The following is a 72,089-nucleotide window of genomic DNA, read 5'->3' as shown; positions in this document are numbered from 1 at the left end:
CAACAAAAAGACTGCAAGAGAAAAACTATTTCCAGAAAACTGGAAAATAACCCTCAGGAAGTGGGCACTGATTGGATGTGGAGTTTTGAGTCATAGCTTTTCCAAGTCATCTCATTATTAGCCTAGACATAATTACCTGGGTTTTTATTGACTTCTCATTGGTCAAGAGGGGCTATTTCATAATGGAATATGCTGCAGGCTTAATTGGCTTCCAATTACAATGCTATCCATAACTTGAAAAACTGCTTACCTTTGCCACCTGCAAAGTTTAAATTGTATTGTCTTCTTGAGTTGTAAGGTTTCTTTATATATTCTAGATTCAATTTCCTTTTCAAATATATGATTTGCAAATATTTTCTCACATTCTGTGGGTAGCTTTTTTATTAATGATGCCCTTGAAGCACAAAAGTGTTTAATTCGGATGAAGTTCAATTTATCTATTTTTGTTGCTGTTGCTCTGGCTCTTGCTGTCATATTTAAGAATACTTTGCCAAATCTGAGATCATAAAGATTTAGCCCTATTTTTTTTTTTTAGGAATTTATAGTTTTAGTTTTGAATCCATTTTCAGATATTTCTGTATATTATGTGAAATATTTATTATTTTGCATATTTATATCTACTGTCTCAGTACCATTGTTGAAGGACTATTCTTTCCTCCACATAATGGTCTTGGCACCCTTGTAAAAAAAAAAATCAGTTGACAACATGGTTTTATTTATAAAATTTCAATCTATTCCATTGTATATGTCTATCCTTATACCAATATCATCCTTTCTTGATTAGTTATTTTGTAGTAAAATTTGAAATTGAAGACTCCACATCCTCCTACTTTATTCTTTCTTTACAAGATCATTTTGGATATTCTGTATCCCTTGTAAATCAATATAAATTTTATAATTGGCTTTCAATTCTAAAGAGAAGTCAGCTAGAATTCTAACAAGAATTGCATCGAATCTGTATATCAATTTATGGAATATTGCCATCTTAACAATATTAAGTCTTCTGATCCATGAAAATGGAATTTTTTTTCCATTTAATTAGATCTTTAATATATTTGGCAGTGCTTTATAGTTTTCAGGTTTGCATTTCCCTAGTTAAATTTATTTCTATTTTATTCTTTTTAATACTACTATACATAGAATTGTTTTCTAATTTTATTTAAGATTGTTTATTTATGTAAAATATAGGTGATTATTCATATTGATATTATAACCTGCAACCTTGCAAAACTTGTTTACTAATTCCATTTTTTTTTTTTTAGTGAACTCTATGTGGAAGATCATGTCATCTGCAAACAATGATAGTTTTATTTCTTCATTTCAGTATAGGATCCTTTTATTTATTTTCTCTTCTCCGCCCCCTACTCCTGCCCCTATGCTCTGGAGAGACATTACAGTCAAAATCTTTAATAGAAGTGGTTATAGTGAACATCATTCTCTTGTCCCTGAACTTGAGGAGAAAACATTCTATCTTTCCCCATTAAGTATATTATGAGAGCTGCAGAGTTTTTATAGATACCTTTTACCAGGTTGAAGATGTTTTCTCCTATTTCTAGTTTATTGAGTGTTTTTATCAAGAAGAGATATAAGTTTTTGTCAAATGTTTTTTTCTGCATTTATCGAGATTATGCCATTTGCGGTTTTTATTCTATTGAAATGGTTGGTATATTACAGTAATTGATTTTTAGATGTTAAACCAATTTTGTATTCCTGTAATAAATGCCATTTGGTCATTGTGTATAATTCATTTTATATGTTTCTGGATTCAGTTTGATAGTATTTCCTTGTGGATCTTTGCATTCATATTTATAAAATAGATTGCTCTGTATTATTCTTGTGACGTCTTCATCTGATTTTAGTGTTAGGGTAGTACTGACCTCAGTACTAGAATGAAATAGAAAGTGTTCTCTTTGCCTCTATTTGTAAGAGAGTTTGAAAGATTAATGTTACTTTTGTCTTAATTGATAGGTAGAATTCTGTGGTGAAGCTGTCTGGACATGAGCTTTCCTTTGTAGCTGTTTGTTTTTTTTTTTCTTTTTATGAATTCATTATATTTACTTGTTATTGGTTAATTTAGAGCATCTATTTCTTCTGAAGTCACAATTATTCATAATATTTCCTTATAATCCTTATAATCCTTATAATCCTTTTATTTCTGTAAAGTGCTGGGAAAATTGGAGAGCCATAAGAAAAAGAATGAAATTAGATTGCTATCTGTCACCATATATCAAAAGTAACTCAAAATGGATCAAAGGCCTAAATACAAGAGCTGAAACAATAAATTTCATAAAAGAAAACATAGGCACTAAACTCATGGCCTTTGGATTTAGAGAGAATTTTATAAATTTGACCTCAAAGACAAGGGAAGTAAAAGCAAAAGTAAATGAATGGAACTATATCAAACTAAAAAGCTTCTGCACAGCAAAAGAAACTGCCAATAAAACAAAGAGGCAAGCTTCTGAAAGTTAGAAGATATTTTCAAACAATTCCTCTGATAAAAGATTAATATCCAAAATATATAAAGAACTCATTCAGCTCAACAACAACAACAAAACAATCAATTCAATTAAAAATGGGCAGAAGACCTGAATTTTTTCCAAGAAGACATACAAATGACCAACAGACAAATGAAAAGATGCTCAACTTCACTAGCTATTAGGGAAATGCAATTCAAAACCTCAATTAAATATCACCTCATACCTGTTAGAATGTTTATTATCAACTAGACAAGTAATAACAAGTGTTGGAGAGGTTGTGAGGAAAAAGAACCCTCATACACTGCTGGTGGGAATATAAATTGGTACAGCTACTATAAAAAACAATATGGAGTCTTGTTTTCCTTCTATTCATCTACTCTATCTTTTAGTTTCTATTTGAGAAACTTATTGATAGGAATGTAGTTGTTATCATTCTTTATAACTGTTTTTGATACATGTTTTTTCTTCTTAAAGAAGTCCTTCCAACATTTTCTGTAATACTGGATTGGTGGTGATAAATTCCTTTAGCTTATTTTTGTTTGGGAAGCTCTTTATCTGTCCTTCAACTCTAAATGATAGCTTTGCTGGATAAAGTATCCTTGGTTGTAGATCCTGGGTCTTCAGCCTGTCAAATATTTTGTGCTAAGCCCTTCTGTCCTGCATAGTTTCTTTTGAGAAATCTGGTCTAATGGGTGTTCCCTTGTAAGACGAATGGAAAGGAAAACAAGACCCCTACATGTTGCCTACAAGAGACTCACTTCAGATTAAAAGATACACACAGACTAAAAGGAAGGGGATGGAAAAAGATATTTCTTTAATGGACCTAGAAGGTACTTAAGTTAGACAGAGAAAGATAAACACTGCATGATTTCACTTATATGTGGAATCTAAAAAACAAAAAGAACAAACGAATCAAAAATAGACTCACAAATATAGTGGACAATTTGGTGACGGACAGAGGGGAGAGGAGTTGGAGGCATGGGAGAATGAGATGAAGGGTTAACAAAGTACAAATTAGTAGCTGATGGATGGTCATGAGGATGGGGAGCACGGCATAGGGAATGCAGTTAGCATTAATATCATGGCTAGGTGGAGGGTCAGGGGAGGGCAAGAGCAATTGGGGGAATTGTTTTATGAACTGTATAGATATCTAACCAATATACTATATACTTGAAACTAATTTAAATAAATAAATTTTAAAAACAATAAAGACACAAGAGTAAAATAAATAACTAAATGAGATGAAGACTAAGAACTTCAAAGCCAGATTTCTTAAAACACCAGATTTTCTGATCCATTTTGACTGATGAATTGACTATAATGAAAATGTTAAATATTCTTTTTAAAATATGCCAATTTTAGTTCTAAATCAAACATATGAGCTTTCTGAGGTACAACTGATCTATAACATCAGCATTGACAATCTCACCTTCTTCAGAGAAACTAGTCTGTTCATTTGTTATTATTATCCAATGTTTGGCCATTTTTAGCTTCTGTTTTCTACAAAATAAATATATATATATATGATGTATAAATCTGAAAAAAAACAATATGGAAATTCCTCAAAGTTTAAATATAGAATTACCATATGACCCAGCAATTCCTCTTCTAGGTATCTACCCCCCCAAAAATTTGAAAACATTTATCTGTAAAAATATATGCACCTCAATGTTTACTGCAGCATTATTTAGGGTGACCAAGACATGAAAACGATGGTGTTATTTGATAGATGATCAAATAAAGAAGATGTGGTGCATATATTCAATGAAATATTACTCAGCCATAAGAAAAGATGAAATGCTGCTCTTTGCAACAAACTAAACGGATCTTGAAATAATTATGGTAAGCGAAATAAATCAGACAGAAAGTTGAGAAGAGAACCATATGATTTCACTCATGTGGAATATAAAACTGAAAGCAACAAACAAGGCAAACAAACAAAAACTCAAAGACAGAGATAATAGTTTAGTGATTAGGACTAAACTAAAGAGAAAGGGGAAAGGGGAAGGGGAAAGGGGAGATGTAGGTAAAGGTAGAGGGGGCCAAATATATGGTGATGAAAGGAGATTTGACTTTAGGTGATGAACATACAATGCAATATGCAGATAATGTATTATTGAATTATACACGTGAAACCTATATAATTTTACTAACCAATGTCACCTTAATAAATTTAATAACAATAAATAAAAAATAAATAAATGTAGGATACTGAATTCTTCAAGTATTATTAATTGTCTTTTTTTGTCTTCATTTCTGTACGTTTTTGCTTTATGCATTTGAGTACTCTATTATAAGGTCTATATGTGGTTATAATTGTTATATTTTCCCGATGAATTATCACTTCCTTAGTTAATACACCTCAGGTGACAAAATCAGTACAACCATATGGTGCAGAATTTAGTAAGTCAAATTCTGGGTGCACATGGTATGAGTTTACAACACTCTGTGCACACCTTCAACACCACTTTATTTATAGCTGTCTATGCTTCCAGTTTTTACTAAAATATGTGCTCTTTGAAAACAGGGCTCTATAATTCTGTTTTATTAATCTATTACCTGCCATAGTTCATAGCATTTTAGATCAAAATAGTGTCGTATTGGATTTTTTAAATGCTAATTGTAATATAAAGAAAAGATACATAGCACATAGGGAAATTATAATTCAGTTTTCAGGAGCTGACCTTGTGCCAGTAACACATTGACCTTTCTCCTTAGTCAAAGACATAATGGCTGAACAAATAATTATTGCAATGAACTAGTCAGGATACCTAGCTTTAAATTTTCTGACATTGTTCACATGAGAAAATTGCTGAACCTTGCAGAACTTCAATGTCTTCATTAGTTAATGCACTTCTTATCTCCTAAGATGGTTTGTGGGAAAGAAAATGGAAAAAAAAATGTTAAAGCACTGCAAAATGTTAATGTGTGAGATGGGAATGCCCATTAAAGAGGAGGCTAAGATTAACCTGTAGCTTTGCAACTTACAAGCTGCAAAACCTCAGACTAATTGCTTTTGAGTTTAGTTTCTTTGCATTAAAAATACGACATTAATAATTACCTTTAAAGGTTATCTTGTTAATTGTATGCAATGTGCTTTCTGCAGTACCTGACCCACAAAAGATAATACTTAAATATAAGTTATTGTTATTATTGAAACTGCTATAAATAAATGATATTTCATAGATGTCATGAAATTCTAAGGCAGTTAAGCACAATATTATCACAAGAGAAAATTTCAGCAGAGTATGTGTAGTGGAGTACATTACAATAAATATTTTTGAATGATTTTTTAAAAGAGAATAAAAGATATTGTGTTAAAAATCATGTATTTTCAAAGAGAGATCAGTTAGAGATTATAACCTCTATTAAAAATAAAGATCTCTTACTAAGCATGCACAGAAAAAATACTCATGACTTTTTAGATAATCCAAGTAAGATGTTGTGAATACAAAGTAACTAGCATTCAGCTATTTTACTAGCTTAGAATATTAAGAATGTTTATAACTTGTTTGAAAATGTCTGTGAAGACCATATTGCTGCTTGCTACCAAAGCAACTTGTCTTTAAACATTTGTGATGGCAGTGTCCACTGTTAGTTTAGTACAAAAAAAACTACTAAGCATCTGGTGTCCATGGGAATGTTTTATTTGTTTGTTTGTTTGTTTGTTTTGAATCCCACTCTGTTCTGCCTCTTGAAGCTCCAACACAAATGTTTCAGAGCAGTTTTTACCTCTTCCACCAAAACATCTGTAACTCTTCATATAGGAGAGATGATTCATCATCTGGCACTGCACTAGTGTGTGTGTACACACACACACACACACACACACACACACACACATATATACATTTAACATGACACATATACATGGAAAATGTTAAATTTCTCTCATACTGAAGTACATTATATGAAGTAATTACATGACTGTACTATGAAGACCAATGAATAACAAAATACTTTAAATTAGATGGTACTTTTTAAGAACAGTAGATGGCATTTCAATATTTAGTGTCTCCACAGAGTTAATGACATCACCAAGAGAAAGCAGAATATGGTGATTAAGAGTATGGATTCTGGCACTGGACTGCCTGGGTATGAATCCCAGCTTTCCTGTTTACTGTCAGTTAGATTTTAGACAAAGAATTGAAACCCTCTGTGCCTAGATTTCTTCTATCGAATTGATTAATAAACACATAACTTCCTAGAGTTGTTTTGAGTATTAAATAAATTAATATAAGTGAAGTACTTAGAATATCACCTGACACTTCATAAGTACTATATAATTATTCAATAAATCAATGAAGGAAGTACAGGTAGTTTTTTGAGCAAAGATTATTGTTTTAAACATATTCAAAACTATTATTTAAATAACTTTTTGAACAATTTATTAACTAGGCAACAAGTTATTGAATATCATTAATCATATTAACATTTACTCACATTAATTATAATTGTTATTACTTTGAGAAAGCAGAGGGCACAGAATCTGTCCTCAGGGAATTTGCAATCACAGGTTGAATTCATCATTGTAAGAGCTTTAACATTAAAATTGCAGAATTGCACATGATTGACATACCAATGCTAATTTGTAGAGATCATTTTACGTCATCCTTCAATCACAAGTGGAAGAATTTGTCTTTTTGAATGTCATTTGCATATTTTATTAAATAGAAAAATGCTTTTCATAAACACTTCAATACTTTACCTACTATTTGTCACCTACTAATATATTTATTTTTCTTATATGGCTACTATTTTTTTTCTTTCTGATATGGTAAAGAGGTTTTTTTCTTAAAATGTAGGCTGTATAAGGTATTTTCTGCTTAAGGAATATCTATTTTCCATGTCACAAAGTTTAGGTATAGTCCAATAAACACTCCTCGCTGCTTTCTTGTGTAATTGAAGAGATACTATGTGTCTTTGCCTCCTGATAAAAGCTTAACTGTCATCCAGCAATGTACTGTTCTCAGTCATGTATATAAATGGGTTTGTACAGTGCATAAATTCATGGAGTGTCATGCACATAAATTGTAGCTGTTTTTTCCACAGCAGCAAAACCCATTCATGGTTGAATCAAGGCAAAGGTCAAAATTGTCATGGAGGCCCAAAAGTGTGACTCTATACTTGGTAGAAAGCACAGACTATTGGGCCTCCTGTACACATATGTAACATAAACACATAAGCAGGATATAAACCACATACACTCACACACATGCATGCACGTGCATGTGCACGCGCACGCACACACACACACACACACACACACACATAAGTAATTCCAGAAGTGAAGGCAACAGGGAATCAAAATAGCAACAAAAACTATTAGTTATTGAACAGCTCTGAGAATCAGATATTATGATAACTCCTTCATCATTGGTGGATCATTCATTAATATAACTGTATTAACATCTCTTCTATTATATCAAAGGACACTAAGGTTCAGTAGTGTTTTAAAAAAACCTCCAAGAGCTCATTGGTAAAAACAGGACTAGCTTTTAAGACCTGGTGCTACCTAGAGCAATGCCTATAATCTGGTATATTGTGCTGTTCCTTGGCAAAAAAGGTAACAAATTACCAGTCTCTGTAAGTGCCCTCTACTTTTTTGAGTTTCGCATGTGATTTGTGAAACCTGACCTACATTCTAGGTTTCCTAAGAGTCAATCATAAGCTATGTTTTTTATGCTATCCCAGCATGTAGCACAATTTTGAGAATATAATAATTCTAATATATATATTCAATTACTGAGTGCAGGGATGTTAGAGATAAAACCTAAAGCACTCAGAAATAAAAGGCCTAGAGAAATAGGAGCGAAAGAGAAGACATTATGGTGCTAATAAATAAAATTAAAAAGTTGTGTTTATGATGAGGCAACATATTAAAAGTTATTTATACTATAGATAACATTTCCCAAGGAATAAATTAATAAGATAAATATTTTAAGAAGATATTTAAGAAGATAAATGTCCAATACCTAATCAAACTTGACAAGATATATTATTTTCCATTTACAGTTTTATGAGACTTCATGTTCCTATGGTAGAATGATGGGCAGTGATGAAAGCATTGTTTGCTCATTTGTTTTCATTTGGATTTCTCTTTGATATTGCAAGTTCAAATTTTTGTATTTTGTAACTTAATTTTCTTATTACTCCTTTTGACAGTGCCTTTTACTGGGTTATATCTCAATATCAACCTTCCCTAAAATGTCTGCTGTAAGTTGTGAAAAACTCACAGTTTACCAGGTAAGGGATGACTGTGGAAAAAAAAAAAAAAAACAGACATGTAGACTTGAAGTGAAAAGAAAATTATAATATTGGAAGTGCTATGAAAAGATATGAAATAGAGTGATATAGTAGTGAGTGACTAGGAAGCAATTTCATCCTGTGTGTTCACAAATACATCCTGAAGCATTAACATTTAATTTGAGGCTAAATACATAAATTCTCAGGGAAGAGCTTTCCAAGTAGAGAGGACACATAGTATTGTTTTTAATCAGCTGTGTCTGGGCTAGTTTTAACCTCTCTGTACTTTACTCTCCTTGTTTGTAAAATTAAGATAACAATAGAGTCAGCTCATAGGGTTGTTGTGAGAAGAAAATTGATTGTAAAGTGCATATAATACAGCAGCATCTTTAACAGGATTGACCATCATTGTTTTCTGGTAATTATTATTATAACTTTCCCAGTTCAGATTTACTTCAAGATGTAAAGACACCACGTAGAAAATTTAAGAAATGTGGATTCCCAAACATGTAATTTATTTAACTATAACCACAAGAGTAAAGAAGATAGGATATCTCTATTATTCAGGAAATTTTACCACTCAAAGATTCAAACTGTTTAATTAATACACAAATCTACTTACTTAAAGTCTCATCATTTATCTTCTGCATAAACTTTGCCAAACTTTTCCTAAGACCATTTTTTCTACTTCAACTATATTGATATATGTATTTTTCCATTATATAATCATTAAAATCAGAATGCAGACCCTAAAGTATGAAAAGTTAACCTAAATTCACTGATCTAGTAGATTGTATCTTGATTATAGAGAATATTCCCAACTTGCAAAAATCATACGATTACACTTAACAAAACCTTGAAGAAAATGCAATGTATATACTTATACAATAAGTATATACAATGCAATAAATTTCCATTATCTTTAGTATTATGTGATAATTCCTATCATAGTTCATCAGTGCATCGTATTCCAATTATCTTAACTCCTTCTGAAAAAATTTTAATTTCCTACTTTTTTATATCCTAATCAATACTTCCCAATCAAATATTGTTAAACAATATATCTTTGCTGGGGCTGCTTACCTGATTTTAAATGCCTTTAAGTTCAAAAATTCTAGAGTAAACTGCCATTTAGGATTTTCCTCACTCCAATACCTAAATGAAAGCATACTGTGAGACAATAATTTTTAACGTGAAGATAAGAAATTATTACTAATTTAATCTACACTGCTATAAATTTATTTTGTTAATTAAATATTTAGAAAATTATAGTTTAATTATGCAGCACTTAACAATGGGTGTACATTCTGAAAAACACATAATTAGGTAATTTTGTCATTGTGCAAACATGTTAAGTGCACTTACACAAACCAAGATGGTATATTGCTCCTAAACTACAAACTTGTGCCATTTACTGTGCTAAATACTGTAGGCAATTGTAACACAATGGTAAGTACTTGTGTCTAAATATAGAAAATGTGCATTAAAAAATATGGCATAAAAGATAAAAACAAATGGTACACTGGTACAGGGCACTTAATCATGAATGGAGCTTGTAGTACTGGAAGATGCTCTGGGTAAGTCAATGAGTGAGTGGTGAGTAAATGTGAAGGCCTAGGACATTACTGTATACTACAATAGGCTTTATAAACACTGTACAATTATACTATATTAAATTTTTAAAAATATTTTTTCTTTCTTTAATAATAACCTCAGCTTACTATAGGTTATTTACTTTATAAACTTTTTTACTTTTTTAAACTTTTGACCCTTTTGTAAAAACATTTAGTTTAAAACACAAACACATTGTATACCTGTACAAAAATAATTCATTTCCTTATATTATTATTCTATAAGATTTATTCTATTTTTATTTTTTTTTTTTACTTTTTTACTTTTTAAACTTTTTGAATAAAAACTAAAACACAAACATCCACATTAGCTAAGGCCTACTCAGGGTCAAGGTTATCAATATCACAGTTTTTCACCTTCACATCTTGTCCCACTGGAAAGTCTTCAGGGACAATCACATGCATGGAGCTGTTATTTCCTATGACAACAATGCCTTTTTCTGGAATACCTCCTGAAAGACCAACCTGAGTCTCTTCTTGAAGAGGTGTCACTCTTTTCATCAATATGTCTATGTTGATTTGCTTTTTTCTTTTTTTCTACTATTCTAAGATTATCTTGAAGCAGATAATGAACCATTAGCATTATTCTCTATTAATGTCGGGTTCCATGTTTTCAAAGTTTTTAAGGAGCTTGTCAAAGACTGCAAGTTTCTGCTAAATCTTTAGTTGTGAATCTTCTTGGGGGTTCTTTTTCTTCTCTCACAGTTTTCTTTTCTCTTTACTCTTCTTAGGTTATGCATTTTTGTTTAAGTTCCAACAATTCCTTGTTAGTCAATTTCTCAGAAACTATTTCTAGGAGCTCCTCAATGTCATCTTCATCCACACCCAGGTTAAAGTTATTTGCCATCTCAAATGCAGCCTTGTTAATTTTTGCAGCCTCCTATTTTGGCAAATTCTTTGAAGTCGTGGATGAATTTCTCAAGTGTCTTTTTCCCGATGTAATTTATATACTCCTTGATTACATTACTCCAATTCCAAACATGTTTCTGGATGCAGTCACAGATGTTTCAATCCTTCCAGACTTGCATTAGTGCCTTAGTGTCTTCCTAAGTTCAGCAAGGTCCTCCTTAGATAGTAGGCCTCAAAAGCTACTATAACTTCTTGATCCACTGGTTGGATCAAAGAAGTGGAGAAATACCACTTTTATATTGGAATGAAGATCAGCAACAAAAGGAGGATGTCTGGGAGCTTTATTAACAATAAGCAAAATCTTAAAAAGAATATTAGTCTCCAAACAGTACTTTATTTTGCTGATATAATTCAGGAAGGCATTTTGGAAGAGGAACTGGGTTATTTCTGACTTATTGATTCTGTAGTACACTGACAGTGTGTGCTTTTAATATGCTTGATGGCTTTGAAGTTCTCACTGTGCCAGATCATAAAGAATTTTACTTTGTAGCCTGCAACATTGTCCCCCCCACACACACACACAGGACAGTTATTCTGCCTGTAAAAGTCTTGAAACCTGGCATTGACTTGGCCCCTTATAAGATGAAAGTCCTTTTAAGCATACCTTTTCAGAATAGTGAGGTTTTATCTATATAAAAATCTGCTCTGGCAAGTAATTTTTCTCCAGAATCAGTTTATCTAGGGTTTCCAAAAATTCTTTAACTACCTTCACATCAGCACTCATAGACACACCACCCACTTTCACATTATGCAATGAATAATGATTCTTGAATCATTTAAACCACCTAGATTTAGCATGAAATTCAACATCATAGTTGGGTTCATGTTTTCCTTTCAACAACACAAACAGACTTTTTCTTTTGGCCATTATTGTCATGGTGCAGAGAGGGATACACTTCACTTCTATGTCTTGTCTTCAATCCATGTCATTAGAAATTTCTTCATGTCTGAGAGGGCTTTCTCAAATTTTGTTAGTCTTGCTGCCTTCAATAAATCAGATTCTTTAACAGCTTTTGTCATTTGCTCTTGTTCTTCAAAATTATAACTATGGTGGAATGGAACATGCCTACCTGGTGAACAATAATCATAATTAACTTTTTACCTTTGTAGTCTTTAATCAATTTAATTATCTTTCCAGTCAAATTATCCAGAGTGGCCTCTCACTGGCAACATTAGCAATTGATTTTGTATGCTTAGGGACTATATTGAACAACAACAAAAAAACATGCTATTAAGTCAGGCACAGAGAAAATAATATAATCAAAAGATGTAGTGAACATGAGATGTATAAGGCTGCTGATGGCATTACATGGCATACTGTTTTACAGGATTTTTTTATAATTATAAAGATTATACTCTAAAATAACAATAAAAAGTATAATATAGTAAATACATAAACCAGTAACAGTCATTTATCATCATTATCAAATATTATGTATTGTACATAATGATATATACTATACTTTTATGTGACTGGCAGCACAGTTGATTTGTTTACAATAACAGCACAAATATGTGAGTAATGTGTTGAGCCTTGATGTTACAATGGGTATGCTTTCACTAAATGATAAGAATTATTCAACTCCATTATAATCTTATGGTACTACCATTGAATATGTGGTCTATCATTAACTGAAACTTTATTATGCAGAGTGCAGCTGTAGGTACAATGAAATTCTTCTTACTAGAAAACTGATAAAGGCATTGAGCCAACTATTTACCAAACTCAAGTTTTATTTGCCTGAATGTACATTATTAAATGAACAGCTATGAAGATACAATTTATTTAATAATCATAAAATAATCTAGACTTGTGCATTCATGTGAAGATGGAATAGTTAAGAGGAGACCAGCACTCTCAAGAAAAAAACAAATAATGTAGAAAATTTATTCAAAATCAGTAAAGAGCTGCTGAGACAGAGAAAGCAGGAGAGAGGAGAGAAATTCAGAGAGAGGAGAAATTCAAAGAGGTGATCTGAGTCGTGCAACTGCATTTATCCTGAGGATTTTATACAACATATTTTATATGTCTTGAGAAGAAAAAAAAAATAGATAGTTTGAGAGCACAAAGAGGATGAAACCTGAATTAAATGTGAGACTCTTAGTTAGAAACTGTAGAGAGAGTAAATAAAGGCAGACCTGGTCTCATCAGGGTTGCTAACTGGCCTTGACATAACATAATTTCTAATTAGATTAAGATAATCACATAACCCTCTGTCAGATTCACTCTCTGAAGGAAGATAACATTTAAAAATTTCTGTGTTCAGTGCCTAGCATGCCATTCAAAATTACTAATTATACAAACAGGCAGGGGAATATGAATGACAACAAAAGAGAAGATATAGTAGAAATAAACCCGTTTGATCCCACAATTAATGTAAGCATACAAGTGACTTAAAATCTTATAATGAAGTCTATGTCCATGCTACCCTGAACAGATGATTCCATCTGATCTCAGAAGCTAACCAGGGTTGGGCGTGGTTTGTACTTGGATGGGAGACCACCTAGGAAGACCAGGGCCTGTAGGTGTAAAAAATAAAAAAATAAGGGATTGTAATCTGACAAGGTCCTTGCAATTTGTGAGGTCAACCAAGGGATGCCTCACCCAAAAAATAAAAAATAAAATAAAATCTTATAATGAACTTTTTAAATAAAAGAAGACCTGTAGACAATATATGAAAAGATATAGGTTTTTATCTATTAATTAAAACTCAGTTGTAAATAGAAATTCTAAAATCTGAAAAACATAATATGTATGAAGTTATGAAATCTCTAAATCAGTAAATTATTTTCACAGCAGATTTGACAGAACAAAAGGCAGAATTTGAGACCTAAAACAGATTACTAGAATGGCAAACTGAGAGGCATGAAAAGAAAATAACTCCAGAGTAAAACAGGAATTTCAGAAATGAATAAAATCAACAGAATAAGTAAATATGTAGATAATTTTAAATTAAAATTAACTGAATATGACATAATGTAAAATTTAAATGCATATCAATTAAGAAAAAATTAAGAAAATTAGAGGTGTTAGTACCTTTTAAAGTACTAGAATTATTTGAGAATAAAATAATTTTTATCACTTATTAATATCAAGACTCTCAAGAATACATGATAGTCTTAGTTTGGGATGCTATTAGCAGAGTACCAGAGGCTTATAAACAATAGAAATTTGTTTCACAGTTCTAGATGTTGGAAGTCTGAGATCAAGGTGCCTGGTTGGTCAGATTCTGCTGAGAATGCTTTTTTGGGTTTCCGTCAGCTATCTTCTTGTATCCTCACGTGGCAGAAAGAGATTGCATAAACTCACTGTGATCCTTTCTATAAGGGCACCAGGCCCATTCATGAAGCCTCCACCAACATGACCTAATTATCTTACAAAGGCCCAATCTCTAATACCTTCATATTGTGATAAGGATTTTATCATGTGAATTTGGTAGGGTGGGGGAACGGAGCACAAACATTCAGTCCATTGCAATAACATAATTCTAATGCTTATGGTATTTATGAATATATGAATAAAAGAAAATATAATGAGTTAATACAAGGACAAAATGCAATAAAATATCTGGTTCATGTAAAACAAAAAAAGATAAAAGTAGAAAATAAACATAAGTGAGGAGTGGTGTCTATATACTAAATATAATTATACTAAATATAATTAAATACTAAATATATACTAAATATAATTTAAAAAGTGGAAAATAAACATAAGTGAGGAGTAGAGTCTATATACTAAATATAATTACACACTAGATATAATATAGACTAAATATTTAGTGTATATATACTATAAATACACACTAAATGTATACGCTAAATATAAATGCCTTAAATAATTCAATTAAAAACAAATTCAAGTCAAATTGTGGCAAACTAGATATAGTTGCTAATGGTGGTGATCTGCTCATGTCAATCACCCTTTACTATTTTATATGAATATTGGCTTGATCTCCATTCTTCTACCTTGTGTGCCTTTGGAAACATTCTTTGGCTAAAGCATTTTACTCTACCTCCTGGGAGCAGTTCTCAATCAATGTCTTCTCAGACTTGGTGATTGAAAAGCCCAACTCTTCAACATTTGAAGCATGGAAAGTGTCTCTGAAGAGTGCATTTTGCTGTCTGCCAAAGACTCCAGTTAGGTTAAGCTCAAGATACCCGCTGTTGCTTCCTATCCTTTCTTATCTAATTTATTCATTCTCTGGCAGTGATTCAAGGGATCGTCTCTGAAATAAACTATATACATAAAAATCTTTGTGTCAGGTTATTTTTCTCAGGAAATTAAAACTATGATATAGCATAAAAATATGAAATTTGACTTTGTAATACAAAAATGAGATAGACTTTCAACAAAAAGATAACAAAGTTTGAAAATAAAATAACAAAAAATACAAAACACTAAAAAAAACCTATGTCACCATACTGATATAATAAAATTTATACTTTAGGATAATAAACTTTCTAGAGATAAGTAAGAATATTTTCTAAACAAAAAAAAGAAAGATTTTAATTCACCAAAAGCTATATTATTCTTAATATGTATAACTTATGAAAGATATAATAATTCTCGATCTAATATATTTTCAAAATAGACAAAGCAAAATTAAGAGCATTCAAAAGAGAAGGAAAACATTCATAATCATTGTGGAAGATTTTAACATTACTCAAAATAATTGGGAAGATAAGTAGACAGAAAAACCAGTCTTCACTGATATATATATTTTTAAAAATCTAACTAACATAATTAAGAAATTAAATAACACATTAAGAAATTGTGCAACATAGCTATTAATACATAATTAAGAAACTTGACCTAATTTATATATGTAGAATACAGCATTGAACAATGCAGAATTTACAGTCTTTTGAAGTACATATCAAATATTAACAATAATAAACATATGAGGGTTATAAAAAAGTCTCAATAAATTTCAAAAATTGAATTTATTTAAAGAATGTTCTCTGTCTAGAGTGAAATTAAGCTAGAAATTAATAATAAAAAACTATAAAGATGCCAAACTTCTTAAACATTAAACGACTTATTTCTGAATAATTTATAAATCACAGCAATAACCTATAATACACAATAAGAATAAGAAATATTTTAACTATATTATAATAAAAGTACAACACATCAACACTTGTTTGACAAAGCTAAAACAATACATTAGTGAGAAATTTATAATGTTAAATCCATATATTGAGGAAAAAAGAAAGACTAAAAATCAGTAACTAAACCTCTATATCAAAAAGTTAGAAAAATAACAAATTTAACACAAAGTAAAAAAAAGCTAATAGAAAAGATAAGAACAGAATTTTATGAAATAGGAAATAAACATGCCTTAGAAAAAAAATCATCAAAACCAAAAGTTGATTATACAAATTTAATAAAATTTTAAGATTTCTAGCAAAATTGATCAAGAAAAAATGAAGTAGAAAACTCTTATTTACCAATAAAAATGACTAAATAAAAGCATATATAGCTGTAAACCTGCAGACTGTGAAAAAGGTACTAAAAGAATATCATGATAAACTCTTTACCAATAATTTGACAATTTACATATAGTGACAAAAATATAATTTACCAAAACTGACAGAAGAAATAAACTTGAATATTCTCATTGTAAACCGTTCTTGTAAACCTTTAACAAGAGAAAAATTCTGAAATACCCTAAATTAAAGTACATCAGAGATGAGAAAGAGTTAAAAGTAACCCAATAATAGCAGTGGGCTAATTAACAATAGGCCTATCACATTCTTGAATGTTTGTTTGAGCTTTGAATCAACTTTCAGGTAACTATTAGCTAGCCAAAAGATGCCACCATATCCTGCTTTGCAGGAACTTTCAGCACTGTTTCCAACAACCAATCAAAAGCAGTAAATATGTTTTTCTTCCACACTGTGTAATACTAGAATTGCCTCTGCTTCACCTTTTCCCACCCCTTCCTTATCGGTAGCCAATGTAAATTCTTTCAGAAGAACTTAACATCTTTCTTCTCCAAAGCATAATGTATAAAAGAGCCCATGAACTCGAGGACAATGGACATATTGCATTCTCCATCCAGTCCTGCTGCTATTGGTTTAGACTTCATGCCTCAGGACCTGGTCATTTTCTGGCTAGCATTTGGCCCAATAAATTCTTTCTTTTAGAAAAGCTTTTGGCCATGAAAGTATTTCTTTAACGTATCTGGTGCCAGGAGTCAGGGATCTGATCTTTGAAAGAGCAGAAATGGGCCTGGCTTCCTCTTGATAGAATGTGGCTCCAACAACAGTCCCATTGTGACTCATTGGATCACAGTGTGTACATTCTCTCTGGCTCCTCTAAATTCTAGAATTGTGCACCCACACCTTGTGGTTGATGCACAAAGCTTTATTGAGCCAAGGAGGGTGATCCCTCAATAAAATATCCATAAGTGACTGTCCAGGATCCATGGCATTAATACCATAGGAGGGGCTGTCCTTCAAGTAGTGGTTAGTACCATGTGGAGAGGTTTTACTTAACTGTCCATAAGAAGCACATAGGACATGTGGGAAATGGTGCCAGAGAAGAAGATTCTTCATCTGACTGGCGAGATATTGAGGGCAGTCAACAATTTGGCAAAATAAGCGGCTGATTTTTCAAAATCTGATAAGAATTTTAAACCTCCTCAACTGTGAGCTACTCTCAGAGACAAAGATTCCTATCTTTTATTGAAGGTTGGTGCCTTCATTTTACATAGGAGGGATTTTCTCCTCAAGTTGGATGAAATTCCAGGATCCAACATGCAATAGAAATGCCATGGAGTTTGCTACCGCATGAGAGATTTTCCCCTGGTGAGAAGTACTCACTTTGTTGTGTGCTCTTTTGTTTTCTTTCCTTATCTCTGTCAGTTGTATTATTGTCATAAGAAAAAGATTTCATAGGAGCACACAGGCATTAATTTTATAAAATGTTGTCCAGGCCAGCCCTTGCAAACTGATGAGATTGTGGATTTCAGCACATTGGTGTCTATTTAAACAAACTTTACTGTGAATTGCAGGCATATGAGGTAAAAGCTATTGCTAAAGGAATCTTAACAGCCAAAACAAAAATGGTGGGCACAATTCAAGCATTTGTCATTAGGATGCTTGACACCTTAAAAAAAAAAAGGAAAGAGAAGAAAAAGGAAAGAAAAAGAAAAAGAAAAGAAAAGAAAAGAAAAAGAAAAAAAAAGAAAAGAAAAGAAAAAGAAAAGAAAAAAGAAAAGAAAAAAGAAAAGAAAGTCTCCTGTGATAGGGTATGTTGGTCTTGGAATAGGTTAGATTAACATCAGGTCACCTAGCAACCTCAAGAAAAATTTCTGTCCATCAAGGAAAAGTGTAAAACAGCACACAATCCCAAAACTCACAGCATATCCCCCTTAGGTTATTGGGCTGGCTGAAAAAGACCAAGGATTAGCTAAAGCTGTTAATGTGCATGTAATAAAAACCAGAATTTTCCCTCATTCTGAGAGTTGACTTTTTGATCCCTGCCATCTGGAAAATGCTCTTATTGGTGTGTGTTCAGCATTCAGTTGGGTAGTCTCATAGTTCCTGGTAGCAGTATCCAGAAGCACAAGATACCTGGAGTTTGTGACTGGATGGCTGTAATCTTTTGTCTGACCATGCCAGCTCAAGAGAATTTGTCGTGAGAAGTTCTAGTACAAAAGGAGCACTTGTCCTCTTTTAATTGTCTTAGACTAACTCGGGGAATGAACTTTTTGGGTTGGTGAAGGCTTCATTCTTTGTATTCTCCATAAAAAGCCTTTTGCTTCTTTGGTTAATTTATAAAAGACTTATTGGTTTGCATTGTTATTAAAATTTCACTATTGCCAAAGAGATGATGAATTCTTTGAATAGGAAAACTTCTAAATTGAAAACTTTTTTAAAAAGTTCACACTGTAAACAGGTATTTTATTGGTGCCTATAAAAGGACCAAATTTTTAAAGGTGGACATAAAGAAATATAATGACTAGCCTTACAAAGAAGACCCAAGTTGGGAAGGCTTATTAAATTTGCTGTCTCAGCTTCCTCTCATGGGAATAAAAACATGTTAATTAGTGAGAGAATGGGGATGGCTGAAGGAAGAATCAAGAGGTAATTTCCAACAAGGTGGAAATTGAAAATACATATTAAAATATAAGATAAAAATATTGATAGGGATGAACCAAAGAGGAAACAGGAATGGAAGAGTCATAGAACTCATGTCAGCAGGGTAGAAACCTTTAGATAGTTAATAGGATTATAAACGTTGTAATATTTAAGCAGATATTACATAAAGAAGTGGTCTTTTTCACCTAAATGTTTTATAGGAATGGATATTATGTCTGGCTGGGGAATACTGCTACCTGATATTGTAAAACCAGACCAGTTAATTAAGTCCTAGTGGAAGGTATAGATAGAAATTTAAAAGTGAATGGAATTAAGAAAAAGTTTTAGTAGAATTGGTATATTTGAACAGGCATTTGTGAACTTGTGTCTATTTTATCTGATTGCATCGTGGTGATGGAAAATTTATCTGATTGGAGAACATTTCACTACCTGTTATTGCAAAACATAAGGTATATAAATCTCTTCAAACAATGTCAAATAGACAAGCTAAATGGGAACCAATAAGGTTTTCTGAGCTCACATAACAGGAACTAATAGAAGCAGATTTTTTAAAAAAATGTAACTTGAATATTTCTCTGTGCTTGTATTTCTCTACGATCTAAGAGCCATTCCTTTAAATGAAAGTGATTCTTGAAAACTGGGTAAATAAAAAATCCTAGGTGTTATCTCTACAAAAATTAGTAACTCCATTTGTGCATGTGATTTCTTTTTGTGATCTCTGTGCTTGCTTGTTTGCATATTTTATATATAGTACTTTCTACCTCTTGATGGTATTAATTAAAAAAACCACTTAATTGGCATAAAAGAATTAAGCACTTATATAAATAACTTTGAAACGTTTTTAAAATATTTGTCATTAAATCTGTTTTCAGTTTGGTTTAATTAAATGGGCATGTCTTTAGAGTTATCAATATTAAATATAATAATTTTATTTTACTTGAGTTTACAAAAATAAGTTTGTTATTTAACTCTGCTGCAAAATCCATCAGTAGAAAAATTGCTGGCAATAATAATTGGCTTTGATATCTTGTGAAGTTTACATGGGTAATCTAAACATAATTTTTAAGATCTAATAAACTAAAGATATGTAAGTGGAATAAAAGGTACTTAAGTGAAACATTTTACCAATAAATATGTGGTATTTATTGCACTTAAAATTATTTATCCAAATCTTTTGGTAACTTGAAACTTGAAAGTTTTGTTGAGTTAAATAATTAGTTAAATTATTGAATATCTAGATCATTTTTTAATTAGATAAAATTATTAAATATTAGTTGCTAAACATAAGTTTACCTACTTTTGGCTTTTTTTTAAAGAGAATCTAACAGATACATTTGAATCTGCTTATAAAAATGTCCTTTTTTGAAGAAGCATATATTTCTTAAAAAATTATTAAATATACTTGCCAGAAAAATAAACTGTTTCTAGAAGTTATAAAATGTATTTATAAATTTTTCAATGTAAAGAATGCTAATTGCTTACTTTTAGTTTTCAGTAAAAATTAAGGTTTCTAAGGTTTAAGAATTCTATGTGGAATATGTGTTTTCAGTAAAAAAAAAGGTATAAGGTATAAAAATGCATTCTTGCAAGAATTACAATGAAAGTTGTAGAAGGTTTATGAAATGGAATCTTGAGAAAAAGAATTTTATGTGTAGTCAAACTGAATAAAATTGGAATTAACTTTATTAAGTAAACTTTAATATCGAAAGTATGCTAATGCAGATTTAGAGTGTGGTTCTTTTTCTCTCTGTTATAAGAACAAAGTTTTCCCATACCATGGGTATGATTATAATAAGATTTTAAGAAAAAATAAAGATTTTATCTTTTATTAAAATCATTTCCTGTGCTCTATATCATCAGGTCTTAAACTGCTTAAGTAAACAAGTATTCTTAATATTAAGAGTTACATTTTGCTTATAACTATTTAACTTTCTGTATTTGCCTATGAAGTCTTTGTCATCATGATTAAATATATAACTAAGTATTGTGTTAAAATGACCTATGATCTTATTGGACCAAATGTACTAAAACTTTTAAAATGTTGGCAAACTTTTCCCTGAAACTTCAAATCTGAAAATTAACTTCTGAGATTCTTCAGAAGAATCCCTGAAACGTTTCCAAGAAAATGTTTCTTTCTTTATAAAAGGGATAAATTTAACTAGTTAGGCCTATCTGCTATGTTAAAATCACATGAGAAGCATCATCAGATAATGACATGATAATTATGTTGCATCGTCATGCATATTTTATTATTAAAATGAATTTTCTAGATATTATGTAAAATCTTTAAGAGTTTACAATGTCCCAATGTGTTTTGATTTGCAATTATGGAGGAAAGCAAATTTCCTTGTCGACTGCATTGTGATCAGATTGTTGTGGGATTTTCTAATGGAGAGATAAGACACGGAGGCTATAAGCAGGAAACGGCATTTATTGAGGCCTGCACTGGCTCAGCGGATTATCCAAAGGCTGAGCCCGATTGTAAGGATTGTAAAACTGCTGGGCAGTTTTATACCATCTTGTACTTCTGCATTCCTACACAGCTACAGATATCTCATATAAGGAAGGAGAACATAAGGAGAACAGCGATTGGCTGCCAAACTATAAGGAAACTGGCTCAATCGTTTAAGCAGATTTTCGAACTGCCACATCAGCCAGAGTCCTGGGAAGGGTGTGTGCAGTCAGGAACTAACTCATTCAAGCAGGAATGGTTAAACAGGGTCAGGCTGCCACAAAATTTTTAAACATGCCATTTTAAGTCTTTTGTCATTTACAGGCAGTTATTGTTGTGCTCTGATGCTTTTGCAAATTTGTTTCATTTTCAGAAAGTTCCATGGAGAGCACTCTGACACTTTAAAACATCAGTTCTGATTAACTTTCAAATCATACTTATAACTTTCAAATCATACTTGTAAAACTTTAAGTAAAAACTTAAATCACAAAACTGCTAAGAAAAGATCAAGATGAAAAAGAATTAATTACATGGGACTGAATAAACTGATGAGGATGATTATACTTTTATTACTTTTTGTTAGAAATATTGCTGATTTTTTAAATCTTTTGTTTTACAAACATGAACTTGTTTCTCTTAAACTTCCTATAACAGAGCAATTTGTCAATTATACATCTGTAAGCAGAAATGAAACATTTATTTATTTTTCTCTAATCTTTCCAGAATTGGGGAACTCTTAGTATTTTTATTTTCATGTCAATACTGTCGGTTGCATAAAATCAATAAGAATCTGATGCAGGACAGGGCAAATTTCTCTGAGTGACAGGGAGGCCAGCCCTGCACCGAGAGAAGAGGGTCCTTTGGCAGAATGGCAAAAGAATTCAGCACACATGCCAAAATTAGAGTCAAAGGAAAGTTTATTAGAAAATGAATAACACTCCACAGAGTGTTGTCTCCTCTCAGAGGAAGAGAGTGAGAGGGACAGTGAGAGAAACTGAGAATCAGAGTAAAGGTACTGAGAGGGACCCTGAGTGTTTAGAGAATTCAGTTTATATGTCGTTCTTTAGTTCCAATTTCCTTTGACATGGACATACAGTGAGAAAGGGGAAGAGCATGCAGCATGAAAAGGTAAGAATATGTAGCATGAAAAGGTAAGCATATGTAGAATGAAAAGCCTGCTGGCAGTTCCCAGTCTTTAATTCATAGGTTCACCATGGTTTTAGCCATAGGAAATGACTCTTGGTTCCTATGGAGAATGAACTGTGAGCAATCCCAGTAGAAATCTTCCCTTGTTCTGCAGGTGTCCTACTGGCCTGGCTGCAGGGCTGATCAGCACATAGCAGTCTCTGAATGTGGCTTGCCTCCTTCCTACATTAAATCCATTCTCCTTATAACAGGATACACTAGTTATATTACCAAGGCTTAAACTGGAATGTCATGTTTGAGAGACATGCATAAACTCATACATGACCAGACAGCCTTAAAAAACTAGATTGACTTATGAAAGCTAATAAAATGCCCCTTGAGAAAACAAGGTTGTGCCTTGCTTACAGGGTTCCCAGCATCCTAACTAGATGAGTAAGGAAGGTCACTTCCCAGCAGGTGTAAGAACCTCAGGATATTTGGAAAATCTCAAGAAAAGAATTTATCCAAATCTACAGGTATTGCAGGTGAAGTCTGATTGCAAGGATATGGCTTGGCCTCTTAGTCTTGAGAGGTTACTATAGGTTTAATTGGAAGATTTCTTATTAAATATTCCAGCAAAGCAAATTTTAAAAACATACGATCACTATTCTTATATTTCTACAAATAATAGGTCAAGTTTATTAAAACTACATTTGTTTGCAAACAAATTAGTCTTAATTTGGCTATCTATGGTAAAAAATAAAAAAAGGGCGATTTTAGAGAGAAAAGCAGAAGCTGTAATACACATGTACGGATATTAAATTCTAGTCCTATTAACTTTTTTAAGGTTTTTGTTTTTATCTTTAAACTGGATTGAATCTTGAATTCTAGTTTCCTCAAATATCTGGTTGCAACTCTCCAAACTAGTATTTCCAATTTCTTTAAACACTTTGACTTTTTCTTGAAGCCCTTCAAACTGCAGCTAGACAACTGGACATAAACTGCAGAGAAATCACCACAACATGCTCAGATAATCTCTATGACTGATGCAAGCCACTTAAAAAAAAAAAAAATTGCCTGATATCATCAGAGACATTTCAAATCACAAAAATTGCTTTGAGCCTGATATCTAGAAATCTTTTTTACTGGCAGCCCTCTCTGACCAGAAATTAGTTTATATTTTTCCTTAATCATTAACCTTTCTTTTTCTTTTGTTTCCATAGAAGCATCTGTTGTCAAATACCTGATTGCTTGCTTACACAAGCTTAACTTTGGGAGCCCATCTGCTTTACTATCTTCTGTAATGAGACATGTTTCAGGTTTAACTGAACTGACCTATTCTCAGTACTGAAGGATTGAGTTAATGAAATATGGAGCAATCACCCAACTTAGCTTCTGGAATGTGAAACTTCTTATTCAAACTTCTATTCAAAGGTGAGACTAAGAGAGACCGAAGTTTTGCCACCTCGAAACATGCCTTTAGGGATATTGATTTTAAACTTATTATTTTTAAAGAAACAAAAGACTCAGAAAGTAACTGATTCCCATTCCTTTTGCCTGCTTAAAGGAACTCAGATAGGAAAATCTGTTTCAGGAAGGCAGACTTAGCATACTTAGTATATGAATTAACTGTGGCAGACATAAAGAAAGTGAACAAAACTTGTGTGTTGGATTCCCCTCTGTGTCACATTGGTTTTTGTAGCCCTGCAAAAGTTTGTTTTACCACAGGTTTGCTCTTTCTCATTGCCTACTTTGCCTTTGGAACCTAAGACCCCTAATTTCTTCTCCTTTGTCCAAAGCAGCATGTAAACCTTAGCTGCCTAATGTGTCCTAGAGTCTCATATCTTTGTGGAAACTTCATTATATACATATGTAATAAATTTACCATTTCTCATTTTGGTCATTATCTTAGATGCCATGGCAGGTTTCAACAAGTTTCTGCAGAGGAACCAAGATAATCTAGTCAGCAACATTTTTGGATGGTTGCCAGCAGTGATAGGTTTGTTATTTAGAAAAATATTACAAGCTGGCTTAATAATTTGACTTTACCTTTTTTTGTAGTTATATGGTGTTGTGCCTGTTGCTTCCCCCAATTACATAAATCCATAAATTGAACTCCAGCTAACATTATGCTTGCTCAACAGATTGAACTACCCATCTATACCTTTCCATAAGAAGTTACTCTTCAAAGAAATTAAAGATCCTTTTCAGTGGTTGACTGATGACTCTCTCTCTCACCCTCTCATTGTCTATAATTGGTCTAAAACGTCTCATCATATGATGCAATTCCTGGACTTCCCTCCTCTGTGAGGCATTATCTGCTAGAAATAACCCTTTCTAGCAAGGTGGAAGAATGCCCTGAACATATAGGCCATGTGAACATAATTAAAATCATACAGACATTAATCAGGAATGTTTCTACAAAAGATTTCATTGAAAAGGTTTACAGTAGGCTGAAAAAAGAGAAAAAGAGATAAGAGTAATTAAACAGTTAATAACTATAGGCCAGTGAACAATAGAATGCTTATAATCCTGACTGTATGTTAGAGCTTAGAATCAATTTCTAGGCAGCTATTAGCTGACCACTAGATACCACCAAATCCTGCTATACATGAACATTCAGGACTATTTACCACAGCCAATCAAAAGTAGTACATACTGACCTGGCAAAATGGCATAGATGATAGAGGCTTTGTTCATCTCCTCTTGTAACTATATTAAAGTTGTGATGGAAACACAGAGCAAACAGCAAGCAGAGTCACTTGGGTCCTGGATTAACGAAAACCTACAACTAAGGAGAGAAATAAGAAATCACCTTGTAATGGTAGGAGGTAGGAGGGGGCAAAGATGTGATGCTCCTTAGTCCTGTGGTTGAGTAGGACAGAGGCTACAGCAGCAGCAGCCAGCAGCTGCAGACATTCCTCTTAAAGGGGATGTGTTTATGAGCAGATTTCCATGGTGATAGTTCACTTATTCTGAGCACCAGCACTGGATCAGCTGCTCATGGGGCACCAGGGACATACGGGAAGACATTGAGTTGCTGGAGCACATTCCGGAGGTGAGACTCTCCTGGGCAGAACTGCTGGTGATATCCATTATTCTTCTGTTGAGCCCTCCTCCTTCCAGTATGCAGATGCAGTGCTGCCATAGCTGAAACGTCATCAAACTGAGTAATAGAGGTCATTCTGCCCAGAGGATTCCTTGACACTCTACCCCTTTCAATATGCAGCCCTACCCAAGCCTCAGCCAGGTGTGTCCTTGGGAGTCCTGTGCCCCTTGCTGAGCATCTACAAGACCCAAACTGGTGGCAACTGACCTCAGTTTCTGGCATGGCCTCTTGAGGTAACTATAAGCACAGCATCTGTGGATTGCTTGCTGAATCTAAACAGGTGGCCCCAGAGGGGCACAGCCTGGAGCTAAACTTGGCCTGTAGCTGAACCCCTCTCAGGACTGTGCCACTGGGTACCTACTACACAAAGCCATGCTAATAAAGACTGGAAGACTTAGGAGCTTGGCTTAGTACATAAAAACAGACACAGAAAGGCAGCTAATATGGAAAGACAAAGAAGCAGAATTCATAGGAAAGAACAGATCAGAGCTCAAGGGAAAATGGAGTGGAGGAATCTAACGGATGCAGAGTTTAAAGCACTGGTTATAAGGATGCTCAATGAACTTAGCGGAAGAGTAGATGAACTCAGTGAGGACTTTAAAAAAGAAATAAAAAATATAAAAATACAAATGGAAATTATAAAAGAGAAATGAAGAATACATTATCTGAGATAAAGAGTATATTAGAGGGAATCAACAGAGTGGATGAAGAAGAGGATTGAACAACTGATAGAGAGAATGGCGAAGCCAAGGACACTCAATCAGAATGTCAAGAAAAAAGAAGCTACAAATATGATAATAATTTAAGGAGATTATGGGACAAAATTAAATGTAAGAGCATCTGTGACATAGGAGTTCCTGAAGGAGAAGAGGAAGAACTAAAAGTTGAAAATCTATTTGAAGAAATAATGATGGAAAACTTCCCTAACCTGTTGAAGGAAATAGACATACAACCCCAGGAAGCTTAAAGAGTCCCAAAGAAGATGAATCCAAAGAGGCCTACACCAAGACACATTATAATTAAATGCCAAAGGTTAAATACAAAGAGAGAATCTTAAAAGCAGAAAGAGAAAAGCAGTTAGTTACCTACTAGGGAGCACCTATAAGACTGGAAGCTAATTTCTCAAAAAAAAACTATGCAGGACAGAAGGGCTTGGCACAAAATATCTAAAGTGATGAAAACCCAGGATCTACAACCAAGAATACTTTATCCAGCATAGCTATCATTTAAAGTTAAAGGACAGATAAAGAGCTTCTCAGACCAAAAACAAAACAAACAAAAAAAAACGCTAAATGAACTCATCAGTACCAAGCCAGTATTATAGAAAATGTTGGAGGGACTTTTTAAAGAAGAAAAAGTATATATCAAAAACATGAAAAAGAATGGTAATAACTGCATATCTATCAACAAGTACCTCAAATAGAAAAGAATTAAGTGCTCTAACCAAAAGATAGAGTGGATGAATGGTAAGAAAACAAGACCCCTACATATGTTTCCCATAGGAGACTCACCTCAGATTAAAAGACACACAGAGACTAAGAGGAAAGGGATGGAAAAAAATATTCCCTTGATAGACCTAAAGGGTATTGTGCTGAATGAAGTAAGTCAGATAAAGACAAATACCACATAATTTCACATACATGTGAAATCTAAAGAACAAAATAAACAACAACAACAAAACAGAAACAAACTCATAGATATAGAGAATATTTTGAGGGCTACTGGATGGGAGGGGTGTTGAGAGGAACATGAAAAAGCGTAAAAGGATTAAGAAGTACAAATGGATAGTTACAAATAGTCATGGAGATATATAGTATAGCAAAAAGAAAGTAGTCAACAATGTTGTAATATGTTAGGGGGAAGAGAGGAACTAGATTTAGTGGGGTGATAACTTTTTGAGTTGTATAGGTCTCTAACCACTATGCTTTAAACCTGAAATCAATTTATTATTGTATGCCAACTATAATTGAATTAAAAAAACTCATTGAATTGTACAAGGTAAATATGAGCAACTAATTGTCTATTATGTTTTAATAAAGCTGTAAAAAAAAGTAAATATTTCTTATGGACTGTGCACCTATCCTAGAACCCCCTCCACTTTACCTTTTCCTGCTCTGTAGCCAATGTAATTTTTTTCAAAATAATTTACATCTTTCTTCTTTAAAACATAATGTATAAGGAGCCCACCAACTCTTGAATGGCAGACATATTTCCTTCTCCATCTAACCCTGCTACTGCCATTTATTTAGACTTCATGCATAAAGACATGGTCCTTTTCTGGTTAGCATTTGGCTCAATAAACCCTGATTTTTAGAAAATCCTTTAGCCATAAAAGTTTTTAACACCTTCCTTTAAGAAAATTTAGGCTTTGTTGGTTTGACCAGTAAATTCTTTCAAATATTAAAGTATTAAATCATATTGATTTTACACTAATTCAACAGAAAACAACAATGAAAAAAATGGCACATACTCAAAAACTCTTTGTGATGTCAGTGCATGCCTAAAAAGAACAAGAAAGAAAAATGACAAATCAAGCTCTTTCATGAACATAGATGTGAATATCTTAAACCAATTAGCAAGTTAATACTTACAACATATAAAATTATGTTATATATTGACTAGTTTTATTAAACTAAAAAATGTGGTTTAAATAAGAAAATTAATTAACAATAATTTACCATATTAATAGAAAATGAAGCAAGTCATCTAATAATTTCAGAAGCGTATAATAAATTTCAATATTGATTATGAGAAAAACCATTAGAATCTAGGAATAGAAGGCAGTCTTCTTAAACTGATAAAGACTATAAAAACATTAGAGTGGACTTTGTTTTGTTACATTAAAGTAAAATTATAAAAATATTACAAAGAACTAGTTTTTAGGTTACCACTTTGTGTTGCCTTAAGGTCAATGCACACGAGCATATATTGTGAAACAGTTTTAATTAAAGTGTTCAATTTGTTTACACGTTGCTATTTTCTTTTCTTTTTCTTTTTTTTTCTTCTTTCTCTCTCTCTCTCCTTCCTTCCTTCCTTCCTTCCTCTCTTCCTCTCTCTCTCTCTTCCTTCCTTTCTTTTTCTTTCTTTCTTTTTACTCTCTCTCTTCTTCCTTCCTTCCTTCCTTCCTTCCTTCCTTCCTTCCTTCCTTCCTTCCTTCCTTCTTCCTTCCTTCCTTCCTTCCTTCCTTCCTTCCTTCCTTCCTTTCTTTCTTTCTTTCTTTCTTTCTTTCTTTCTTTCTTTCTTTTCTTTCTTTCTTTCTGTTACAATATAATAATCTTCCATGATAAATATTGTGAAGATCTTTCTTCAGGGATAAAGTTCTTTGCCTAAAATTAACTCTAAATAAATCAAAGACCTAAAGATAAGACCTGAAACAATAAACTGCATAGAAGAAAACATAGGTACTAAACTCATGGACCTTGGATTTAGAGAGGAATTTATGAATTCGACCTCAAAGGCAGGGGAAGTAAAAGCAAAAATAAATGAATGGGACTTTATCAAACTAAAAAGCTTCTGCACAGCAAAAGAAACCATCAACAAAGGCAAAGAGGGAAACATTGAATGGGAGAATATATTTGCAAACATGTCTGATAAGGGCTTAATATCCAAAATACATAAAGAACTCATACAAGTCAACAATAAGAAAAATCCAATAAACAAATGGACTGAGGACCTAAACAGACACTTCTATCAAGAAGACATACAAATGACCAACAGACATATAAAAAGATGCTCAACTTCACTAGCTATTAGAGATATGCAAATTAAAACCACAATAAGATATCACCTCACACCTGTCTCTGTTTATTCTGAGAAACATGATTGCTCCCAGATTACACTAGACAGTTTTTACTATGTATATATATATATGTATTTATTTATTACTAAATATTGGTCTCGGCTTGTGGAAAGCTTATTTAAAAACCATACAAAATGTTATTTTTCCAATAACATATAAAGTGAATTAAATATACCAGAGAGCTCAATATTGTAAAATATTAACATTGTTTAGACTAAGATAACTCCTGTATTTGAAACATTTCATTTGAAATCCTTTCAGAAGCAATAATGCTCTAATGTGCTCTAAATTACTCTACTTTGAATTGCTTTTAGTCATTATCAATCAGATTTTGAAGCAACAACTACAAAAAATTTTAAAATGTCAAGACCACGAACTTTCTTATTTTTAAAGTCATTTTTGTCACATCTGAACTCTGGTTTTTAAAGTAGACAATAATCAACATGTCTGATTTTAGTTTCAAGTATTATGGGAAATTAATAGAATATTAAAATACTCTCATAAACTCAAGTACATATATCAAGGTTGAGAACGTTAAAATTTGAACTTCAATTAATTTACATGTTTATGTCAAAGAAGAACATTATATCCATAGTTCAGATTAAGTAATTGCTCTTAAAATCACTGAGGAATAAATAGCTTTCTTTCGGTCATAAACAATCAACATGTGTACAAAACTAAACATGCTTTTAATTCTTCTATCATTCTCTATTTTCCCCTTTTCCTTCTATCACGTCACACAAAATGTCTCATGGTTTTCAGTGTAAAAGTTTTGCAATTCTTTTGTAATTTATACTCTCATGTATTTTTTTTATTGTTGACACTATTATAAATTGAATCGTTTACTTAATATTGGATTGCTCATTAAAGTTGTATAAACATACAATTAATTTTTATATATTGACTGAGTATCCTACACCCTTGATGAACTTGTTTATTGGCTCTAATATACTTGTGTGTGTGTGTGTGTGTGTGTGTGTGTGTGTGTGTGTGTGTGTGTGTCTGCCCTAGGACTTTATATGTACAGGATCATAGCTGCTGCAAATATAGTTTTACTTCTTTCTTTCCAATAAAAATGACTTGAAATATGGTTTTATAAAATAATCTGCTTGCTCCAATCTTGTTTTTGTAGCATTAATATATTGTATAATATTTTGCTGCACAATAACTGTAACATCTAATTATACTACTTATTTATACATCTGATATATCTTAGCAATTCAAGTTATGTGACACATCACAGATATTGAATAAATATCCATTATATGGTTGAATTACAACGTTCCAAATAAAATTAAAAATTAGCACATTTTGTATTTTGCAGTATATATCAAATAAATACAAATAACAAATTGGCAATTTTGTAATTTTGAAGCTACCCAGTAATATGGAATCAAATAATAAAATTTTCTGTTCCACTGGGCTTAATATAAATTGTTTAAACCAGCTTTGGTCTCACAAATTTAACAATTTACCCATAAAATGAAGGTCTCCTAATTTAAACTCATTTAAAAACAGAGTAATAGCAAATAGGTCTATAAATCTAGGTTGTCATATATAGCGTAAGGACACAGCTGTTCATGCAGTCAAGTTTACAGAATGTAGTGTTCATCTTCACGGAGCAGAAGCTCATGCAGTATATGATGAAGCAGTTTCTCCTGGACCTTCAATTCCCATTGGGAACCAGTGATGCTTCCTGTGATAGCTAGCCCTCACCAGGGCAGGGGAAACCACCACATTCCTACTATGTCAGTGATCTTTCACACTCAGCTGAACACAACATTTTAGAGGATTATAATATTTGCTTTAAATTTTATAAAATGTCATCTAAGTGATACATGTTTCATTTTTTAGCAAGGCTTCTCTTTATACACTCATTAATTATTTAAAAAATAATTAAAGATTGGAAGAATAAACCGTTATGACATGAGCGAGTCTCAATCAATCACCACAATCATCATAATGGTAATATAGCCTAAGAACACAGTTTAAACATTTTAAAATTTGACTTTTTATCAGAAAACAGCAAGGTTACAAAAGGAGAATTTCTACAATTCATCAAGGATGGAAAATATGCATATTTATTTTTAAAGAACATAATATGTATCTATATACTATAGTTTGAATTAAAGCCATTTAAATGTCTTGATTCTTGCAAATGCAGCTATCATTTGAATATAAAATACAGTACTCCCCCTTATCTACTCTTTTGCTTTCTAAACTTTCACTTACCTGCTATCAGCCATGGTCTGAAAATATTAAATAAAAAATTCCAGAAATAAACAATTCATAAGTTTGAAACTGGACACAGTTCTGAGTAGTGTGATGAAATCTCACAGTGTCTTGCTTCATCTTGCCTGGGACATGAATCATCACTTGTACAACATATCTATGTTGTACGCATTACCTGCCCATTAGTGATTTAGTGGCCATCTTGGTTATCAGATCATGGTATTGCAGTGGTTGTGTTCAAGTAACCCTTTTTTTTATTGTCATAATTGTTTCATTTTATTATTATTTATCATTGTTATTCTCTTACTGTGTTTAATTTATAAGATAAACTTTGTCATAGGTATGTAGGTAAAGGAAAAAACATAGTGTGTGTGTGTGTGTGTGTATATATATATATATATATATATATATATATATATATATATATATGTTTTGATATAATCTGTGTTTTCAAACATCTATACTGGGGTGTCTTGAAATGTATCTCCCAAGGTAACGGGAGGACTACTGTATATGTTAAGAAAATAATGTTGCAATTTAGAGCATCAATTCAGGAAATAACTCTTATACTTTAGCTAGAGTATCTAAAATATATCCAATAAAAAGCCAGCCTGCAAAAAGATCCCTATCTACACTCTTGATTTTTAAATGAATATAGCTTACTTAAAAACTGGCTGATTTTAAACAGCCATCATAATCTTTTATTCCAAAAGGTGTTGTTAGTTTCCATATGACTCTATTATATTATTTTATTATTTTTTAAATTTTTTCTTATACAATATTGGTTTGTATATTGTTTTGTATACTAGAGCAGCAGTCCCCAACCATTTTGGCACCCAGGACTGGTGCTCCTACAGGAATCTAATGTCTGATGATCTGAGGCGGAGCTGAGGTGGTGATGTTGGCGCTGGGGAACAGCTGCAAATACAGATAAAGCTCTGCTGCTCACCTCCTGCTACGGGACCCAGTTCCTAACAGGCCACAGACCAGTACCATTCCATAGCCAGGGGTTTGGGGATCCCTACTCTAGAGAATAAGGTCAGTGAGAATAATGACTATTGTCCTAATTTTGTTCTTTTTAAAAATCTTTCTGGTGTATGCTATATTTTTATGCATAAAGTAAACACCCAATCCACATTTGATTACTTGATGACAGGCAAGTTAAATGCAATTTTCCCCCCAAATTTAACAGGTATAACTTACAGCTAGATATATATTGCATACCCAAAGACCGCTAACCTCAGTTATCTTCTGGAGGCATCTAAGATTTTACTTGTCACTACTCAGCACTTTAGGGGCATAAAATCCCTCTAGTCTTCTCCAGCATGACTATAATCTTAGGTCACCTCCACCATTAGCTCCTCCATTTTCACATAGTCTCCATTACCTTTCAGGTGTGTTGCCTTTATTCTGATTCTTCCTCCCATTGTAACCATTCTCAACCATGCCACTGTAGACTTTGGAACTCTTTATTTATGGCACATAAATATTCCCTAACTCAAAGCCCATTAATTGAACACAAACACTTTAACTCTTTGCTCTAACATCAGCAAGTCCCCACCTCTACTTTTAAGGCAAAGCTTCTCAATAAAAATACTTCACTTATTGTTTACTCCCATGGCTACATTTAAACTATCAGTCTCTACTAAAATGCCAGAGAGCCTCTTTGTTCCAGTCTTACAAAATCCAGTTAATGTCCTTCTATTACTCTAATTATTATCATTTATTAATCCCCTAGGCTCTCATAATCACTGAGGGATTTGACAATTACTTCAAAGTTTATATTCCATTTCATTATACTATAACTTCAAAGCTTCTTATTCTTCTGAAATAAAATAAACCATCATTCATTCTAGTAAAAAAAAGAATCCATTGTCAAACTCGGATTATTACCTAGAATTCTACCATCTCAGAAATGTGAAACTTCAATTAGTAAACTTTGTTCAACTTAATTTGTCAACATCTTACACTCTGTTATTCTTATTGCATCTGTTTTTCCATCAAAACTGAAATATTTTATTGTTGTAGAATTTCTATCATTCACATTTACGCTATATGTCCAAACAGTATTTCCATAACAATGTCTCATTTTAGTCATTTTCTTGCCAGTTACTCTAAAATACTTTACTTTTGATCTGCAGTTGGGAATTCACATATATGGAGAGCCAACTTAAGTTATACACAGAATTTCAACTAACCCCTAACCCCTGCATTGTTCAAGAGTCAACTGTACCTAGTTTTTTAAATCTGATTTTTAAATCAGCCTGTAAACCTTTAAGTTTTATTAACCCAATTCCTGGTTTTCTCTAATACTATACTAGAGATGCTGTTTCTCTATAAATTTATGGTCTCTAATATCAGCTAGATCCTCAGCACTATAAACATTACTTTTTGAATCTCCCTTGTCACTTTCTTCCTCAAATGCCTATAATGGATGTTTCACACCTTTATCATTCTTCTATAGCCATCCATTATGCTATCTATATTCCAGTTCTTTTCTCCATACGTAATATTTTGTTAAGAAAATTGAACATGTCAAGAAGTAAATTGATTTACTCATATCTTCTCAGAATCTTTCTTATTTTACCTGCCATTGTAATTTCTGTATTTTAAATAGTATATAATAGTAATAATAATAGTATGTAATTTCTTTTCCACAGATTATAGATATGCATTATTTCCTATACTAGAAATTTTGAAATAACAGTAACAAATCATTTCACCAGGAACTTTCTTCAAGTTGCTATCAGATCTTTATTATTTATTCACAGAATTTCAAAGAATAATATTCTCCCTGGTTTCACTTAGTAATTTTATCCTCCTGAATCCAGTACAATTCAACTTCTCCCTTTAAAATTCTGCAAATGGCATTATAAAGAGATCATCAGTGCTTTCTTAATAGTTAAATCTAAGAGATTTTCTCAGTCATTTTTTTTTTTTCTTTACTATCTTGGATTTTTGTCTTTTGGACCATTTCCTTCTTTGAGACACTCTTTATACTCTCTTAGTTCTTTATTTTAATAGACAGCATACAGTTGGGTCTTGTTTATCTACTCTGACATTCTTTGTATTTAATTGGTATTTTAAACCATTGACATTTAAAGTAATATTAGCATAGTTGGATTAACACCTAACATTTCATAACTCTTTTCTATTCATTGCGGTGGGATTTGTTTTTCCCATCTCTTTCCTCCATTTTTTTCTGCCTTTTCTGGTTGTAATAAATCATTTTAAATGATTCCATTTAAACTTATCTTTTACTATATAATTTGTACTTTGTTTTTTAATAATAGTTTTAGTGACACTTTACAAATGATTGACATATATATATTTAATTGTATGTTTGCATTAATTTATTTTAACACAAGAAATACAGAGCTGATATCAGAACAGAGTCTTAAATCTGTGGATAATTTTCTCTTTTGTATTGTTTTTATGCAACAAAGGCAGAAAAACACGTTTCACATTTATAAAATATGAAAGAAAATTCTATAGTTTTTTTTTGGAAATATTGAAAAATATAAACTTTAAATTTCATTAGAATAGTATATAAACAAATAATAAATAGAAGAAAAACTTATCCCGAAGTAAATCTTAAAACAGTTACCTAAACATTCAATTCATATCGATTATTTCCATAAATATTTTTAACATGTAAAATTATTTTTACTAAAAAACATAGGACTTATTAATCATTTTAAAATGAAAGCAATTTTATATTATCTTTCAAATTTTAAGATGTTAATCTCTATTTACTGAAATTTATTTTGTGTTAATGAACGTAATATTTTTAAAAAGTTTTAGATTTACCCAAAGTCTGAAAAATTTCCAATATAGCTCATACAATTTTCTCTGTTAGCATATTATTATTATTCATTTGTCACAAATGAACTAGCATTAATACAATATTTTTAACTATCCATATTTTATTCAGATTTCTTAAATTTTCCCTAATCTCCTTTTCTGTTCTAGGATTTTATTCAGAATATTACATTATATTTAGTTAACATTTTTTTAAAGTTTTCCCTTTAGAGTCTTTACTTTCTCAATCTTTCCATTTTTTGATGATCTGACAGTCTTGAAGAGTATAGGTAAGATATTTTGTAGAATGTTTCATAATTGATATTTGTCTAATTTTTCTCATGTCAGTTTGGGTCTCTGAGTCTCTGGGAAGAAGGCCAAAGAGGTAAAGTGCCATTCTCAAACCTCACATCAAGGTGAACATCAAGGAGAACAAACTAACAAAATGACTTATTATTGTCTATGTTGACCTTGATCACCTGGCTAAGGTGGTGTTTGTCAGATTTCTGTACTGTAAGGTTATTTTTAATACCCCTCCTGTATTGTACACATTGGCACCAAGTAACCATGTGCAGCCAACAATTAATGGGGAAGGTATGCTCCGTCTCTTTGAAAACAGAGTTATCTACATATATTATTTGGAATTCTGCATTGGAGATAATATGTTCTCTTCCATCAATTAATTAATTGTATAAATGTATTTATGTATGCATGAGCACAAACAAAATAGCATTTATTTTATTCTATGGATTATAATCCAATATTGTGTTATTTATTTTTGTTCAAATTGTCTCAGTTTTGGCCAAAGGGATCTCTTTCAGTTGACTCCTATGCCTCTTTGACATACTACTGTTATTTTATGCATGTATATGTGTGTTTTGTCAGTACATATGTGTGTTGTATTTTCTTACTTCCTATTACCACAAAATGTTCCAGGCTTATTTTGTATATATTGTGCCTCATTCTAGAAATCAGTCATTTCACCAACTATGGTTCCTTAAATTGGTGAATGGTGTTAGAAACCAAGATATGGATGCTAAGTGTGCTAGTGCTACTGGCACATGATTGTTTTCAGGCTCCCTTAAACTGACAGTACAAGGAGATATTTGTATGTATAAATATTATTATATGTATACGTCTGTATTTATATTAAGATATACATAGGTTCATACCGATATCTTTGGCTCTAATGGATTACCATATGAATCATTCTAATGTTTTACCTAGCTTGTTACTAACCTCCCACTCCAACAGTGAGAAACCTGGCTCCTATCTTTCTCCATCCATTTAAATAATTGTTCTACTCCAGCATACATATATAGCGGTTTCAGAATTGTTAACCTATACCCCATGAAAAACAAGTCTATCAACTAGAGTAAAGTGCTTAAGTACAGTTTATTATTGCTTTTATCTTACAGACTTTACTCATTTACCAATGAACTTAAGTCAGCACCCTTTCCTCCATTCCTTTTAATGAGATTGTTTCATAAATTTTAATAAATCTTTTATCACATTCTGCATTTTATTTTAGGATCCCACTATCCCTTAATGTTTTCTTTTTAAATTTGCATACATTAAAGTTTACTCTTCGCACTATGAATATATCCACCATTACAGTATCATACAGAATAGTTACACTATGATAAAACAAACAAATAAACAAACAAACAAAACCAAGGGTTTCTGGTCAAGATGGTGGAGTAGGCAAATGCTGTGCTTACCTCCTCCTGTGATGATATTAAATTCGCAGCTAAATTATAGAACAATCAATCTAAGAACCATCCGAAGATTAGCTGAAAAGAAGTCACAACAAGACTGGTAGGAGGGGCAGAGATGCAAAATGAGCTGGCCCCATACCCACACGTAGTGGTAAAGAATTGGGAGGAATATTTTGCCTGCAGAGGTTACCTCCTGAAGAATGAGGGGTTCCAAACCCACACCAGACTTCCAAGGCTGGAACTCCAGTGCCAGGAAGAAGAGCCCCCTACAACATCTGGCTATGAAATTCAGTGGGGATTCTGTCCTTCTGAGTGAGATAAATGATGGCTTGAAACCCAAGCATCCCCTTAAAGGGCTCATGTTCTTTCATGTTCTTTCACAGTCACTCCCAGGCACTCACCCTGGGCTTTCGTAGAAGGACTTCAGCTCGAGGGGATGGAAAGAAGTACCAGAGACATACAGGGAGAGACTGAGTTGTGTGGCTTCAGGGCAAGGGCTGGAGGGAAAACCACCATTGTCCCTAAGTTCTTAAAATTTTTCTTTAAGTTTGGAATTTATTTTGTTGACAAACTTTGAGAATGTTTGAACTTAGCAAAATAACCTTTGGACTGGCCTAAACCAATATTGTCTAACAAATAGTTATAAAGCCTACAGGAAAGCAGACATTGTGACTGCAAAGACTGATGATTATAAACATTGTTTTTTTAGAATCAGTAAATAGCTAATTAGCTAAAGAGTAACTCAGCTTATTAGCACCAATAGAAATCTCTTTCTTCTATTCATGTAATTATCTTTTTTTTTTTCCATGAAAAACAAATAAAAACAAAACAAAAACAAAAATACTTTGCCTTCACCCTGTAATTGGGACACTATTTGGGTTTTTGCCTGAATCTGTGCTTTCTAATTTGTATTTTTTTTATCTCAAATAAGCACGTGTTGCCTCTCATTTTGCCTTTTTTTTTTTTTTAGGTTAACATTTGTTACCATTGTAATATAATACATGGAATTCAGAATTGCTATAGATCGTACAGCTAGTAATTGATAAAGCTGTATTTGGGTATGTTTGCCTCCAAAAACAGAATGCCCTTCACTTTACCACACTGACACCAGTTTCATGACAATGTTAGTGAAAACTCATTACCACATGAGGTTTTATATAAAGGACTGGAGAAACATGTTTTTATTCCTACTGTTTTCCAATTAGATCTGTATGCCTCATTTAGTTGCTAGGAAGATCAAAGAATATATGGGACCACCTCTGCAAATAATAAAGCACAATTGCTATCCTTAAGATATTCAGATTACTTTATGGCTAGAACTCCCATAGCTAAAGACTTCTTTAGCTACTTAATCCACTAGGTTAGAACATATATTTATTATGTATGTTTTACAAATATTAAAATAGCTAACTATACAGCAGTTAGTATTATTATTTATTATATGCCAGACACTGTGTTAGAAGCTTTTAAAAATCATTACAGTAAACCTAAATGATAGTTATTGGTTGTGTTTTTAATTATTTCTATCCTGAATTTTAGAAAAATGAGATTTAAATTTCAGTTAATTGCTCCAAGTTACACAGATAGTGTAACATAAAGGTGAGATTTCAACCCATACACTCTAAGTTTATAGCTACAAAGCAAAATTATAACATAGGGTTAGATTTATATATTTTATATTCATGTAAACCACTTAATGTTTAATTATTGTCTTAAGCTGTAGCCCAGAAAATATATTATATAAATAGTTATAACAAGTCTTGAGAGGAAAAAAAAATGGCATAGATGATAGAGGCTCTGTTCATCCCTCGTTTGACTAAATCAAAGTTGTGACAGAAACAAAGAGCAGCAGAAAGGAAATATTGCCTGGGATCTAGATGAACAAGCCAAACAACTGGGGAAACATCCAAGAAATCACCCTGCAATGGCAGAAGTAGGATGAGGTGAGGACATGGGTCTGCCTGGTCCCAAGCAGCTGAGTGACATGGTGGCTGTGGCAGCGGCAGATGCCTCTTAAAGGGATCTAGCAGATTTTTGCCGTGATGGACCTGCTTGCTCTGAGCACCAGTGCAGATTCGGTTGTGCACGGGGCACCAGGGGCTTATAGGGAGACATTGTCCAAGTGAGGGCCGAGGAAAGACTCACTATGCACAGAAGTGCTGGCAGTATCCATAGTTCCCTGTTGAGCCCTCCCCCTTTCCAGTGAGCCAGACACAGCGCTGCCATAGTCCAGACGTCATCAAACTGGATAACAGAGGATTTCCTGAAATCTCACTTCCTCCAACTTGCAGCCCCGCCCAAGCCACATCCAAGTGTATCCTCAGCTGAGCAGTACTTAGACTCACACTGGAGGCAGCTGGCCTCGGTTTCTAGTGTGGCCTTTTGAGGCAACTATAATCACAGCATCTGTGGATTGCTTGCTGAATCTTAACAGTTGGCCCCAAGGGGCACAGGCTGGGGCTAAACTTGGTCTGCTACTGAACCTCTCTCAGGACTGTGTCTCTGGAGACCTACTTCACAAATCCACACTAAGACCAGGAGTCTTAGGAGCTCTGCTTAGTATATAGAAACAGACATGGAAAAGCAGGCAAAATGGGAAGAAAAAGAAGCAGAAACCGTATAAAAGAACTGAACAGAGATCCAGATATAATGGAGTTAAGTAATCTAACAGATACAGAGTTCAAAACACTGGTTATAAAGATGCTCAACGAACTTTTGAGAAGTGTAGATAAATTAAGTGAAAACTTCCTAAAAAACATAAAAATGGAAATGGAAATTATAAAAGAGAACCAGTCTGAAATGAAGAACACATTATCTGAGATGAGAAGTATATTAAATAAAATAAACAAAGGAATGAACAAAGTGAGTAAAGAAAAAGATCAAATATCCTATCTAGAGGATGGGAAAACCAAGGACACACAATCAGAATGGCAAGAGATAAGATGCCAAGGCTATAAAAGTAATTTAAGGAGTCTATGGGACACTATTAAGAATCAAATATCCATCGGATCATCATAACTGAAGAAAACCAAGATGTTGAACAGCTGTTTGAAGAAATAGTGATGGAAAACTTCCCTAACCTGATGAAGGAAATGGACATAAAACCCCAGGAAGCTCAGAGAGTCCCAAGAAAGAGGAACCCAAAGAGGTCCACACCAAGACACATAATAATTAAAATGCTAAAGGTTAAATACAAAGAAAAAATATTAAAAGCAGCAAGAGAAAAACAGATAATTACTTATAAGGGAACACCTATAAAACTGGCAGCTTATTTCTCAAAAGAAATTATGCAGAACAGAAGGGATTGGCAAAAAATTATCTGACAGGATGAAGACCCAGGATCTACAACCAAGAATACTTTATCCAGCAAAATTATCATTTAGAGTTGAAGGATAGATAAAGAGTTTCCCAGAGAGAAATAAGCTAAAGAAATTTATCACCACCAAGCCAGTATTAGAGAAAATGTTAGAAGAATTTCTTTAAGAATAAAAAAAATCATGTATAGAAACAGAAATAAAGAAAGGTAACAACTACATTCAATAAGTATCAATAAGTATTTTAAATGGAAAAGAATTAAGTGCTGCAACTAAAAGATAGAGTGGCTGAAAGGATAAGAAAACAAGACTGGTACATATGCTGCCTACAAAAGACTCACTTCAGATTAAAAGACACACAAAAACTAAAAGGAGGGGAATGTAAACCGATATTACTTTGATAGACCTAGAGATATTTAAGTCAGATAGAGAAAGATAAACACTATATGATTTCATTTATATGCAGAATCTAGGAAATAAAAAGAACAAACTAATCAAAAACAGACTCAAAAATATAGTGGACAATTTGGTGATGGACAGAGGGGAGGATAGTTGGGGAGCAGGGAGAATGGAGTGAAGAGTTAAAGAAGTATCAATTAGTAATTGATGGAAGGGTGGCATGGCATAGGAAATGCAGTTAGCATTAATATGTTGGCGAGTCAGGGGAGGGAGGGAGCAATTGTGGGGATGGTTTTATGAATTGTATAGATGTCTAACCAATGTACTGTATACCTGAAACTAATTAAAATAAATAAATTTTAAAAATAAAAAATAGAAAATAAATAATTGTAACAGGTCTCAAAGGACTTAGCAAAATATTTTATGCAAGTAGTTTAAATTAATTAATTTTGTAATTAATAAAATTCAAAGCACTCATTCTAGTGTGATGATATTGCATATGTTTATTGCAAATGCTAAAATTTATTATTCTTTCTATCGTAGTATATAAAATTAACAGAAGCTAAAACTAGAAGTACCCGTTTTTAAAAAAAAAAATATTGGAGTGACATTAGTTAATAAAATTATATAGTTTTCAAATGTACAATTCAATAATACATCATCTGTATATTAATTACATTGTGTGTTTACCACCCAAAATCAAATCTTCTGTCACCATATATTTGACCCCCTTTACCTTTATCTGCTTTGTTCCTCCTGCCTTTGCTAGTTTTAATATGGCAACTTAAAGTCATGCCTTTACATTACATCATGAAATTAAGAAATTTTTAAAACATGAAACACAAAATATAAGGAAAGAAAAGATCAAAAATATTAAAAATAGTGAAGATGAAATAGAAGTGCATGGAGACATTGAAAGAAGATACTTATGAAGATGGATTTCAGAAAAAGTCAAAATATCACCTTATTCATAGGAAGTGGTGCAGTTTAAGTTTCAGAACCATCAAAACGTTATAATAATGACAAGTATGAGGCTGATGAGGAACAATTTCCTGATTCCCATTTAATTTGGAATTTAAAAAAGCATTGTGACAGTTAAACTTCTATTCTCATATTTCTCCTCCCAGTTCCATAGTTGTCTTGAAAACAATCAGACTGCCATTATATTGAAAACCAGGCCACCTTGCAGTGACTAGAGAGGATAGGGTTTGAGCTCCTTCAAGCTCAACTTCCAAAGACTTGTAATTATTTGAATTATCTGATGATTCTGTGCAAGACCCCACTCACAAGGGTGATATTATTTGATTTAATTCAGAGCTTGCCCTGTAGGAGTTCACCTAGTCACCTAGTGTGAACAGCTGTTACTTTGAAGGTGTTTGACAAAAGAAAAAAGAAAAAGTCAGAAACAATTGTTTAATATTGCAACCTCCATAGGTAGTGATTTAATAGTTGGGGAAAAATAAGAATAACCAAAAAGCTTCAAAGAAAAAGCTGGAGAAAGAGGTCCAAAGATGATTTGAAAATTTTGATACATTCCTGAGAATCTATAAGGTCATATGCATATGCCTAGAAAGACCTGAGAAGATACTGAGCTCTTAAAGAAGCACAGGTATAAACATTCATTAAGTAATGATTTCTTAGATATGACACCATAACCACAAACAAGTCAAAAAATTTTATTAAATATAAATTGGTCTTTACTGAAATAAAAACTCGTGTGCTTCAAAGGATATTGTCAATAAAGTAAAAAGACAACCCATAGAATGAGAGAATATATTTGTAAATCATATACTTAATAAGGGCCTAATAGCCAAAATATATAAAGAACACATAACTCAAAAACAACAACAACAAAAAAACAAATAAGCCAATTTAAAAAGGTATAAAACATTTGAACATTTCTCAACAAAAAGATATTAAAATGGCAAATAAACACGTGAAAAAATGCTCAACATTATTAATCTTTAGGGAAATGCAAATCAAAACTGAAATGAGGTACCACTTCACATCCACTAATATGATTAGAAAAAATAGACAGTAACAAAGTGTCAGATGTGAAAAAATTGAAACTCTCATAAATTTCTAATGGAATATAAAATGATGCAGTACTTTAGAAAACAGTTTGCAATTTTCTTAAAAAGGTAAACATAGAGTTACTATATGACCCAGCAATTCTATTCTTAGATATATAATCAAGAGAAATAAAAGCACATTCACACAAAACTTCTACGTGCATATTCATAATAGTGTTATTCATATTAGCTGAAAAGTGGAAACAACCCAAATGTGCATAACTGATAAAAGAATAAACAAATTGTGATATATTTATAAATAAAATGATATTTGGATATAAAAAAGAAAATGGTATTATAATCTAATGGTATGAATGAACTGTTAAACCATTGTGATAAGTAAAAGAAACTAGACACAAAAATTCATATATTGTATGATTTAATTCATATGAAATATCCAAAATAAACAAATCCATAGAAGCAGAAGGTAAATTTGTAATTGCCAGAGTCTGGGGAGAAGGGTGTAAGGAAAGGTGAGTGCTAATGTGTATGGAGTTTCTTTTTGGGGTGATAAAATTGGAATTATATAGTGGTGATAGTTACACAACTTTTTGAATATACTAAAATCCACTGTATTGTACAGTTTAAAAGAGTAGATTTAAAAATTTTATTATGAAAAATATGAAATATAAGGAAAAATGAAACTCAGATATACAATGAGTGTGTCCAAGGAAAGAACTAGAATAGTAAAACAGAAAAAAAAATTATTACATCTACTATTAAAGAAAAATTTCCAGACATAAAGAATTATTTGAATTTTTATATTTAAAAGAAACACTATATGTGTAGGAAAGAAAAATGATACTAAAAAAGCAACACTGAAATATAACCTCATGAATTCACTTAAAAATTAATAATTTGAACAGCTATATAAGATATTATACTTCTTATAAAAAGACAGGACTCAGCTATACCTACATTCTTCAAGGTTAGAATACCTTAGAGCAAGGCCTACAAAGTCCTCTGGGAAAGAAATAATAGTCCAAGAATTCCATGCCTAGTTAAACAATAGTACAAATGCAATGTCAAAATTAAAACAAAACAAAATAAAACAAATACCTAAAATATGAGTGCCCGGGGAGCATTATTCATATAAATTTTTCTTTAGAAAGCTATTAGAGAATGAACGTCAGCCAACCAATTAGTGAATCAAATTATTATAGCAAAATTCCAGCATTGAGTTCCAGCACATATAATTATTTGACAAAAGTAAGACATAACTATGAGAATTTTGATTACAGAAAAATGTAAAAATTGTTAACACTGATGATGTAAAAATGACAGAAAATTTCTAAAATTAGAGGGGAAAGAAGATAGGAGTTTCTGTACATCTTTGTTTTTTGTTTTTTTTTAATAGCTTGTTGACAGAGATATAATTAAAAGCTGTTAAGCTATATGACAAATTATACATGTATTAACGTTATAAAGATAAAAATAATATAAGCAGTTAAGTATGTTGGTGGAGAAAATAATAAAAACATTGTGCAGAAGCTTACAATCTTTTTCTGAAATTCTTATATCCTAACATTTCTAAAGACTGTAATTATTTAAATTACCATTCAGGTCAAAACTTGATCTGAATGTGAGGCTACATGAATAATCATACATTTTACTATAGTAATATTAACGTGCTTAATTCTGTATATTGATAGGTAATAAATACATGGGATCAGCATAATGTTATCTTCCTAAAATTGTAAAAATTTTAGTTCTGGACATGTGGCTCCAAGGGTTTTGGCTAAGAAAGTTTTATATTAATTCCATCATTTTATACAATATGAAACAAATAGATATCATATAAAAAGGTGTAAAAATATTTTTAAAGTTGTGATCACCTTAGGTAGCCAGTAGGGTAAGTAGTAATACATAGCAACATTTTAAATAAGAAAATCCAGAAAGCCAAATGTATGTAAAATATATTTTAAAAACTATAAAAATAGAAGTCGCAGAAGAACATATTAGCAAACACATAAATCAAACACACTTATATATAAAATAATATAAATAAGATAAATTTATATACTAAAATAAAAAAATAAAAATTGAAATTTAAAATAATATCTAACTTTAAGTTGTAGATAAGCAATAGCCATAAAACAAACAAAAAGTGTACAAAAAACATTCCAGACAATAAAAATGACAAAAAGAACCCATGCGTATCATAACTTTAGTAAGGTAAGTGATTGAATTCAGGATTATAAATAAACAAGTAAATATCTGATATAAAGAAGAGTACTTTACAATGATAAGTTTTGTAATCCACAATGCAGATCTAACAGTTATGATTATCTATGTGAGAATAGCATAATATCGACATTATAAAAGTGACAACTACAGGGAATACAAGAAAAGACAGAATATATCAGCTATAGGAGATAAATTCACCTTTCTAAATTTGTGGCAGATAAAATTGATCAAAAATACATAAGGTTAGGTGCCATGCTAAAAGCCAAAATGGCTGCCCCATGGAAGCCAGCACTACACAGCTAGTGAGGGTTGAGAAAGAAGCTTCTGTGGGAAAGGGAGAGGACTCTGGAAGAGCTACCACAGGTTAGAACCCCAGGTATCGGGCGGTGGACGGGGAGTAATAAAGAAGCTGCCTCTCCCAGCCACCAGAGCTCCTTGTAGGAGGAGGGGGAGGGGTGAAGGTGCAGCGAGTTCGTGCAGCAAGTTCCCTGAACATTCCTGCCTGGGATAGCTGTGAGCTCCCTGTGGCCTACTGGCTGCAGAACCCAGTCATCAGGGCAGAAAGCAGAGAAGTAGGACAGGACCACAGAGAATCAATAGCTGATTTTTGCCAGCCATGGTTGCAAAATCGAGTCTGAGCTGCAGCCCCCAGCTCCCAACCCAGAAGGCCCTTCCTGCCATGCCCTCCAAGACCGATCACTGCAGAGCCCCAGGGGAGCAAATGCTGAGCAAACGCTGCCAAGACTGTCGCTGACATGGAAAGGGACTGAAGCTGAGGGTAGCGAGCGTGATTAAATATTTACAAGAAAATTTAAAAAGCGTTAGTAAGATTTTATATAAAGCAGGGATCCAAGAGGCTTAGACGCCACCTACTGGAAGCCAAAAGAAAAGCACCTTGTTTGCAACTGGCTAAAGAGAGACCTTTATATAATAAATCTTTCTGGAAAAACAACAGAATACACTTCCATTAATGCCCATGCCGAGAAATATTCCATTAAACACCATAAACAACCAAAGTGACAAGGCATCTCAGAAAGAAAGAGAAAAATCTCCAGAAAATGAGCTTACAGATATAGAAATATGTGACTTAAATGGCAGAGAATTCAAGATGGTACTTCTGAAAAAACTCATTGAGACCCAAAACAACTCAAATCAACAATTTCAGGAATTGAAAACAACTAGATGAGCAGAGCAAGGAGATTGAAACCCTTAAAACAAACAAACAAACAAACAAAAACAAATAGAACTTCTGGAGATGAAGAACACACTGCAAGAGTTGAAAAATGAAATAGCAAGCTCGGGAAATAAACAATTCATAAGGATCAGTGATATCGAAGACAGAAATCTAGAAATAAATCAGAAGGAAGAAGAGAGAAACTTAAGAATGAAAAATAAGAAAAGAGAAATTCAAGAACTAGCTGATACCATCAGAAGAGGAAACATGAGAATAATGGACTTTACCGAATTTGAGGAAAAGGAGCAGGGAGTAGAAAACATTTTCAGACAAATAGTGGACGAGAATTTCCCAAATCAAAAGAATGAACTGGAGCTTGGAATTCAAAAAGTCAACAGAACACCCAAATATCTCATCCCAAAAAGGCCTTCATCAAGACACATTGTATAAAGATCAACGACAAAGACAGAATTCTGAAGGCAGCCAGGGAGAAGAAAATGGTAACTTATAAAGGTAAATCCATTAGATTATCATAGGACATCTCATCACAAACCTTATAAGCCAGAAAGGAATCAAATATTTAAACTATTAAATGAAAAGAACTACCAGCCTAGAATAATGTATCTAGTTAAACTCTCTTTTAGATATGAAGGGGAAATTAAGACTTTTCTAAACACACAAATATTGAGAGAATGCTCCACTATGAGGCCTGCACTACAGGAAATACTGAAAGGGGTCAGTTCACCTAAAACAAAATAAAAAAAAAAACATAATTAGGAGTAAAGTGAGTATTGAGCAAATAGAAACAGAGTCACTTGTGAGTCATTAAGACAATGGAATTAATAAATTTTATTTCTTTACACTGAGTCATCCCTTCAGCAAGATATAACCTCTATATAGCTGACATTTACGAGACTCAACCTCCTGCTGAACCTACAATTTGCTATCCTCGGATTCAACGCAGATCCACAGCGCTGATGTAGTACATGGTACATAATAGGTGTTTAGGAAAATTATTGGAAGAATTAAGAGAAGACATGTAACCCATGACTACAACTCAGCTGGCAGTTTTGCAAAACAAACCTTATTTTCCAAAATGGCCTGAAATTGCTTTCTCTTACTTATTTCAAGGCCATGTTATAAAATTTCACAAACAAGGAAATTGATAGGACTTTGACAGCATGTAAAATTTATAATGAAATGTTCTGTAAATGTCTTTAGAAATAAATAAAGTTGAGTTTTCTGTTTACCTAAACAATATTTGGATTTCCACCTCCAGTTACATTTTAAAATCTTGCGATAGACTATTTCTCCCATCATAACATCTCATTAGACATGCTTAAAATAAATACACATGTATTAAAAGTGACAAAAATATGAAACAATAGGTAACTCCAACAGTGACTCACTTGGGTATGTCAGCAACCCTTACTAAGAACAGGGAATTATAAGCTTAAATAATAAGAAGAGAATTGCTATAGCAAGATAGTAATAAATGTTCAGCATATATAGGGACAAAATGAGATAACAATGACTGAAAAGGAGGGGATTCAAAGATCCAGCTTCACAAAGGGGAATGGAGATAAGGTGTGTACAGAAGAAAATGGACGACTGTATGTATAACTACCCTTTACACATTCATAATGGCAATCACACACCAAAGATTCAGAACTGTTGTATATAACATAAAACAAGAAGGGCTGGAGGGAAGACCCACGAAAGCCAACCAAAATAAAGAAAACAGAAGCACAAGAACAAGGAAGCGATGGAAACACTGAGCTACCAGAAAGCAAAAGATAAAATGGCTATAAGAAGACCTCTTATTTCAACAATCACCCTAAATGTAAATTGACTGAACTCACCAAAAAAAAGGAACAGAGTTGCAGAATGGATCAAAAAACAAAACCCAATCATAAGCTGCCTTCAGGAGACACATCTCAGCTCCAAAGACAAATATAGACTCAAAGTGAAGGGTGGAAAATGATATTCCAAGTAAATGGCATTCAGAGAAAAGCAGGAGTAGTGGTACTAATATCAGAAGAAATAGACTTCAAACTAAAAAAAAAAAAAAAAAAAAAGAAAGAAAGATACTGAGAGACACTTCATAATGATAAAGGGAATCATGCACCAAAAAGACATTACACTTATTAATATCTGCGCTCCCAATCGGCCCCGAAATATGTAAAGCAGTTACTAACAGAACTAAAGGTAGAAGCAAACCAAAACACTATCGTAGTAGGGGACTTACATATCCCACTGTCAGATATGGACAGATCATCCAAACAGAAAATCAATAAGGAAATAACATTCTTAAATGACACATTAGACCAACTGGATAAAATTGACATTTACAGAGCCTTCCATCCCAAAACAGCTGCTTATACATTCTTCTCTAGTGCCCATGGAACATTCTTAAGAATTGACCACATACTGGGACACAGAGATAGACTTAACAAATACAAGAGGGTTGAAATCATACCAACTAGGACTTTGTTCCATAGTGTAGTGGTTGGCACGTCTGCTTTACACACAGAAGGTCCTGAGTTCACACCACAGTGGAGCGACGGACCATGGTCTACAGCCATGCCACCTTGAACAAGCCTAATGTCCGATCTCGGAAGCTAAACAGGGTCGGGCTTGGTTAGTACTTGGATGGGAGACCACCTAGGAAGACCAGGTGCTGTAGACATAATTAATAATAAATAATAATGAAAAAAGAAATCATATCAACCATATTCTCTGATCATAATGCTTTGAAACTAGAGATCAACTGCAGAAAGAAAGCAGGAAGAACCACAAATACATGGATATTAAACAACATGCTACTGAAGAATAACTGGGTCAGAGAAGAAATAAAAAGAGAGATCAGGAGATACATAGAAATGGATGATAATGATAGTACAACATATCAAAACTTTTGGAACAAGGCAAAAGCGGTCATAAGAGGAAGGTTCACATCATTACAGCCCTATTTCCAAAAACAAGAAAGAGTCCAAATGAACAACCTAATGTTTCATCTTAAAAAACTAGAAAGGGAAGAACAAATGAGGCCTAAAGTAGGCAGAAGGAAAGAAATAATCAGAATTAGAGCAGAAATAAATAAAATTGAAAACAAACAAACAAACAAACAAAAAACAGTAGAAAAAATAAATGCAACAAAGAGCTGGTTCTTTGAGAAGGTTAATAAAGTTGATAAACTCCTAGCTAGATTCACTAAAGAAAAAAGAGAAAGGACACAAAAAACAAAATCAGGAATGGAAGAGGGGAAATTATGACTGACATCGCAGAAATACAAAGGATCATACAAGAATATTATGAAAATGTATTTAACACCAAATTAAATAACCTAGAAGAAATGGACAAGTACTTAGAAAAATACATCTTTCCTAGACTGACTCAAGAAGATCTGGAAAATCTAAATAGACTGATTAGCAGTATGGAAATTTAAACAATCATCAAAACCTACCAAAAAGTAAAAGTCCAGGACCATATGGTTTCACCACTAAATTCTACCAAACATTCAAAGAAGATTTAATATCTATTCTCCTCAAACTCTTCCAAAAAATCAAAGAGAAGGCAATACTTCCCAACACATTTTATGAGGCCAATATTATTCTGATATCAAAACCTGGTAAAGATAACACAAAAAAAGAAAACTACAGACCAATATCTGTCATGAACACAGATGCAAAAATCCTAAATAAGATACTAGCTAACCGAATACAGTAACATATTGAAAAGATTATACAAGTAGGCTTCATCCCAGAGGCACAAGGATGTTTCGACATGTGCAAATCAATTAATGTGATACACCACATAAGCAAATAAAAAAATAAGAATTATATGATCATATCAATAGATGCAGAAAAAAGCATTCAGTAAGACACGGCATCCATTTATGATCAAAATACTTAACAAAATCAGTATAGAAGGAAATTACCTTAACATAATAAAGGCCATCTATGACAAACCCTCAGCTAACATTATACTTAATGGTGAAAAACTACAAACCTTCCCTCTAAAATCAGGAACAAGACAAGGCTGTCAACTATCGCCACTCTTATTCAATATAACACTGGAGGTACTAGTGAATGCAATCAGACAAGAGAAAGATATAAAAGGCATTCATATAGGAAATGAAGAAGTCAAAATGTCACTATTTGCAGATGACATGGTTCTCTATATAGAAAGTCCTCAAGACTCCACAAGAACACTACTAGAAACAATAAACAAATACATCAAAGTTTCTGAATACAAAATCAATGTTCAAAAATCCATAGCATTCCTATACTCTAATAATGAAGCATCACAAAAAGAAGTGAAAAAAAATAATTCCTTTTGCAATTGCTACAAAATGAAAAAAATAACTAGGAAAAAATTTAATGAAACAAGTGAAGGACCTACATAATGAAAACTATAAGACCCTATTAAAAGAAATCGAAGAAGATACAAAGAAATGGAAAGATAGTCCGTGTTCTTGGATTGGAAGAATCGACATAGTTAAAATATCCATATTACCTAAAGCATTATACAGATTTAATGCAATCCCCATCAAAATTTCATCAAAATTTTTTAAAGAAATAGAACAAAAAATCATCAGATTTGTATGGAAGCACAAAAGACCCCGAATTGCCAAAGCCATCCTGAGAAAAAAATTGAGGCTAGAGGCATCACTCTGCCTGACTTAAAATTATACTATAAAGTGACAGTAATCAAAATGGCATGGTATTGGCAGCAAAACAGATACACGGACCAGTGGAACAGAGTTGAGGTAAACCCATATTTATATGGGCAAATAATTTTCAACAAAGAAGCCAAAAACATACAGTCGAGAAAGGAAAGTCTCTTCAATAAATGGTGCTGGCAAAACTGGAAAGGTACCTGCAAAAGAATGAAACTCAACTGTTGTCTATCACCACACACCAAAATTAACTCTAAATGGATTAAGGATCTAAATATAAAACCTGAAACAATAAAATATATAGAAAAAAACATAGGAATGAAACTCAAGGACCTTGGACTTAAAGAGAATTTTATGAATTTGACCTCAAAGGCAAAGGAAGTAAAAGCAAAAATAAATGAATGGGACTACATCAAACTCAAAAGCTTCAGCTCAGCAAAAGAAATTGTCAACAAGGTGAGGAGACAACCATTCGAAAGGGAAAATATATTTGTAAGGAACACCTCTGATAAGGGCCTAATATCTAAAATATACAAAGAACTCATATGACTCAATAACAACAAAAGAATGATCCAATCAAAAAATGGGCAGAGGATCTGAACTGACACTTCTCCCCAGATGATATACAAATGGCCAACAAACATATGAAAAGATGCTCAACATTGCTAACTACTAGAACATGCAAATCAAAACCACAGTGAGATTATAGAATAGCTATAATCAACGGGACAAGTAATAACAAATGTTGGAGAGGATGCAGAGAAAACGGAACATTTGTACATTGCTGGTGGGCCTGCAAATTGGTATAGCCAGTATGGAAAACAGTATGGAGGTTCTTCAAAAAACTACGAATTGATCCACCATATGATCCAGCAATCCCTCTACTGGATATTTACCCTAAAGACTTGAAAACCCATATCCAAAAAGATATTTGCACACAGATGTTCATAGCAGGATTATTCACAGTGTCCAGGACATGGAAGCAACCGAAGTGTCTGTCCTATGGTAGATGATTGGCTAAAGAATCTGTGGAATGTATATACAATGGAACATTACTCAGCCATAAGAATAGATGAAATACTGCCATTTGTGACAACATGGATGGACCTCGAGATAATCATGCTAAGCGAAATAAGCTAGACAGAAAAGGTTGAAAATCACATGATATCATTTATATGTGGGATATAAACCTAAAAGCAACAAATAAACAGGACAAACAAACAGAGACTCATGAACATGGACTGTAGGCTAGTGGTTACCAGAGGACTATAGACTAGTGGTTACTAGTAGGGTGGGGAAGAGGGTAGGAAGTAGATCGGTTAAAGGGGTCAAATATAGAGTTTAGTGGAGGGCAAAGTGGGTAAAGAGGATCAAATATATGATAGCTGAACAAAACTGGACTTTGGGTGATAAACACACAATAGAATATACAGATATCAAATGACAATGTACACCTGAAAATTATATAATTGTATTAAGCAATGTTACCCCAATAAACTTAATTAAAACAAACAAACAAACAAACAAATAAATAAATAAAGTTATAGAAAACCAAGATTAATAATTGAACAACTCTAGTTGATATAAGTATAGTAAGCAAATGCAAACATGACTCTCAGTGGCCCACGCATTGTACACCAGCATACTCTTGAGTGTGGATGGCATATGAAACCTGTTTCTAAGAATAAAATATAACAAAAGTGACGGGTATTACTCCTGTGATTGTTATCTTATATTGCACAGATGAAGGTATTTTGCCAGTATAAATACAGTCCCTAATCACTTGCTATCAATTTAAATGAAAGATTACCTTGTATAACTATTCCACATTCATAGATACAAAGAACAAACTGCTGATTGTCAGATTGGAGATGGTTTGGGGAAATGAATAAAAAAGAGAATGGGAATAAAAAATATAAATTTGTAGTTAAAATAGTCATAGGGATGTAAAGTATAGCATTAGAAATATAGTCAGTAATATTGTAATAATTATGTATGGTATCAAATGGGTACTATATTTATCAGAGTGATCACTTTGTAAGTTATATAAATGTCTAACCACTATGCTGTACACCTGAAACTAATATAACATTGTATGTCAACTATAATTAAAATAGAAAAAAATTATTTAAAAAAAAGAAATGGACCTTTGACACATGCAACAACTTGGAAGAACTCAAGGCAATTAGTCTGAGAAAAAATAATCCAATCTCAAAAGTTTATATAATTTATATAATGTGTAACTCCATTTACATATAGTTCTCAAAATGACAAAATTATTGAGATGAAAACAGATCAGTGGTTGCCAGGTGTTAAGGATGGTAGAAAGGACAAGATATGAGTACAACTACAAAGGAGCAGCAGGAGAGAGACCTTCTTGGTGATGGACTAGTTCTGTATCTTTGAATGTGGGATAGTTATACAAGTCTACATATTATAAAATCACATAAAACTATAAACATACATTATATCAATGTCAAATTCTTTCTTTTGATATTGTTCTATAATTTTGTAAGATACAATCATTAGAGGAAACTGGGAGAAAGCCACACAGAAGCCCTCTGTATTATCTTTGTAACTTTCTGTGAATCTATAAATATTTCAGAATGAAAAGTTAAACAAACAAACAAAAAACTAATGAGGAAAAACTAGCCCCTCCAAATATTGGTATAGATGATATAATTATGATAATCACTGATATGTGAATAGCCAGACAAATCAAGAAAACCAAAAATAATATCCAAAGATAGATGCAGTAATTGAGAAAAAAATAATGTTTCATTTTAGATCATTGGAGAAATAATATATTAATCATCAAATTATGTTGAAACATCAGAGTAATTGAGAATAAAAAATGTTGAGAACATTATATCTCTTGTCAAAATAAAGTGCAGATAGAAAAAAAATAATGTGCAAAAATTGAAACTACAAAAGTTCTAGAAATATGGGGGGGATTAAAAAATATTATAAGTGGAAAAGGATTTCTGAATATTATTCCATAATATTCAGAAGTTTTATATATATATAAATATATATAATTTATATATTTAATATAATTATATAAATATATATAATTTATATATATTTATATAATTTATATATATATAAATATTATAAGTGGAAAAGGATTTCTGAATATTATTCCATAATATTCAGAAGTTTTATATATATATAAATATATATATTTATATATATTTAATATAAATTATATAAATATATATAATTTATATATATTTATATAATTTATATATATATAAATATATATAATTTATATATATATATATAAAACTTCTGAATATATATATTATATATATATTATATATATATATAGTTAAATTTTTCTACATATAAAAAATTTCTTCATGGCAAAACTCCATTAACAAAATTAATTTCAAGCAATAACCTGAGAAATCAATATGACATGTCAGATAAAAAGATTTACTGTCTATTCTTAAAATATAAAGTATTCCTATAAAAGCTATGAATACTGAGTTCAAAGTAAAGGAACCGTAGATTCTCTCTTAACAAATGAAAAACAAATGTATGTTGTTGTTTATAATAAAACTTTCAGTAGAAACTGAAAGTCATATTGAGATATGACTTTCCTAGGAGGTTAAAAAGGATCTACATTTGCTTACACATTATGTTGGCTGAGATAGGGAGCAACAGGCCCTTGCATGTATTAATATAGGGAATATAAATCATTAAAAATTTTATAGAGAGAATTTGGGGACTGCCTATTAAAATCTAAAATTAACCCTTTGACCAAAAATTTTATTTTAAGTATATATCCTACAGGATAATTATTGTACATGTATGAAATGAAATGTATGAAATAATGTTTTGGTAATAATAAAAGATTGTGAGAAAAAACTAAAACTCTGTTTATAAGCGATTATTTTTAAAAATTAGAAGCCACTTGTAACCATGGGTATCTCTACTAAGACTGATGTGGAAAGTTCTTAACTATTTTCAATAAAAATTTCAAAACACAGAATGGTTTGATAGGCATGCTACCATAAAAAATGCCCACGTTTATAGCTCTATCTATATGTCTTTTGTAATTTTGGTAAAGTATCTAAAATAATGTGAATCTGGTTTACAATTGTTTATTCAGAAAATGGGAACTTTGTTTCACTTGAAATGTACACTATATGCATATAGTGCTTATTCTAAATAAATTATTTTTTCACAAAATGCATGGTCCGGTTTCTGATTGTTAGAAGTCCCTGACAGACAAGAATCTTGTTTTATCTCTTGTTGTACTACAGGTAGCTAAAACAGTGTTATACACTTAATATAGTAAAATAGAGGTATACTTGCTTAGGAATGAGTGATCCTTGACCATGCATGTGAGCTAGGGGAAACTTCAGTCTCATGTCATGTATTGGGTTGCTGCACATCTACACACACACACACACACACACACACACACACACACACACACACTTTCTCCTCATCCTTGACCTATGGAAATGATCTCTTAGCCCCACATAAACAGTCATGGGCCTCTAGGTGAGCACAAAATTTTAACTGATTCTAATATTAGGACGTATCACCTATGTAATTCTTAGCACTGATAAAGTATTTTCAATTCTATAAGGTTTTTAAACTATTTCCTATAATTTAAAATTTTCTTGAAAATAAGATTTACCTCTGCCTGTGAGCACAACACAGCCTTGGATACAGTACACTGCAACAATGAGAGCAAATGAAATAAATTAAATAAGGGCAATTATTATAAATATGAAAACTTTGTATGAACACTTTCCAACATAAAAAGCTTTAAATATGAGTTTTGTACAATTGCTGCTAAATTTTATCCCAGTTTTAGAAGCCTTTAGGTGAGCATGGAATGTTTTAAATATTATACTTTTTAAAAGAATGTGAGAAATTGAATTCTTTCTTAAAAGATCATTTTTAAAATATAAAATACATTGTATAAAACTGTGTGTAATAATAAAACTCCCAAATAAATGTTTTCCTTTTCTTCTTTCTTAAATCCAGTTTAAATATTTCTGTTGTTCCACTTTCTTAAAGTTTACAGCCTCAGTGGTTATTTTTAACTTCAGTTTACTAATTGCTCTTCCCTTCTACCTACCTAGCCAAACTGCAAGCTTCTTTAGCAGGCATTTAGTATGCTTTAATATTCTCAGCTCTTTCATTGCAGAACAAGTGTGATTATCTGCTTGCCCTCTAGTCATTGGTAGAAAATTCTTCCTCCTTATACTTACACAAAATGAGCTTATGTGAGACTAAAGTTCAGATGAGTATCTGGCACATAGCCAATATATAATCGCTGAATGAATAAAACAAATATTGCCATTAGGATATCCTTAGCAAAGCCAGCACACATCTCCACTCTCAGTGATTCTCTTAATCTACAATGATTTAATTCACTACTGCTATTTTTGAAAATTAAAAAAAATATTTTATAGGCCAGTTATTTATATTTATTTTAACACCCATAGTGTCACAGAATCTATATGTTTTTATCTATATCTATGTATTTTTTAATTTTATATATCTATATATATTCAGATAAGCATAATATGTGTTTTATATGATAGTTGGGCAATGAAGATAAATTGAGAAAAATTATCATTCTTTTAGATTGCACTTATCTCTAACATAGGTCATGAGTGAATTAAGAACTGAAAAACAGGTAGTATATTTTAATTTAAAACAAGCAATTTTCTGTAAACATTAACATTTGAGGATGTAGAAGTCAGGCAGGACAGGTAGTGTAGGAACACTCCCTCTCCATCCAGTATATGGCTCTATAAATCTTTCCTTTCTTTAGATCTCCCCCATTGTTTTAGCCCTAGCAGAGGAGATAAGCCAAAACCAGTCTTTTCCAGCCTAGACTCCATCTTCGTCTAAGGCATGACCTTTGGCTAATTATAATATCATTATTATCTAATCTGCATTACAAATACTGCCACTCCCATTATGCAGCTGACACCATGATAGTTCCAGAAATACCATATGAAGAAGGAAAAGCAGGAATCCAGGCTCCCCGCCTACTGGGAAGAGACAACAAGGCTACATCAGCACTATGTTTTCCAGTCTCCACATTCAGAGAAAACAAAAAATTAATAACCAGCTATCTTGGTGTGACTTGCACGCTCACTCTCTTTCTCTTGAGTAAACCTGCACTACTCCCCCCTCCTTTGAATGTATACCTTAATAAATTTTGCACTTTCTTGCTTGCTATTTACCTTGCCCTTGAATTCTTTCTTGTGGAATAGAACAAGAATCTCCGACACCAGAAAAACTATAAAAGTGAAAAATTCTTCTAAATTCCAGCTCTTCCTCCAATCTTTGAAGTGGATTGATTATACATATTCAACTCCTAACCCTTTTTCATTTGAAATAACTTTTCCATATTACATGATTTTTTTCCTCAGAATCACTCACATGCTTTCTCAGGCTAATTGAGCTTTCCACATTTACAATTATAACCACAGCTAAACATAGTAGCTTGTTTCCCAAGATTTCATAAGAGGACAGCTGCAGTTTTCACCAATCTAATAAAGCATTTCTCTGCATATCATATACATATCATCAGGAGCCCTTAATAGAGAATAAGATTTTTAGGTCTTAGTTCTGGTCCATTGATTTAAGATTTCTGGAGATGGAGCTTCGCTATTTGCATTTTATCAAACTCCTGTTGATTTTTAGGCACAGCAAATTTTGAGAATCACAGGGCTACAGCTTTGCTAAGATAAATTGCTATCTCTTTAGGTAACAACCAAGGCTCTTGCAGAGCTGTTATACTGTTATAATACACTTTCAGCCTTTCTCTTTCTCTATTACCTGTCATTTTAGTTATTTAGCATTAAAGAAGTTGTTACTGACATTTGAAGAAACACAAAGTGTTTCACCTAAACACTATAAATAAATAATTGGAATAATTGGATGAAAAAAGATTTGGCAGATTGAAGTTTAATACTTTCTAGAATTTTGAAAAGAGAAAGAGTATTAGTGTTAAAGGGATTTTTCAAAAAGAAAATACTTAATGGTTACATTGAAATTAATTGACTAGTTACGGATTGGCTAAACTTTTAAAATATGTTTAAGAAAAATTAATTCACCTGCAGATTCCCAAATTTCTATTCCAGTCCTACACTGCTGCTTTGAATGAAGTCTATTTTGCTTTTGATTTGAAATCCTACTCATGCGAGTCCAGAATTCAGTACCTATTGAGTTCTTATATTCACCATCAGACTCAAATGTGCTTCTAGCTCAAGGACCGCAATGAAAGGCAACCAAACATGATAAAGCTAGGAGGATGTTTTCTACACAATAGAGAGAGCCATATGCTCTCCTTCTAGAATATTAAGCAGTATCAGCTGTAACAGGAAATAAATAGATATGTGAAATCCATTTAGGATGACAAAGAACAAAGTAATATGATCAGTTTACTTTGCGGAATTTATCTGTCTTCACTTTTCATAGTGAAATTTTGCTTGAAATTTAAATATGGATAGCTCCTAAATGTGTTTTTTAAAGATTGCACAAATATTTTTAAGGGTAGTTTATTTGAAAGTAAAATATTTGTCACTCTTCCTTGCAAATGAATTTCAAAATCTTAACCTTTAAAGTGAGTTGACATACAAATCATAGTTCCAGTAACCATTCACTCATTTGAAAACCTCTGCTAAGCACATAAAAAGGATAAAATATCTATGAAGTTCACACTCCAGTTGGCTGTTAATGAAATAATTATGATAGTACTAGGTTTAATATATTTGAGTTTACAATCTGGAGACAAATAAATTTCAAAATATCTAATTCAAAATGAAGCAAAACTTTTATATCCCACACATTTAGATAAAACTATAACAAAAATACAAATCATTTTTTTCTGAATAAATGAAATACATAATTGATTATAATGAATTAAAATGTATTTAAAGCTTGAATAAAAGTTGTTTGAAGTACCATATTTGAAACACATTATATTTTTTTACCCTCTCAACCTTTTGGAAACTAAGTAATTATACTGTAATAGCAGAAAAAATTTTGGACACCAAAACTGAAATACATTCTTCTATATAAACTATTGAGGAAGGAGAGTAACTGTAGGACTCTCCTTTTCTTGTTCTTTGATAAGAAATAGTTCTAATAAGACAAATTTTTGAAAAGAAACTAGAAAAGAATTTTTAAAATGATAGAAATTTATTTATCCATTTGGTATGAGAGGTGGGAAAAAATAATAAAGTAAAACTTACTTACCTTGTTAGTTTAGAAAATTATTTCAGAGACTGGAGACGCTTGTGAGGCTGTGCCTCACAGGACTCAAGGCATTCATAAGAACTGTGAGAGACGACGGTGATTTTACATGCATGCTGATTTTACGTGCATGCTACTTGCTATGCAGTGTGATTTTGAACAATTCATAGATCACCTTGGGAGACTTTCAGAAGAAAGTCCCCTAGACCTCACCATTTCTTATCCTGGGTTTAGTTGGAAATAAACCAAACATCGTAGACAATTTAACCTCCACTAGAAAATGCCAAATTCTTTCAAGGCAGCTGTCTCTTGACAACAATGTAACAAGAGACTGGATATACTTATTTAAAGCATGGTATTTTTTCTGGTATTTGCTGGATATACTTATTTAAAGCATGGTATTTTTTCTGTTATTTGCACTGCTATTTTTTCTCCCTAGAATACTTTTCACAAAATTGATCGCTTTTCTTCTTTCCCACTCAGTTCTCATGCCATCTTCCCAATGAGACCTTTCCTGACTATACCAATTAAAGCAGACTTCCCTCAACCTCTGTCATATTTCAATCGCTCTTGCCCAAAATACTTTGTTTTATTTGCTTTATAGCACTTATCACTGTTTGAAAAATGTTTTCTTTTATTAATTTAGTGTTTACTCTTCACTGAAACATAACACTTCTTGAGAGAGCCACTTCTAGCTAAAGAGCCATTGTCATTCATTTGACAAATACTTGTTGATATGTCAGATTCTGGGTATAAAATGTTGCGTATAGCATGCATGATCCTTGCCCTTGTGTAGTTTATAGTGCAGTGGGGAAAACAAATAACTAGACAAACAAATGTAAAATTATAACTGTAGAAGTGCTAAGAGGACGAGAAAAATGGGCTGAGAGCCTATAATAAAAAATCTAATTTAGTTAAGTAGATGGGAGGTTTCTTTGAGGAAGAGACTTTTGAGCTAAGATTTAAAATATGAGTATGTATTAAGTGAAGACTCTAAGCTGAGGGAAGAGTATACGAAAAGGCCCTGTGGCAAGAGGAAGGATGATGTATAGGAAGGACTGAGAACAAAGGCTGATGTAACTGGAACACGGGAGCTGAGGGGAGCAAGATACAAGAACAGATTATAGAGATCTGCATCAGCTAGAGTATGTGGAGATTTGAGAGTTATGACTTTATCCTGAGAAAAATAAAATTTATGAATATTGTGGGTGTGTGAGTATGTTTATGTATGTATTCACAGGAGAGTTTTATCAGATTTGTGTTTTATGCAGATGATCGTGACTAATCCGAAGAGGACATTCAAATAAGATCTAAAAAGGGGTATATGAATGTGATGGCAGTATTCCTCAGGAGAAATGGTGAAAGTTGAGATTCAGGTAGTGTTGGTAGAAAAGGAAGTAAGTAGGTAGATACAAGAAATATAAAAAAAATAAATAAAACTGAAAAGTACTTGGTATTGGATTGACTATGAGAATATCAAGATTAACTTGCTACTTGTTTGAGCTGATTAATGATATGGCCATTCTCTGAGAGAGGAGAAACTACCAGAAGATATTGTAAGGTATTAGATCATGAACTAGGCTTTGACACATTTGGTTGAAGAATATGAACGGGAGGTTGGATAAATTAGGATTCTTTACATTTCTTAAATTTCTATGAGTTAGAAGTTCAGCTCTACTCCATTCAACCTGAACGAAGATTTCCCATTGTCTCTCTTTCATAGCAAATAGAATTCTGCAATTTTGTATCCCACAACCCTAACTTGTACAGAATATATGAAGCACCAAATAGTCTTAAATTCCAAATAGAGAAATTTTGCTCTACTGCAAATTGCTGAATTGGCCGTTGATGTTTTATTGATAAAGGATATGGGGATCAATAACTCAGAACCTGCTATCAAAATCATATCTCAAAAATAAAATAGTGAATCTCAACATATAAATTCACAGAACCTGGGCAGAAATTATCAAAACCTGGTCATATTTAATACAGACATCCTAGCCAAGTCAAATAATATATTATAATATCATACTAAAATGATCATAGCACATCTAAAGTCATTTGGAGTTATAACACACCTTTAACATATTTAAACGTCACTATTTATTATGTACCCAATAGGCAACAGAGCCAGGCAGGAAATATTTTAGCTAAAATCACAGTTATGTTGAGACCTATGTGTGTGTTACTTTTTAAAGTACCTGACTGTAGGAAAATTACATTAGAAGCAATTAACTAGAATTTACTCAGAAAAAAAACATTTTGTTCTCTTTATTTTTATCATCTTAATTCTATAGAAATTCAGGGGTAGTATGCAGGAATACGTTACTTTTTAAATTATTTTATAAGAACTCACATTAACATTACTTTTCAAGAATATTCCTTTTTTGTTTCTAGAATTTCTACCCTCTGTCTGTCTGTCTGTCTATCTATCTATCTATCTATCTATCTACCTATCTATCTATCATCTATATCTATCTATCATCTATCAATTATCTATCTATCATCTATCATCTGTCTACCTACCTGTTGATCATCTATCTCTCTAAACTCACATATATATGTGTGCATCTGCATTAACTACTCTAAAATGCTTAATAACTATATGGTCATGATAATATGTTTGATTTAAAATCCTATGTAAAATTCAACTACCTTAAACAATAACTTTCAGCAACAGTAACACTAAACTAATACAAAAGCAACAATTTTGATGCTTTTGGGAAATTTATTATATAACCTAATCAAGCAATGTCTTCACATATATATTGAGTAGTTAAGTAAGAAGAAATTTGTTGATAATCTTAAAATAAAACTAAAGCATCTCAAAATTTACCATTTTGTTTTATATTTTTATCTCAATTTAAAAATTATAAATGAAAACAACAACCAGAAAAGCAATAATATGTAAACAATGATATGCTATTGAGCCAAAGTGATATTTGAGTTCCTTCATTGACAGCAAAGTGATGGAGGGCCACAGAATTGAAGGAATGTATGTCCCATTTGGAAAGTATATTAAATGGTCAATAATGTTTATCATAGAGAATGGTTAGTCTTAATATTTTCTCATAGTTATGTAGTTGAATAAGAAGATAGTTCTACTAATAAACAATCATGTATATTCTAGGGAGTGTTTAATGCAACATTAGCTACAAAATACTGTAGAAATATCTACCTCTGAGTAAGTTCAGCATCCTTAATTTCTAAGCATAGCATCTTGCATTGGAAAATATCTGCAAGTATATAGAAACTTTTCAATTGAAGCACACTAAGTATTATCTACCCAATATTGAGGAAATTAGAAATTATTCACATTCAGAAAATCATTCCAGTGCTCCTTTATAAATATATTTATTTTTCTAATTATACACAAAAATTGGTCTTATTAGAAAATTTGAGAAGATACAGAAAAAATATAAAGAAGAAAATGTAAACCAACCAAAATCCCATCCTCAGAAACAGCCAGTTACTTTTGTGTTATATTCCCTTCCAATCTATTCTTATGCATATATACATTTCAATACAACTAAAATCAAACCAAATATAGATTATCCTGCTTTTTTCACCTAACATTGCATCATCATAAGTTTCTGTGTTGTTAAATATTGTTTAAAATCATGAATTTTAAAGGCTACACAATAACCATTTGATTAGATGTACAGTAACGTATCTAACAGGTAATAGGTATGTTTGCTATTTCCAGTGTTCATGATTAAAAATAAAATTTTGCAACTCTTTTACATGTTTGAATACAATGCCCTTTAAACTATTATGTTAGGCACCAATGCTTGTTTTAAGGTATGATAAGTCATTCAACAGACATAGAGTCTTACAAACTAAAAAAATAAATAAATAAAACTTTTAATTTTTTTTTCGGAAAAATAATATGGATAATGAAAAAGCTACTACATTTGAAGACTCATTACTTTAAAAGAGCATGTGCTTCTAAAACATGCTTTTCTAATATTCTCCATGAAGCTGATACCATTTACATCAATAGTCTTAGTTTTGAAGAAAATGTTTGAACTTTCATAAATGGCTGCTGTGATCATGTCTAAAAAAAGATTTCAGGCAGATTTTTGTCTTCTTACAATGTAGAAAAGTCATCTAGAATAGCTCAATGCTGAAAGGTCTGATTCACATTTGTAGCAGGTAGAGTTATTTTGATTGTCAGAATCAACAATTAGTACTATATAAAATAAACAATATTCATTGAATTACAATATAAAAATAATTAGCTGAGAAATGCTTATATGTAAGTTAGATTGCCTTTATAGTCAAAGTAAACTAGAAAATAAATGAAACATAGATAATTCAAATCAATATACTTGATAAAGAGAGTAAAGAATATATCTTTTCAAAAATTAGTCTTATTTTAATTTTAAAAAGTATCAATATTTAATTGATTCTATTTTAAATTTATTATACATGAAAAATTAATCAAAACTCATGTTTTAACATTAGAGTCTATGAACTCTATCATTATTTATTATTTTTATTTCATTTAGTAGCTGGTTATTAGTATTAGTATTAGTCATTGTATAAAAACAATAAGTACTTTGAAAAAACCAGCAGTGGGACTAAAGTAGGTTGTTTAGGACAGCAACTGAATAGTTGTTATTTGTTTCCTGAAGGTATTGAAAAAACACACTTAGAATCTTGACTCTGATTATCAATCAGTGCCCCTTGCCAAAGAAGGATTAAAATTGGCATATGACTTTTTAATCACTCTCTAGTAATAGAAAGAGAGTGCGCTGACTGATGGCTAACTAGAATGAAAGAGCAACTAATTTTTTCCTCCCCATCCCACAAGTATGCTTTGTAAAAAGCCTTCACCATCCTCAAAAAATAACTGTTTTATTCTTATTTGTCAACATAATAATTACTACATACATTGTTTCATTCACTAAGTAAGAAATATTCTTATTAGAAAAGGCTGAAACTTACCCATTGGCAGACACTTCTTTTCTTACATTTGAAAGCACAGGTTCAAAATAAAAAAAGAATTTAAACCACCAGGTGGATTCTGCCAGTTCAGGTAACCCTATCAAATAAAATTTATATTCCTCTCTTATCAAACACACTTGAGATATTAAAAACAAATAAACAAAAATAATGAGGGTGCTACTAATAAGAAATAAATCAAATACCTTGCTGAGATTTGTCCTCATCTATGAAATTAACAGAGTCAGAACCAATAAGAGAGCTAATTGAAGAAATACTTGCCCCTATAGAGAAAATAAATGATAATAAATGAACAAATACATGACAAGCAAACACACACATATTATTTATCTCTAATCTCTCAAGTAGTATGATTTGAAATGATTTACTATTTACTTCTGGCTCATAAATTTATGAATTGAAAAATTAAATAAAAGTCTTCCAGAATAAGGCATATTACATTCTTTATCAATACAATATATTATTTTCCATGATGGCTCTCCCACTCCCCATAAGTACAGTTATAAAATTTAAAATATGCTACAAATGTTACATTAAAAATCTTAGGAAGTACAAATCAAGAATTATTACATGTATGTACTTAAATAGCTTACATAAGCTATCAAATTCAGAAATAAAGAAATTATTTTTTTAAAAAAATAAACTATTTGTCTTATCATACTTGTATTTGAAACCCATCACTCTTTTAAAAAGATTAGAATATAAAAATAACTTCTGTAGATATAATAAAACCAAGTAAATGAGTATAGTTTAACCTTGTTGTAACAAGAATAAATCAACAGATATTTCTAACTCTTAAAAATAAGAGTTTTTTTTTATATATATAATGCTGGCATATTTTCAATAACTGATACTTTGGTTTTAAAATAATCATTTAATTTAATGACATTTCTGAATTTTCTTTAAGAAGCTACAGTTTTCTATTAAACTATGAATACTTACAGATAAATAGATAAAAATAAAACTGACTCGATACATGCAATAAATGCTGATATATTATCCATAGCAGTAAATGGAAGTCAGAAAACCCCTGAAACATAATCATGCTATCCTTGTTTTTCTAAGGAATAAATAATACTTTATTTATATAAAACTATCAGTTTTTAATGTATCTTATTAAATGCAAGGTATTATAATTAAACATAATTATAGAATCTAAGCTGATTTTCACTTTTTTATGTTAATGGCTCCATCAATACAACATAACACAGTTAAAACAATACATCAATACAACATAACACAGTTAAAACAAAGAGATGAGAATTCCTTGATAATAGTGATTCAGAGAGGTCAGTTCCTATTTTTGATTCTGATGAGTTCTATTCCTATTTTCTTCACTGTCACAAATAGTTGTTGGTGTTTTCCCTTAAGTTTTGACCAGGACATGATACATAAGTTACTAATATCTCACAGACACCTCAAAACATATCCTCTAGGTATATCTTCTAATGATGATACAACTTACTTCGATAATACTGATTTTGGGCCAGAAGGCAACCAACAGAGGGTACTGATGCCATTGCTTTCCCTGTGAGCAAACATCAGAGAGATCATGAACAACAGTCTGAGAAAAAGTGACCAGGAAAGAGAAGTCGATATTAATAACATGGAATTTTCTTTTCTTCTTTTCCATATGAATAATATTTTTTTTTGTGAAGCAACATAATTCAATACCATGTAGTAAATATCTAATAAAAAGAATTAAAAAGTTTACACAAAATTATAACCAAATATATTGCAATCTTTTTTTATATTTAGAAAAGCAAGGAAAAAAGATATATCCAAATTCAACGTCCGCAACTTATTTCACCTGAAACAAATCTAAAGGGTAGAGAAAAGATATTAACACAGCTTTGATATAGTCACTCACCTATTTGTTTTCTCCAATTTGTTCTTTTAAAATAAAGATAATTCTAAAATTTTCTCAGAAACTGCAGTTTGAAACAATCAGTTTTAGTGATCCAAGACAGACTGTGTTGCCCAGCAGGTCAGGAGACTCTTTGCAGTAACTATGAGTGTGGTCTGGGATCCCTGAGCATACCTTATATTTAGAAGACTGAAACAGGATCTGTGTGTAAACACAGGCCAGTTGGGCACACAGCCAACCAGAGGAAGTGTGAGGAAGCTCTCTGCCCTTGACCATGTCAGCGTGCCAAGTATTGCTGCATGCAGTAAGGATGAACTTGGCCCAGATGTTGTTTTGCACTTTTCCTCTGTAAGGTCACAGCTTATAACTGCTACTTTCTACAGAGAGGGAGGTAAGAGCCATATATACTCTCAATATTGAATACAATCACACATTCTGGGAGAAAGTACCATTCTGAGCTGTACAGGGGGCACTACAGAGAGGCTGCAAGACAGCTGGGGGAATGGACATACAAGGGTATAAATCATGGGTGTAAAGAGAAATAATGTGATTTTATCACATTATGTTAATATTATTTATTGATACAAAAGCAAATTTTTATTCTAATTTTTAGTAATATTTCTTATATAAACTATTCTACCATTTTATAAACAGTTTACCCATGTGGCTTCTTTTTATATTGAGGGAGGATCCTCTCAATTGTTCTTTCAATTTATTTGGTGGCTATTGGTTTTATCAGTTTATATCAATTTTGGTAATGTAACATTACTATAAAATTATATCAACTAGGTTCAAATTTATTCAAAACATTTATTTTAGTATCCCATTATGGTTCTATTTAAAAGTCTATTCCACCTGGTTATGGCTCCTTTATGTTGCTGGTATTATTTATTTTTCTTTTTCTCCTTTTTTCTTTATTAGTACTGTTGAAGGTTTCTTTATTAAATTATTTCTTTCAGAGAACTATTTGGCCCCTTTGCTTCTTGATTTTATATTTTATTATTATGTCTTGATTTTATTCTTCTTCCTTTTACTTACTTTAGAATTATTCTGAGTGTTATTTATTTCAAAATACTTTGTAATTGCCATTATAATATTTCTTGAACATTTAAATTATTTAGAAATGTTTTTTACTTTCCATATGTAAACATTTTTAAAAACTGTCATTAATGATTTATAAATTCACTGTACTGTATTGTAAAGAGAGAGTGTTTGAGAATTCCAGTCAAGATGGTGGAGTAGGTAAACCTGTGCTTGCCTCCTCTCACAACCACATTGAATTTATAGCTAAATTACACAGCTACGATTATTGAGAATCACCTGAAGTCTAGCTGAACAGAAGTCCTATAACTAGGAATATACAGAAGAAGCCACATCAAGATTGGTAGGAGGGGCAGAGGCTCACAAAGGACTTGTCCCACACTCATGTGTATTTGTTAAAAATCAAGAGGGATATCTTGGCTGTGGATGTTTTCCCTGAGAAGTGAGAGGTCCAAGACCATCATCAGGCTCCCCATTTCAGTGGCCCAGTGCCAGAAACAGAAGTCCCCATAACTTCTGGCTGTGAAAACCAATGGAGATAGTGACTGAGTGAGACGAAAGGCTGCTGAAGTACCAGGGGCTCCTCTTAAATGGCACATGAATAAACTGACTCACTAACAGACTCATTATCTCTGAGCTCCAATGCTGGAACAGCATCATGAAAGTGCTAAGGATGTACAGAGAGGAACTAAATTGTCTGGCTTCAGAGTGAGGGCTGGAGGAGCAGCTTTCTCCCAAACAGAAATACTGGCAGAAACCTTTGTTCCTTCACTGAGCCTCTTCTCATCCAGCATGCAGACTCAGGCTGCCACCATATCTGAGTCTCCATCAACCTGGCTGACATTATTCACCCTGTCCTGGTGATTCCCTGAGACTCCATCCTACCCAATTTGTGGGCCCACCCAAGCTGCTTCCAGTAGCTTTTCCATACAAATGGCCTATCTTAGTTCATTTTGTGAACTTTCTTAAAATCTCTCAAAGGTTCACAAACCTGGCCAGCTTCAGACCACACCAGAGCACCACCCAACTAGTTCCACAAATGACACACCCAAAGGACACACTAGGAATGTGCCAGAGCCCTGCTAAAGGGAATCTTCCACCATAGGATCAGCCCCTGTACAACAGCTTCTTCACTTTAGTCACAGCCAGTCCTCTCAATCAATCAGCCTCTAAGGATCAATCCCTTTGATTGATGTGCCAATAGCAACCAGGGCTCAGCCACAGCAGAAGGGCATATACAACCTACACAAAGGGCACCCCTGGAGCACCCAACTCAGGTGACTGGTAAGACTGTGCTACTGGGCCCCACAGGACACTTACTTTATAAGTCTACTCTACTAGGACCGGGAGCTATAACTTCTCTACCTAATACACAGAAATAAACACAGGGAGGCAACCAAAATAGGGGAGACAGAGAAACATCCCAAATAAAGAACAGAACAAAGCTCCAGAAAAAGAACCAAACAAAATGAAGACAAAGAATCAACCAGATGTAGAGTTCAAAACACTGCTTATTATGATGCTCAATGATCTCAGTGAGAATTTTAACAAAAAACCAGGAAACATAAAAAGGGAGACAGAAAACATAAGAAAAAGTCTGAAATGAAAAATGCAAAAACTGAAAGGAAGAAACATTGGAGAAAACCAACAGTAGATTCAATGAAGCAGAGGACTGAATCAGTGATTTAGAAGAAATGGTAACAGGAAACAAGAAAAAAAAAAAAGAAAAAAATCAGAAAATGAGGATTGTTTAAGAGGATAGTTTAAGGAGCCTCTGGGACGACATCAAGTGTACTAACATTTACATCATAAGGGTACCAGAAGGAGAAGAGAGCGAACAAAGAATTGAAAACCAATTTCAAAAAATAATGACTGAAAATTTCCCTAATCTGGCAAAGGAAATAGACATTCAAGCACAGGAAGCTCAGAGAGTTTAAAATATGATGAAACCAAGGAGGCCCACGCCAAGACACATCATAATTAAAATGTCAAAGCTTAAAGACAAAGAGAGAAACTTTTCAGGCCAGAAGGGATTGGCATGAAATATTCAAAGTGATGAAAACCAAGAACCTACAATCAAGACTATTTTACCCAGAAAAGCTATCACTTAGAATCAAAGGACAGATAAACAGCTTCCCAGACAAGAAAAAGCTAAAGGAGTTTATCACGACCAAACTAGTATTACAAGAAATGTTAAGGGACTTCTTTAAGAAGAAAAATAATAATAAGATAAAAAATATAAATAATAAAATAGCATAACTACATATTTATCAGTAATTACTCTAAATGTAAATGGATTGAATGCTCTATTCAAAAGAAATAGGGTGGTCAAATGAATAAGAAAACAAGGCCCTTACCTATGCTGCCTACAAGAGACTCACTTCGGATCGAAAGATATATACAGACTGAAAGTAAAGGGATGGAAAAAATGATTTCATAAAAAATAGAAACAAAAAAATGCTGGGACAGCAATACTTATACCAGACAAAATAGACTTTAAAACAAAAGCTATGACAAGAGACATAAAAAGACCCAGTAATTCCACTTCTTGGTATATTTCTGAAGAAACACAAGACAAGACTTCCAAAAGACATCTGCTTCTATATGTTCATTGCAGCATTATTTATAATAGCCAAGATATGGAGGCTACCTGGGTCTGCATCATTGGATAAACAGATACAGAAGAGGTGGCACATATATACAATGGAATATTATTCAGCCATAGAAAAGAATGAAATCTTGCCATGTGCAACAACATGGTTGCACCTAGATAGTATTGTGCTGAATGGAATGAGTCAGACAGAGAACAAATGCCATGTGATTTTACTTATACGTAGAATCTGGAGAACAGGATAAATGAACAAACAAAAAAGAAACAAGCTCATAGATACAGAGAACATTTTGGTTGCCAGATTCAAAGCGATTGGAGAGATGGGCAGAGTGGGGAGGACAGTAACAGGTATGAATTGGTAATTACAAAATAGTCATGGGGATGTATAGTATAGCCTGAGGCATATAGTCAGTAGTATTATAACAACTATGTACAGTGTCAGATGGGTACTGGATTTATCCGGGTGATCACTCATAAATTATACTAATATCTAAGCTCTGTGTTAAAAACCTGAAACTAAGATAATATTGTATGTCAACTATAATTGAAAAATAAAATATTTTTTAAAAGAGAAAAAAATAATTTTTATTCATTCTTTTAAATATTTTGTGGAAATGGCTGTTTGTACACACAGACACAGGAAAAATCCCCAAGACTGAAAATCTACTTCCATAAGAAGCAGGCTGGCCACTCCCATCTAGTAATTAATGGAGTTTATTAAGGGAAACTTACATATGAGGCCCGTCATGGTTGGCTGCTAGAAGAAATGAATCCCCATACCTCATGGTATGCACCAGAGAATTATATGGGATAAAGGGGGCAAATAGTCAGAGGTACTAATATAAGAATTCTGCCAGGTACAGAAATTATTTTACAGGCTTGACCAGGTCAGGACAACGAACAGCACATAGCAGGAGGCAAGTAAAAGGGGCTAATTTATGTTAGAATGAACATCAGTAATGATCAGATGATTTTTAAGGGAGGTTTGCAGAAAGCTATCTCTGTTCTGGCTCCTGGGACAGACAGTGGTCACATCCTCCACAATGGCTTTCTGTACATTTGAGAATAATATTCTTCATTTATTGCATATAATCATTATTTTATATGTGTTCATTAGATTGTTACTTAATTTTGTTAAACAAATAATCTGTATATCTACCAATGTTACTGCTTGATCTTTCAGTTTCCAGTGTGATTGCATCATCTAATTCTATCAATTTTTGTTGCATATTATTTTGATGTTCTTTTCACACAAATCATAACTGTAATATCTTCTCTATAGGTCTCTGCTTTTATCTTCTTTTATCAGCATTAATGCTTTACTTTTGCCCTACATTCTAGTTGATCTAATATTAATATTGCTACACAAGCTTTTTTTGTAAATAATCACAAGGTATACCAATTTGCATCTCTTTATTTTTAACTCACTGTACTATTTCATTTTAGAAATCATTTATAAGCACCTGTAGCTGTATTATTTTTCCTAATTTTACAAATAAGTGCATACTTTTTAAAAATATAGGTGTAATCCATATTTATTAGAATTAATCATATATTTGAACTTATTTTCATCATCTTATTCTGTTTCTATATAACCATATTTCTCCTTACATAGACCTTTATCTCTCTATCCTCATATATTGATATATATTACATTTTCATTATTTTCTTTTAATTTATTCCTTGAATGAGTATTCTGATTTTTATACCATAGGTACTCAACTCTAAGTTTTTTAAGAAGTCCATTCTGCAGTTGCACTGGATTTTTCTAAATATAGAATCTGCTTTATTAATTCTGTACTGTATTCAGAATGTACATTTCACTCGAGAGCTCATCTTTTTTATTTTGAAGAATTCTCAGCTATTGTTTTCTTCAAATGTTGCTTTTATGCTGTATTAATTGGATCTTATCACAATAATTCATCATAA

General features: G+C 32.3%; 1 protein-coding gene and 1 pseudogene across 3 annotated transcripts; one reads left to right on the top strand and one right to left on the bottom strand.

Annotated features, from left to right (window-relative positions):
- Positions 1 to 11,803: 11,803 nt before the first annotated feature.
- On the bottom strand, positions 11,804 to 66,815 carry PPDPFL (pancreatic progenitor cell differentiation and proliferation factor like). Of its 3 annotated transcripts, XR_005650191.1 has the most exons (7): positions 66,512 to 66,815; positions 66,107 to 66,169; positions 64,827 to 64,904; positions 64,624 to 64,720; positions 25,613 to 25,740; positions 15,277 to 15,499; positions 11,804 to 12,333 (listed from the first exon to the last, which is right to left on the bottom strand). XR_005650191.1 is itself a non-coding variant. In XM_039850419.1 (6 exons), exons 2-5 carry the CDS (start codon positions 66,159 to 66,161, stop codon positions 25,662 to 25,664), a joined length of 309 nt encoding a protein of 102 aa, XP_039706353.1. In that variant the 5' UTR covers positions 66,162 to 66,169; positions 66,512 to 66,815; the 3' UTR covers positions 15,019 to 15,499; positions 25,613 to 25,661. The 3 variants fall into 3 exon arrangements, 2 of the variants coding, with proteins under 2 accessions (XP_039706353.1, XP_039706354.1); XM_039850419.1 differs by lacking the exon at positions 11,804 to 12,333 and having other exon boundaries at positions 15,019 to 15,499; XM_039850420.1 differs by lacking the exons at positions 11,804 to 12,333; positions 15,277 to 15,499; positions 25,613 to 25,740 and adding an exon at positions 61,508 to 63,865 and having other exon boundaries at positions 66,512 to 66,687.
- Positions 49,328 to 49,443, top strand: LOC120592744 (uncharacterized; annotated as a pseudogene).
- Positions 66,816 to 72,089: the final 5,274 nt, after the last annotated feature.

This window comes from Pteropus medius, unplaced genomic scaffold (assembly GCF_902729225.1).
Source record: "Pteropus medius unplaced genomic scaffold, Ma_sr-lr_union100, whole genome shotgun sequence".
Lineage (NCBI taxonomy): Eukaryota > Metazoa > Chordata > Mammalia > Chiroptera > Pteropodidae > Pteropus > Pteropus medius.
The sequence above is the reverse complement of the archived record's forward strand: the minus strand, read 5'-3'. Positions and strand labels throughout refer to the sequence as shown.

Bases quoted from the DNA above. Each gene is read 5' to 3' on its own strand.
- PPDPFL (XM_039850419.1), bottom strand. From the start codon at position 66,161: ATGGCATCAGTACCCTCTGTTGGTTGCCTTCTGGCCCAAAATCAGTAT. The intron at 64,721-64,826 runs GTATTTGATTTA...TTTATTTGATAG, and splicing joins TGAGGACAAATCTCAGCAAG to GGTTACCTGAACTGGCAGAA. The intron at 25,741-64,623 runs GTAAGTTTCAGC...TTCTCTCCTTAG, and splicing joins AAAGAAGTGTCTGCCAATGG to TTGTAGGTTTTCGTTAATCC.